General features: G+C 36.1%; 1 protein-coding gene across 2 annotated transcripts; it reads left to right on the forward strand.

Annotated features, from left to right (window-relative positions):
• Positions 1-2,674: 2,674 nt before the first annotated feature.
• A1cf (APOBEC1 complementation factor) lies at positions 2,675-49,077 on the forward strand. 2 transcript variants are annotated; one of them, XM_076834643.1, is made up of 11 exons: positions 2,675-2,773; positions 18,250-18,384; positions 20,437-20,567; positions 25,674-25,912; positions 32,170-32,334; positions 35,158-35,255; positions 39,400-39,673; positions 41,928-42,133; positions 44,795-44,931; positions 45,893-46,050; positions 48,926-49,077. In XM_076834643.1, exons 1-11 carry the CDS (start codon positions 2,675-2,677, stop codon positions 49,075-49,077), a joined length of 1,794 nt encoding a protein of 597 aa, XP_076690758.1. The 2 variants fall into 2 exon arrangements, with proteins under 2 accessions (XP_076690758.1, XP_076690759.1); XM_076834644.1 differs by having other exon boundaries at positions 41,952-42,133.
• The last annotated feature ends 23,012 nt before the right edge of the window (positions 49,078-72,089 follow it).

The raw sequence follows: 72,089 nt of genomic DNA on the forward strand, positions 1-72,089 counted from the left end.
CTAACTAAATACTTCTTAAAAGGATGAGTGAGTTGACCTGGGGCAAGAGTAAGAAACAGTATCACAAAGGTCACAGGCAAGAAATGGTCATACTCATCTGCAGAGGATGACATTGTTCTGTCCCTATAAAGATAATGAGTAGTCTTCCTCTGGAATTTTGTATGTTTGCCTTTGGTTTCCTAAAGTATGTTGAAAATATTATGTTCTAAATAATTCCTGTGAATTAGTTTGTAGGCTTTTTTATTCTGTCACCTTAGTAATAGAATACCTATTGCTATTACTACTAGCAATAGCATTATTGCTACTATTGATTATCTGAATACTAGTGATATTACTATTCTATTACTTAAGTAATAATAATTTTAGTAACAATTCCTTGAAGCTTCACTTTTTTCTTCTGTCACTCAACTTTTGACCCAGTTTCCTATATTATTAATGGTTTATATATTGCTTTATAAATGATGATAATATAGGAAATCTCAGTGTGTTTGATAAAAAATTTTTCAAAAGAATCTATAGTCAAATACATTAGGGTTCCATTTGGTTCAAATAATTGTAAAACACATCTCCTCTATGCTGGGCAGCAGAGCACATTAAGCAGAGTAAAAACCCAGCATAAAACCTTCACTGAGCTGCTTATACTCTAACCCACCCTGAGTACATAGGAACTCTAGAGCCTCACTCCAACACAGCCTGAAACCTTCAGAAGAGCCATTATTCTTGTCCTGGAAACCTGTGAATTTGAGCAACAACCATGATGTTTGGAATAGGGTTCAAATAATTTTCCCCAAACAGAGTATAGACAACAAAATCTGAAATTGCACATACATATATACACACATGGACCTATATAAACTTTCATCATTTCCTAGATTCTACAAAGGGTTGAGTTGTGTATGTTGTAATGATCCAGGTGTTGGTACACCCTTCCAACACCCCCTCCAAAAAATCCATTATTCTTGTTTTGTTAAAAATCTATGCCACATTTTCATTCTGTGGCATGTACCATATGTGGCTTCTGTACATCTATCTGTCACCAGCACACTTTCCTCTAAAAGTTTACCTTTGGAAAATAAGTAGACAAGTGTCTTAGGAAACATGTGCAATAGATAAATGAAGCTCAATCTCAGAATTTTGATGTCCTGTCTTTGCTGATTTGATATAGACATAATGCCCTCTTCCTATAAGAACCAAACTTCATATTCTTCTTCTCTTTCTCCTTTTTTTTTTTTTTTTTTTTTTTTTTTGGGTACTGAGGATTGAACTCAGGGACACTTGACCACTGAGCCACATGCCCAGTCTTCTTTATTTCTGCCTTTGAGATAAGATCTTGCAAAATTGCTGAGCTGGCCTCAAATTTTCCATCCTCCTGCCTTAGCCATTTAAGTCGCTGGGATTACAGTATACAACACCATGCCCAGATTTTCATATTCTTCTAATTGATGTGAACTCGTTAGTATTTGACCATTTGGTGACATCCTAAGGTAACTGGATTGAGAATTAGTGACCTGCATACTAACAGGAAAAGGGGTACCACACATTTTCACCTTCTAAGTGTCAACTATACTGAACCTTTTAAAGCACCCTATTCTTTTCTTTAATATTTATTTTTTGGACACAATACATTTATTTTATTTATTTATTTTTATGTGGTGCTGAGGATGGAACCCAGGGCCTCGCATGTGCTGGGCAAACACGCTGAGCCACTACCCCAGCCCCTAAAGCACTCTATTCTTAATGAGTACATTTTTTTATTGGTTGTTCAAAACATTACAAAACTCTTGACAAATCATATTTCATACATTCAATTCAAGTGGGTTATGAACTCCCATTTTTACCCCAAATACAGATTGCAGAATCATATCGATTACACATCCACATTTTTACATAATGCCATATTAGTAACTGTTGTATTCTGCTACCTTTCCTATCCTCTACTTTCCCCCCTCCCCTCCCCTCCCATCTTCTCTCTCTACCCCATATGTTGTAATTTAATTCTTTCCCTTGTTTTTTTCCCTTCCCCCTCACAACCTCTTATATGTAATTTTGTATAACAATGAGGGTCTCCTTCCATTTCCATGCAATTTCCCTTTTCTCTCCTTTTCCCTCCCACTTCATGTCTCTGTTTAATGTTAATCTTTTCCTCCTGCTCTTCCTCCCTGCTCTGTTCTTAGTTACTCTCATTATATCAAAGAAGACATTTGGCATTTGTTTTTTAGGGATTGGCTATCTTCACTTAGCATAATCTGCTCTAATGCCATCCATTTCCCTGCAAATTCCATGATTTTGTCATTTTTTAGTGCTGTGTAATACTCCATTGTGTATAAATGCCACATTTTTTTAATCTATTCATCTATTGAAGGGCATCTGGGTTGGTTCCACAGTCTAGCTATTGTGAATTGTGCTGCTATGAATATCGATGTGGCAGTATCCTTGTAGTACGTTCTTTTAAGGTCTTCAGGATTAATGAGTACATTTAGTCACCTACTTTGTTTGTGTATGGCTGTTAGTTGCTTTCACTTCAATGACTTATTTGTAGAGAATGTTTCCTAAAGATGTTCTTCATCAGAAGGACAAGTTTGGACTTGGCAACAATAGTTTACTTAATTTATCTTAAATTTGATTTCAGTGAGCTACCCTAATTAACCTGATTTTTTGCTGATAATCACTCTCAATGGAATCAAATCACAAATCCGGGGATGGATTGAGCGGCACCCAGAAGGAAGCAGCCCTCCGCGCACTGGTCCAGCGCACAGGATATAGCTTGGTCCAGGTAGGAACTTCTTTTGACATCTGCTGAGACTCACCACTGAATTCGTACAGTGGTGGGAACATTAGAAGTCCTCAGATGCAAACTGTAAACTCATGTAAACTTTAAATGGCTGTCCTTTTCTGAAAGCGAAGAAAAGTGCATCCTTTCAGTTCTGTGGTGACTGGTAGGTGACAAGCCTTCTATTCTAGGTTATCCACTCAACCTTATCTTGTCACTTAAAAACAGAGTCAGTATCCACAGTCATACAGACTATCACAGTTTTGAAAAAACAATTAGATTATGAAAAGGCCAGTGGAATTTCCCATTCTTGGCAAAGTAGAACTAAACTAGTATTTCAGGAATCAGCAAAAGAGAACTTCATCGGAACTAGCCTTAGTTTCCAGAGAGATCCCTGAAGATATAGGAGGACTTCTGGATATGGGTTCAAGAAATGAACTTTTGGCAGCCTACCTATTCCGTTTTTTTGTTTGTTTGTTTGTTTGTTTGTTTCTCAGAATACCTCCCCATCCAGCCTAGAATATATAACACTAAATTTTGCCTGTGCCCTGACCAAACTATCCTATGTACATAATGAATATGCCACAGTGAATTTCACCTTAATGAATATCTATAATGCAGTAATTTAAAAAATATAAATAAATAGAAGGACTAGCAGAGTAGAGGAAAGCAACCAGAGGAGGGATAAGAGAAGAGAAAGTGGAAAGTCCTAGGGACTGAACTGGAGAAAATTATATTCTATTGCATGCATCATTGTGTCCAAGTGAAGCCCAATATTAGATACAACTATAATGCACTAATAACAATTTTTAAATAAAATAAAAAATGTCAATCTTAAAACAGTATTTATAGACATTGGTTATTAAGAATTGTCTGTATATTATCATTGCTATTATAAATTCCTCTAGAGAACTTATGCTCCACTGAAAAGCAAACCTGTTAGATACATATATTATCTAGTTGAATAAATAATGTTCTTTTTAAAGTAAGACAAAGTATTTTAAGTCCTCAGCTTTTGTCTTTCATCCACACACTTTTCCTACTTAACAAATCTAGGTACTATCCTGAATATAAATATCATCCATGCCTAACCATAAAACATGCAACAGTGTCCTTTTATTAGATGTTCTTTCCTCAGATAGTTGCAAAATATACAATTTGTTTTGACCAATTCTATAAATCATGACATGCTTCATTGTATGTAATACAATGCTCAAAGTTATTCATATTCTTCATCTGAATGATCTCAACACCATTTCTCTTTCCCATGTATGTCAGGATGGAGGGTGATCTTTCCATTTTCCAGCTTTATGCTTTACGCTCCCAATGCCAATTTGCTAACTGAGGTTTCTGGCTTGGAGTTGAACAGAAGGGAGAGAGAAAAGCAACAGGAGAAGAAAGGAAAGTTCTCATTTGACTAACTCTGGCTCTCAGACCCTGAAAGATATTGAAAGTTGTGGGCTACTTTGCAGGATTGTCAGAGATACCCTCCATCCCACAGTCACAGTCTTTTCCCAGGTCAGCCTCTTTGTGTTGAGCTCTTTTTGACACCAGAGGGTCCTCTTGGAGAGGAACAACAGAGGGGTTCCACAGGTAGTCATACTCCACTTTCCTAGAAACATTCACTCATTTTTTGACCCAGTAAACTGGAAACCAAAGCAGCCAGCTCCCCTGGCCAATGTCAGGGCACTGGGCCACCTGACAGCTCACCTTTAGATATCTCAGGAGTGAGTGTGTTCCCACACAACCTGGTGTGTCCCCCAGATACAAAGGCAAATATCCAGTGCTTTTCTTAACACTTTTTCCCTGGTATAGGCAAAGGGAGGGACACCCTTCCCCACCAATCTCTACTGTGCAGGGAAAGTGAGACTCAATATTAATAGCAGTTGCCTCCAAACATCTTTGTGTAGACTCAAAAAAATCCTCTATTTGTACAAGGTGGATGCAACCCTCTTTTTCACTAATTATACCTGAGCAGAGGTTTTTAAAAGTTAAAAAAAAAGTTATAGACTATAAAAATCTACAGAGCTTCCCCTATCACTTATAAAATTTCCTTTTAGGAAATCTGAATAAAAATTTTAATCATTCACTATATGGAAGCACTTTAACTTTAACTTTAGAAATAAAAATATTTAAAGTTCACTAATGATTTAACATGACTTTTATGGTTTTGAAACAAGAAACATCAGCTTCTCCTTTGACTTAAACAAAGTCATCCATGGGAAAAAAAATTTTTTAATCTTTTTAAAAAACTTCAGTAACACTCCTTCACTTTGTAGCATGATTTACTTTAAAGTAATATTCATTAACAGAATGACTATTGGATCAGAAGTTCTCCAGTAACATGAAAGCCTAAAATTCTAAATACTTATTATTTAGACTTACAACCTCTAATCAAAATGTAAATACAGATGCAATTAGTTTCAAGTGAATTGAAAAAATACCTCCTGATATTAGCTGCAAAATGTGGAAAATCAATCAAATTTTCAAATCAGAAGGCCTATAATCTAACGTGTTCCCTACTATATACAAATTGTATGATCTTGAGCAAGGGATTTAACTACTTTAGGCCTTAATTTCCCAAAAGTACTCCCCTCCTCCACTGGGCACAAATCTGTGGTTCTAGTATCTTCTGAATCTGGTTATTAGTCAGCAGAGTCAGCCGACTGGACTATTTGGTTGAAGAAGTGAACCAGACATGTGTGAAGACATAGCCTTAAACTGGGTGACTTAGGGAAAATCTTTTAGTCTTCTTCCTACCCTGAATTATGGCAAAGACTATTATGATTATCAAATAAAGACAGCAACAGCAACATCAGGTTTTCCTTTTTTTTTTTTTGAGAATCAGATTTACTTTTTAAAACATCTCCATATAAAAATGAAAAAATATCTTAATATAATTCAAGGAGCATACCCCTAAGGTAATGGTTTCAGAATTTTGTGGTATTTGCTAAGTGACAGCTTGGTAGATTTACTTTTGCTGTATCTTCACAGTCTCTGATACTAAATGTTAGATTCTTCCAACATAAGAATTCAAAAACAGGATGACAGCGTTGTCTTCTCAGCACTAGCAGGACAAATACAGCTATCAAAAATAGATTTTTCAAGTTACTTAATAATATGAGATAATCCTTTACATGGCAACTGATATAATAATATGTGCTTTTGAGAATTTAAAAGCATGTTTTGTGATTTTTTTTAAATAATTGAATATCTTTGAATATTGATAGCTGAGAATTTTTATCAAAGTACTTTAGAAAATAAAAGAAAATTAACACAGAACCCTGTATATAGTAGGAATTGATAATAAATAGTATTGATAAAAATCAAATAAAATTGACAAGTGCAAGCGTAAACTTTATAGTCGCACTATGCCATATAGAAAGAAATACTTGGGTATTGTGCTATACAACATTAACACATAAACAGCTTCTGTCTCTCGGTATGGATTTATTTGTATGGGTTTATTTTTTCCTAATTTTTCACTCAAAATTACACTTTCCAGACTTTCTAAAGCTAGTATATGTTTCTTTGAGAATCAAAGGAAAAAATCACATTATGATGGTCCTTGTTACAAGAATGAATTAATGGAGTGAGTCATAAACTCAGGTATGTGATGCTTCCTCTGCCTGAGATTTTCTCCTTAGACCCAGGAAAGTACATACTCACCAATGAGCATATTCAGAAAACTTTGGACCCAATGTGGGGTCAGTTTACATTAATTTTAGTTCTAATACTAGTAAATTTATGTCTAATAAATATCACCCTCAAGTAGTTTGAGTGCTTTTTAAAAGTAGACTCAGGATTATCATCATATATAATTTACATGATTTAAATACAGTGTATATTAGCATTACTTGCTCAAGTATGCTATTTTAAGATCTATTTTCTAAAAATTATTATAACCCAGTCAATGTTTATGAACTATGAGAATTGCATTCTTCTATTTATTTATTTTTGTTCTGGGGATTAAACCCAGGGGCACTTTACTACTGATCTACAACTCCAGCCCTTTTTATTTTGAGACAGAGTCTCTCTAAGTTGCTTAGGCTCTTGCTAGGTTGCTGAGGCTGTCCTTAAACTTGTGATCTTCCTGCCTCAGCCTCCCAAATCACTGGGCTTACAGGTATGTATGTGCCACGACATCCTGCTCCTATTGCATTATTACACCAATGGTTGCCCTAAATGAACATCAAGGGTGTTTTTTTTAACTTTGTTTTTCTGCTTGTTTCCTTATTCTATATTATTGAAACCAATGTGTTAGTGCTAGGTCTTGGGAGTACAGAAATATAAAATGCATAGCGTGGCCCAAAGGGGACAGAGTAGATGAGATGAAAATTAACTTATCTAAAATTTAAAATGGCAACATAAGTCAGCCTCAAATGAGCAATGTAGTAAAAGTAACACAAAATATGATTATACTTTTCTGTATAAGGCTCTATAAAAGTTTTTAAGCTTCCTTCAAAGAAGTGTATCCCTCCTGTCCTATACATCAAGAACCAGCCCTCATTCGTTCATTTATTAACTCACTTATTGATTCTCCAAAGAAAAACATGGTTTCTGCCTTCGTGGAGATTATTCTCATATGGAAGACAGAAAGTAAACAAATAAATAAAATAATTATAGGTAATAAATCCTGGAACATCATAAACCAGGTTGTGTGACAGAATATGTCAGGTGACCTTCTTCAGAAAAGATGGCATTGAAGCTGAGACTTACAGAACAAAAGCAAACCTTGCAGTCAAGAAGATATTATGCATCAGAGGGGACCACTCCTTCACCAAAGTATTTGTAAAATGCTTGATCTTGGTGAAGTAAAGGTTTTTATGAATCTTAATTTCAAAGATCTAGAGAGATTACAACAGATAAACAAGAGACTTTAAGTGGGCTTCATTTACCCTTGGGATCAGTCCCCTCAAGCTAAGAACAAAATACATTCTTTAATTTCCATCCCTTAAACTTTGCTTCAGATGCATTCTCTCTTATATAGAGTTTCAATGCAACGGTGTTTTGATTCTAATTTGTTCAACTCTTCAACAAATACCTACAAGCCATAAGGTACAGAGGATACTGTTACTTCAACATAGGTCTGGTTAGAATACCAATCCCCTTCTGATGGTAAAGGTAATCCCACCTAAATTAATTACCCTTCTCTAGTCTGGTATAATATACATTAGTAATTTTAATTGGGCCTATTAAACTGTCAAAGGTCAAAGACAAAGAGAGGTTCCTGGAAAGTAGCTACAGAAAAAAATCAAATAAAATATAAGGGAGTTTCAGTATGCCTAGCTGCAGACTTCACAGCAGAAACCTTATAAACCAGGAGGGAATGAGATAATATATTCAAAATTCTGAAGGAAAAAAACCCACCTAAAATGAATATTATATCCAGCAAAACTATCCTTCAGAAATGAAAAGGAAAAAGCAAAACTTGGAGAATTCATCGCCACCTTGTTAAAGGGAATTCTGAAAAGACAAAAGAAAAGAACACTAATAAGGAAAGGGATAAAACTCACTGGTAAAATAAGGATCCAGACAAATTCAGAAGACTCTAATACTATAATCATGATATGTAAGCCATTAATATCTTTAGTATGAAGAGTAAAAGACAAAACTACTAAAATAATAACAAATATAATAATTTGTGACATTGAAAATTCAAAATGGGGGTAGGGGTTAAAGAATAGAAGTTTCAACTAGGCCTGGTGGAGCACATCTGTAATTCCAGCCACTTGGGAAACAAAGACAAAAGGGTCATAAGTTCAAGTTCAGCAATAAGCCTGAGAACAGGACGGGACCAGTAGATCATCAACTAAGAGAGATGCCATAGCATAAAATTAAAAAGGCTGGGGGTGTGGTTCCATGGTAGAGCCCTTTCCTAGCATGTGCCAGACTCTGGGCTCAATCCCCAGTACCTTTCACACAAACAAAAAAAGTAGGTTTTTTTTTTTTCTTTCTTCTTTCTCCCCTTCTTCCTTTTTACATAATCAGAGTTAACTTCTTATTGGTTTAAAATATTCTGTCATAACTACAAGATGTTGTTTATAAGCTTCATGGTAACCATGAAAAGCAAAAAATTATAATGAATTTTTTTAAAGCAAAGAAATCAAAACATACTACTAGAGAACATAACGTAACCAAAAAGGAGACAGTGAAAGAGGAAAAAGGGAATAATAGATCTACAAAATAACCAGAAAAAACAAACTAACAAAATGGCAGTAGTATGCCTTTACCCATCCATAATGGCCTTCGAGGTAAATGAATTAGGTTCTCCAATTAAAAGATACAGAATGGATGAGTGGATAAGAGAAAACAAGACCCAGCTATATGCTGTCTACAACAGACTCTCTTCATGTGTAAGGATACACGTGAACTCAAAGTGAAGGGATGGCAAAAGATATTCCATGCAAATACACAGGGAGTAGCTATACATTTATCAGACAAAATATACTTTAAGTTAAAAAACTATAAAAAAGACAATATCATTAAATAGTAATAAATAAATCAATTCAACAAGAGATCATAACTAATACAATTAAACCAATAAGTAACTTTAGGACCCTGAGTTTACTAATTGGTTTCATCTGAACTCATCCAGAGAAAAGCTGATGGAAAAACACTGTGACATTGACAGTTTTTTCTAACCACTGCACACACAAAAAAATCTAGGAACAGAAATAGAAATTTGACTTCATGGCAAAATATAGCTTCTGGGTCCTTTTTCTTCTATTGCTTGTTCTCCCCACATGATCACATCCCTGCTATCCAAAGACTTAGGTCATTCACCAAGTACATGGATACCAGTTCTTTAAATAGGTAGCAATAAGCCTGAGAACAGGACGGGACCAGTAGATCATCACAGACTCATGCTTCCCTAAGCTTATCACTCTGGCTACCCATGGGCCAACTTTATTTTAAAGCTCAGAAGAAACCTAGCTTTTTTCTAGCCACAGGTGCCAGAGTGTAGTGTAGAAGACCCCCAATGAAGGATCCCATTAAGGAGAATGTATGTGCCCAATATTTTTGTGAATTTCATCATCCCTAGAAGTATGTACTAGAAGCTATTTTCAAATAGGCAGCCTAATAGAGCATTGGTATATAAAATCTTCAATGTACAATTCAAAATCTTTGCAAACTGTCCCTTAAACTTCTAGCACAAAGATTTCCTATTTATCAGATTAGAAACTAATGTAAACCTCATGACCCAAATATGAAGAAGCATGGACAGGAGGTTTAGACTATACTCGCAGGCACTTCAAGATGTTTCTAAGTGATATCTATTTGTTATTTCTGATCAGCAACCAAAAATAAGTGACTTCATCTTTGGAACCATTATAAGATGCAAAGACAGCTTTCAAACATAGCTAGACAGAAATTATTGAGATCATAAGCTGTGTCATCATGTTTATAGGACTTCAGTGTCTGTAATCCTTTATAACATTATTTCAGATGTGCTGCACAGAGAACTGCGATGATGTTAAGTGGTACACTGCCAAGCATTAAGCAACCCTGAAGCATATATTAAGGAATTATTCCACTCTCAATCCACCTTCAGGCTTTCTGGTGAGAAAAGTTAGCTGATGGAGTCATGGCTTGAACAAGCCCCCAACCTCTGCTCATCTTTTTAAACAAACAGTGTAGGACAAGGACTCAGATCTTTTGGTAGATGACAGTGCCTAGCTAGAAGCTGATCATGATTTTCCTCTTTCATAACTGTATCTGTAAGAAAATAATGGAATCTTCAGCTGCTTTAATAGAATTAGTTAATCCAAACAAGCAAACTGTATCTGTAAGTAAATAAAAAGTTAGATGGGCCTATTTGATAAATAATAATTACCTTTTAAATAGAAATTACCTTTCATTTGTGATAAATGATAATGATATAGATATTCTCCATCTATATAATGTATATATATATCCTATAATATGTATTAATCCTGTAGTGTACTCATATATGTTATTATATACGTGTACCTACACATATATACATATACAAAATGTAGTATAAGTTTCTTCAATAGTGAATCAATGCAAAGAAAGTTGTTAAGTAATTAATAGAATAGATGTCAAGTAGATATGTATTTTCAACCAGAAATATACTAATTTTTTAAAATTCCAATACATTATCTGTAAGGATTCCATTGATTAACTCATAAAACACACTATGAACATTTTTCTGCATTTAAATATGGCATCAAAGTCAGTTTCCCTTTCATGAGCATCCTAGCACCCCACAGGACTCTTGCAAATACCTAGTAAACCCCACTTTTATTTATAGATGAAGAAATGGAAGAAAGGATTAAGTGCCTTGCCAAGTCCCTCAGCTTGTGAAAAATTAAAATTCATGAGTGTATGATAAAGAGAATAATGACTATATGAAATTCCTTGCATGCCAAAATCCAACCCTTGGCAGATGTTGAAGTGGGAAAAGACAGGAGAGCAATCATCTAAACCAGATGTTCCTTCTTATGTCTTTATCCACATGTGGACAGTTTTACATAACTTAATGGGATCTTCAGCTGCTTTAATAGTATTAGTTAATCCAAAAAGACAAGCTGTATCTGTAAGTAAATAAAAAGTGAGATGGGCCTATTTGATAAATAATACATTCCCAAACCCCCAAAGAATGAACACATCACTAAAGCTTTCACTGAGTGATTTCTTCAGTGCACATTAGAGGCTCCTGTGCCTGGAACACTGTGTCAAAACACATGTACAGAGCCAGAGGTGAGCATGAGGACAGCAACTCCTGGCCTCCGGAAGAAAATGTGTTCCACAGTCATCGTCATGCAAACCTCACTACAAAACATAAGTAGGGAGCCATATGCATATTTAATTGTAAATGAACACAATACCTTCTTTTACTTATTTATTTTTATGTGGTGCTGAAGATCAAATCCAGTGCCTCACATGTACTAGAAAAGTGCTGTATGACTGGGCTACAGCCCCAGCCCCAGAAGAGAGTCTTAGTAGTGAGCTGGCATTTTACTTTTCCCTCCATTTAAACTAATATACATGTCATTGTTTTCTGACCTCAATTTCATGTATTCTTGAATTTAATATCCCATATGAATGGCAAAAACTTACATATGAAAAGCTTCATAAAACACAAGTCATTTTAAAAAGCCTGCTTGTTTGTGAATGCTTCAAATATTGATGTACAGAATCTCTAAGGGGTGGTTTGTAATACATAATCCTTAAAGGTAAAACAAAATTATTAAAATATGCTATTATTAAATGTGTCCATTTGACCAAAAAAAAAAAAACCCTGATTTTTTGCTTTCATGAAACAACTAAAAGGATGAAATTAGGACTGTTTACCTAGGCAACAGAACTTAAATTGTCTATTCTTAGGATAATATCTGGCATTCATATTGCATATGCCTTGTAAGGATTATAGAAAATAGCTCTTAAGAGTAACACCAACTTCCTGAGCATATAAAAATGTAAGTCACATAAATTATGCCCACTAAAAATTCCCAGTCTAAAAATAGATTTTTCCACCATGATGTCACCATTCTTAACAAGATGTAAAAATGAACAAATTGCACAAAACAGAGAATTATCCTTTATATAGAATCAATGAAATGAATATTCCCTTTGGCACTGTCTGTTCTTTCCAGGCAACAAAACCTTCATAAGACTCAATGTAAAAATCACATCTAGGAGGGTCTTTTCAGTAGATTTTATTTAAGGCCCATTAGACTTGCTTTAGACCCCATCATATCATGAGGGATCTGGATATGAATGGAATGTAATTGAAATCATGTCTTATAAAAAGTTTTAGTCAATCTCACAAATTAACAAGTGGGAACCCTTAGTATAAACTCAGGAACCACAATAGACACAATCTGGACAGATGTTCTTAATGTATTGGTCTCAACTCTGAGAACTACCCACAGCAGTTTTATACAGAACCACTGTCTTGAGTATGACAAGCAGAGAAATCTAGAAATGCCACCCAGGATAAATTGGCCAGGAACAGCAGCAAATACAAACCCAGTCAATTGGAAAATGGATAGAAGAACATCTGAAAGCAGTTTAGTCAGGGAAAAAAAAAAGAGAAAGAAAAATATAAAGAACCAAAGAGAACCACTAAGATGATTACAGATTTATAATATCAAATCTGGAAAGATCCATTAAAAGAATCGAAATTACTAGTCAGAAAGAAAACAGATTGAATGAGGGTTCATCAATTAATAGCTTTCCAGTTTATGAATGAAATCATGTATGAGGAAGCTACTATCTGGCCTCCATATCTGGTGAAGCAGGCAATAACACACAGCATGTAGAACCATGAGGCTGGAAAGCTTGAGAAGAAAAGTCTTCACAACTGCTGAATAGTAAATACACCATGAAGTTCACCCGAGAATCATGGAACCCTTATTCTAGTGTTTTCTCCAATAAATTAAGCCACTTTGTCTTTGGACAATTCATGTAATGTCTCTGAGTTTCCGCATCTATAAAATGAGTATATGGGCTTAATCGAGAACCGAAAAGCAGGAATATCTTGATGACAAACATGCACCTAGGATTCAGATTTTGTCTCTGCTGCTTACTGCTTGTATGAATTTGGATGAATTCTATGCCTTCAGTTCCTTATCTTTGTGGGTTTGTTGAGAAAATTATTTAAGTTAATACATATAGAACACTTAGCACCAGTGCCTGATTAACCAGGTTTAGCTGTTGTTAATTTTAAGTGCAAATAACAAAATATAGTCTTGGCTAAGTAAGGAGAAGCAGTTTATTAAAAGGATATTGGATTATAGCAATTTTGAACTTAGAGAACAAAATTCATGAGGGAGCTTTTAGGAATGAAACCTCCAAACACATCACAGATTGTTATAAGAAAATGTATACACCATTGCAGAATGCTCAACACTAAAGTTTCCACCACTGTGATTTCAGAACCAGAATTTAATTTTATTTTACTGTAAATCCATGGTCATCCCAGTTTTTTCAAGAGAAGTTGGAAAAGCAAGTATCTGTCAATTCAAAATTCTGCAGGAGAAAGAGGTTTTGCACAGATTCCCCAGAGATATAAAAAATATATATGTGTGTGTGTATATATATATATATATATTTTCACATGATTGGTGGCCAAATGAACTCAGTATTTTCAATTTTCATGCTAAGGCTTATTGCCCAGAATGATCTATTGAAGAAGGCTGTCTGCTTTTATTGAAGGTCAAGAAGATGGTAGCCATAATATCTTTAAGACTCCATGACTCTGTTAAGAAGGATTTGAAATATCTGTGACAGGAAGGATTTCCAAATACTCTTGACATGCAAACTGAGTTACCAGGTAGTCTCAACACTCAATATTTAAAATAAAGCCACTGGATTTATAGTTAGAATTGGATCCTCAATTTTTAATTTTCACAGTTGAATTATGTATATGTGATTAATGAGAAAAACAAATTTCTAAGTCTTTGATTGGAAAAGTAAAAGTTCCCAGAGTTTAATAAACATCTTTTCATTTTAAAAAAAAATCTATATTTTCCTTTGAACTATTAATACATTCAGGCTGCTTGGGAGATCACATCCCATAAGAATGATATCAGCCGGGAGGGAAAAGAGCAGTTATAATTGGGCTTTATCTATTTTAAACTCTTCAACTATAAAAATAGGGCCTTCAATACCAGCAAACCAGAACCCGAACTGTCCTTTCTGAGTAACGGACAGCTATTCTAACCCCATGACTAAATCCCAAGGCCTGTCTTAAATAGTTCTGGACTTCTAACTACTGGTGCATTCCAACCCACTGGTTGGCTCAGCAAGCACATCTCCTCCACTTCATGAACTTAGAGCATCTCTGGAACAGTCAGACTGTTTGCAATACCAAAGACTATTCTTGGAGAATTTTTTTCAAGTGTGTGTAGAAACCACAGAAACACAATTAATAAACTTTCTTAACCATCTTAGATCATAAACAAATGAATCCTCTTACATCCATAATATGTACAAAATAGAGCTGGGGATATAGTTCAGTTGGTATAGTGCTTGCCTTGCATGCACTAAGTCCTGCGTTCAATCCCAAGCCCCCCCCCAAAAAAAATATATATACACATACATACAAAATACTATACACACACACACACACAGAGAGAGAGAGAGAGAGAGAGAGAGAGAGAGAGAGAGAGAATAGCTTGGTGACAATTTTATCAATTATAACAAGAAAGTTGAAGGCAAAATTAGAAATGTCTATCTGTTGGTTGCCTGTTTTCAAATTATCAGATAAAGCGTGTCAAATCAGAAATTCTGAAAGAGCCACTCTACTCTCATGGGACGAGGGCTTGATTTCTTCAACCTAACAGGTAGAAATACTGCAAATTTATACTAAATTTATTACAATGATCTCTTGAATGTTATAGACATCTAAGATATACAGAAATGAACACAAAAGGCATTATCATTAGTCAAGTGGAAAGACATGGCCCAGGCAGAGCTGTGATTGGCAATAAATAGGCTTCTCTGGAAGATGTTCTCCCCAAAATTTGGTGTTTTAAGATGATTGAAAATTGGAAAGGATTTTAAATGCAGCAGAGAGTTTGCTATTTAATAACATGATAAACTTTTTCATAAATAAGGATTATTTTAATGTATGCATGTGTGGTAAGGCTCAGGCTTCCCTATATCAAGGCAACAACATTAAGTTAATAAACCCAGGCCTGCTTCCTACATCCAAATCCTGGCTTTTCCACCCCATAACCATGTTAGCTCAGCAAGTTACTCTATGGAATTCATGCTTTCTGTAAATTAGGGTGAAAAAACATCACTAACCCATGATATTGTTCTGAGAATTAGATCACCATCTAGCATATAATATGTGCTATGTAGGTATTTGTTAGAGAATAAGAAAATCAATGACTAAAACCTTCAATACCTCTACCAATGTCATATTTCTATTGAGAGCACTAAATGTTTAAGTTTTTTTTTCCCCTAAAAGCATGAAATACTTAAATTCCTCTATTTGTCAGTGACACCACAGTTTCACTTTCTTACAGGAGTACTAGGTACTCCTGTAAGAATATAGGGTCAGGAAAAAATTACAAGAATTCTATAGTCAAATTTTTAAGTATTCAGTAAAATTAAAAGTATCCAATTGCTTGAAACAAGAAATATCAAGGCAAGATGGAATATTCATCTATCAACCTTTCGTATTATTTAAAGCAAGATGGTTATATTATCAAGATCATGTAAATTCTGTGATCCAAACAGCCTTTGTACAAACTTTACAAAATAATTAAGAAAGCCAGGTGTGGTTGAGGCAGGAGGATTGCCAGTTCAAAGTCAGCCTGAGCAACTTAGTGAAGCCCTAAGCAATTTAGAGACCCTGTCTCAAAATTTTAAAAAATAAATAAATAAAAAGGGTTGGGATGTGGCTCAGTGTTTAAGTGTCCCTGGGTTCAATTCCTGGTACTTATTAATAATTAAGAAAGAGTCAAGTTGGTGTAAATGTTTAACAGAGATACTAAAAACTGTTTTACACTAATTTTTTAATTCAATAGGTATTTTTTTAAAAGGAGAGAGAGATTTTTTTTAATATTTATTTTTTTAGTTTTCAGCAGCCACAACATCTTTGTACGTGGTGCTGAGGATCGAACCCGGGCCGCACACATGCCAGGCGTGCGCGCTACTGCTTGAGCCACATCCCCAGTTCTCAATAGATATTTATTCAGTGAATAAGATCATATTTCAGGGGTCTTTTCACAATTAATAGTTTATCTAATAGGTACAGTAGATTTCTATGTTTAATCCTTACAACAAACCTCTGAAAATCCCTTTTCCAAATTTCTTAAGGTTTGATATATTTAGAATTTCAGAAATTTTTGTGTTTTTGGAAAGGCAATATGTTGCAATCTCAGAGTGACTTGGGGACACAACAGCTATTACAAAAAAACAATGTCTTTTAAAAACTAACATAATTTAAAAGTATAGATAGAAAAATATTTGGAAAAGCAGATTGAAGTTTTTAATAGTAACTACTTCTCATGGGGAATAAAATGATACATTGAGGCATTTTTCTTTTTCTTTTATACATTACTATTTTTTTCTCCAACAACATGCGTCATCTTATAGCATAAAACATCCTAAAATATTAATTGTGAAGTTAGTAGAATGCTGACATTTGGTCCCTTATATTTTCCTTTTTTCCAAAAATCACAATAAAATGTAATGACCTGAGCTCTAACTGTGCCAAAGTGCAAAGTAATTTATTTATCTTTCCCTAGCAAATGAACTATTACAGATCAATAGCAGTGGATTAGGCCCATACTTTCCTTTGGTCTTTCACCTCTAGAAAAACAAAGATAGCACTGCAGAAAAACACCATCATTACTCCTCCCCAAAATAATTTTTAAAAGAAGAAGTAGTAGTAGTTAATTCAGTTTGAGCTGAGAACATTATTATTCACCAACATAAAAAGCCAACATTAGTAAAAACTTCTTAATATCTTGTCAGCTTTGAAAATAGATTCAAATCCCTCACTAGCTACCCTCCAAATTAGTCAATGCACCTCTCCAAATGTAAATCTTAAATTAGGAGGCGACCCAAATCCAAGAAGGCAAAAAAGAATAACTGTTAAGCACATATCACAGTCATATCATGCATATTGATGAATTGTCTCCTCCAACCAAAAGATTATATTACCTCCATCTTACATATAAGAAAACTGAGGTCTAGAGGAGTTAAGTCATTTGTGAAGGTTCCACATCCAGTGAGCAGTGGAGCCAAGAAGTAATTGCAGGACCTTTGCTACCACCCTACATAGCCATCAATGTTAAATCAGAGTCCTGAATATAGTCAGCTCATTTGGTAATCAGATTTTTGGTGAGTACATAACAATAGGAAAAAATAATAACTCCTTAATTTGTTAAGATATCAATGCTAGGTATTCTTGCCATAATAATTTTTTTTAAAAAATGTATTTTTCCAGCACTTTACAACTTTTAACAATGCTTATCTCAAGCAAATCTCTGAAGCACAAACCATGGTATTATAATTTGCATAAAAGAGACTTCAGGGGCTGGGGTTGTGGCTCAGCAGTAGAGTGCTCGCCTCACACACCCTGGATTCGATTCTCAGAACCACATAAAATAAAAAGGTGGATGTGTAACCAATGTGATTCTGCAATCTGTATTTCGGGTAAAAATGGGAGTTCATAACCCACTTGAATCTAATGTATGAAATATGATATGTCAAGAGCTCTGTAATGGTTTGAACAACCAATAAAATAAATAAATAAATAAATAAATAAATGAAATAGAAGTATTGTGTCCAACTGCAACTAAAAAAAATTAAATATTTTTTTAAAAAGAGAGAAACTTTACCTTTTGCCCTGCAACCAGATATTATTACTTGGGAATGATAAATATGTTCCTTATTGTGAATGATTTTTTAAAATGAAATTAAGGAAATGAAACTAAAGATTTTATTGTTTTCTTCTCTCCTTCATATACATTCCCCTGAATTTTCAGGAAAATGGACAAAGAAAATATGGTGGCCCTCCACCTGGTTGGGATGCTGCACCCCCAGAAAGAGGCTGTGAAATCTTTATTGGAAAACTTCCCCGAGACCTTTTTGAAGATGAACTTATCCCATTATGTGAAAAAGTAAGTCCAAATTTAATATTTAACTCTTCTTATCTTTCAAAGGGAAAATACTACTTACTTTGCATTGCTTTTGCTCATGTCCTTCCTGGTCAGTGAAGGCTTCTCTTCTTTTATTTTTTTTGTACCGGGATTGAACTCAGGGGTACTCCACCACTGAGCCACAGCACCAGCCCTATTTTGCATTTTATTTAGATACAGGGTCTCACTGAGCTGCATAGCACCTCACTTTTGCTGAGGCTGGCTTTGAACTCATGATCCTCCTGTCTCAGCCTCCCGAGCTGCTGGGATTATAGATGTGCACTACCACACCCAGCTTGGTTTCTCCTCTAATTGCCATTCTTTGACAAAGTTAAAGCCTTTCTAGCCATTAGTGACTATCCCTCCTTGACTCAGCTCTTTGTCCTGTTACTTATAGAAACTATCATTGCTAATGGCTCTCAGATTTATATCTTGTCCCCAATCCGTCCACTGATATGACCATCTGACATCAATGTGTCTATCAAACCAGAAAACTACTACAACAGTCTATCTAAAATAAGTTATTGCTCCAACTTGACATTTTAATATAATTTTATAAGTGTAGCATTTTCACATAACATTGTGTATGTTTTTCATAGCTCAAACATACACCTATACATTCTAACTCAGAATAAAAGTTTCTTCTTTCTAAAAGTCTGAATTTCTTATTAATGAAATGAATATCAGTAAGATTAAAACAGGGTTTCTCCATGTCATTATGTAACTACTAAGGCATACATTTTTCTCAGTTTTGATACCAAATTATATTTTGTTGGTAAACTCAAGATTACAGGGAAAATACAAAGTTAAAATTTATTTTAATAATTTACCAAGCAGCTTTTAGCAGCAACTACATTTCAGGAAAATTTAGTAAATATGAGAATTTAATTTTTCCTATGAATGCCAAAATCAATTGTGTGCGTGTATACACACATACATGTGTGTGTAATTCAACCTCAGATTCAAAATCACACCTAATTTTATGTATACAATTCCAGTTGGCATATAGACAAATTATGAGCACCTAACCCTGTAAGAATTTTATATTCTTAAACTGAAAACGAGCATCTCAAAAGTCTGAAACACAGATGAAACATGCTCATGTTTTTACCTAGTAAGAACAGAAGGAAAAAAAATGTTCATCACTGAGTACTTTCGTGGGGCAGAGTAAGACTGAGCAGAGGAGCCACCAACCACTAATGTGATGGTCTGTGCTCTTCATTACACTTTTCTGCACACATGCCCACACCTATTTGGATCACCCTTGTTAAAGCCCCAAGAGAATGAACTTCTGAGTCTGGGTGGCTAGAGAACACTTGGGGTACAGGAAGGAGTAGAACATGGGCAAACAGAAGAGCTGTAGCCAGGGGCAGAGTGAATACTCTTCTGGTATGGAGGTACTAGTCTGATGTCAGCTGTATTGAGATTAGCATTTGCTTTCAGCCCACACACTGAGAAAATCACAGCACTGCCCAGACCATCCTCTGAAACTCACCTGTGTTTATACTGATGTCATGGCAGGGGAAAATACTGCAGCCACATAGTTTAGCAAGATCCCAAATGAGTGTTCCTGGTCTTTGTTTTAAATATCAGTGATAGAGTATGACCAACTAAAGGTCAAACTATGGAGACCTCAGAAGCTAAATTAGAAGCCATGGACAAATCTTTTAAGAAATTGTACTTCTGATGACAAATGAGGTTTCAGATTCCTAAAACGTTGCATAAATCTCCAGATAATAGTGTGATGAAAGGTCATTTGCTCTGTCAAAACATATTTGGTTAACTCAGGCTGAAATGCCACTTGTATATATTTTCTTTATTTAACTTGACTTTTCCCATGAGTCACATAATTAATCTCAACAAAGCATAAAAATATGTAAACCATTCCACATGAGATGCAAATACCAAACACTGGCAGGAGGTGGAATTCAGAAAACATTAAGTGGGTGTGTAGGCGCGCGTGCACACATGTGCACATGTTTATTTAGAAGTACAAGTATATAAATGTGAATTTTCTGTTTCTATTACTTATAGATTGGTAAAATTTATGAAATGAGAATGATGATGGATTTTAATGGCAACAATAGAGGATATGCATTTGTAACATTCTCAAATAAATTGGAAGCCAAGAATGCAATCAAGCAACTTAATAATTATGAAATTAGGTAAGACTGACATCTTCTAAATTAAAATTGCATCAGACAATGCACTTGTATCTATTTTTCTATCAACTTTGTCCAATAGGGCATATGCACAATATAGTCAAGCCAGAAATTAAATGTTAGATCTGTTCTTTGGTAAAAATAAATCTGGTTGAATATTTATTTAACATTAATGCTTCATGATAGGCCCATCCAAGTTCTGTGACATGTTCAAAGAAATGAAATTTACTAATTATCAATTTCATAAGTATGTACTGGGTACTGTTCCAAATATTGGAAATACATAAAGGTACAATTCCTTTTCTTTATAGTAAATAAATATATAAGATTATGTAAAATAGTATGAAAAAAATCAACCAGGGATGTGATATGGTTGTGCAAGGAGTTGGTTAATTTAATTTGGTGCATTTAAGAAAATATTCTCTAGGAAAGCAAATTTTGATCTGAGATTTTAATGAAAAGATGCAGCCCTGACAGTCAGTCCCAGAAGAAGATTATTACAGAAAAGAACAGCAAGTACAACCTTCCCAAAATGAGAAACTTGATATATTTGAAGGACAGGAAGAAAGTCCATGCCTCCAGAAAAGAGAGAAAGGATGTTGTAAGCAACACAGTGGGAGAACCTTGTTCTCTGTGATAAAGATTTGAATAATATCTAAGTAGGAAGGGGAAGTCATAGGAGGATTTTAATGAGATGTGTGGTTTTAAAATATTACTCGGGCTGTTGGTTGAAGAACAGATTACAGCAAAGTGAAGACTAAAAGAGAGAAGCAATGCAGAAGGCTCCTGCGTAGCCTAGATCTAGACAAGAGATGACCATGAGTGGACAAGGGGTCATTGGTGGAAGTGACCAAAGAGGCTCACATCTGGAATACACTGCGGAGGCTTAGGAGACAGGTCTGCTAGATATTTGATTTAAAGGGAGAAAGCATTCAGAACTCAGTGGAGTCAGGAGAGAGGTAATAGTTGGAGTATAAATTGGGAATCAGCCAAATATAGATAGGAACTACAGGAGAGTTCCAGGATATAATTGATCCTGTGCAACCAATCACCTGTTTTTATAAAATGGAAGCAGCTAACTTTATATAATTGAATGAGTTTTAAAAACTTTACTTGAAGGAAAAACTGTCATAAATTCCTTCTTTAAAAGGCCCTGAGCCACCTGGGAGGAAGATTAGTATAGCAGTGAAACAGCAACAGCTTTGGGGTCGTCCAGGCTTCACTGGAGAGTGCCAACAAGTAACTTTATCTCTCTGTGCCTCAACTTCCTCACCTATAAAATGGGGATAATATGTGATTCATAGGTTTTATTGTGAATATATTATACATGTTTTGCAATGTTTAATCCAGTATTTGGGATTCAGTAATAAGTCAACAAATGATAAAAAAAATTAGCACAGGTCATCAACTGTTAAGTGCAATTTTTCATATCTATTTCCTTTTTGAAATTCAGATGCACATTAAGATTGATAGACTATTAACTCTGATGAAGGCAGAAATATTTCCCATGTGTATTTTTCTCCCACTTTCAACAAACCAAAATAAGTCATACATTATCTTTATAATTCTCTAAGTCAATCAACTACTCAGTTATTTTTCTTAAACTCTTTAGCCACAGGAAAAGCAGAGGGATTTGACAACTACTATTGTCCTGGCTATTTCAATCCCAAGGTTGGATCTTGGAGCAGAGTTGTTTTCTCTGCTGGAGAAAGCAGAAAGGGGGCTTCCTTCCCACACATGCCTTCTTGAACCCAGAAGAGCTTAATGCAATGTGTAAGGGATTGTTTGAAATAAGAATCAGGAGACCTTAGGTCTAGCTAAGGTTCCTTTGGACAAGTCCTTTGATTTCTTTGAATATCACTTCTATCATTAACATCTGATCTTGCAACACAGAGAATAGCATACACTGAAGTGCTTTGGAAAGGGCTACACAAAACTATATTAAGATATACCCTAATACTATATAGTGAAGCATATGTATACATATAGTATAATACTACATAGCAATTGCAAATTTTGACAGTTAGACCCAGAAGAAGATTATTGCAGAAAAGCAAGTGCTATGCTATGTAGTTAGTATTAGAGTTTATGTATAGTTTATTTATAGTATTATAATACTACATAGTATTATAATACTACATAGCCATTGATATGTAGTATTATATTTTTGTGTAGTCCTTTCCAAAGCACTTTAGTGTATGCTATTCTCTGTGTTGCAAGATCAGGTGTTAATGATAGAAGTGATGTTCAAAGAAATCAAAAGACTTGTCCAAAGGAACTTTAGCTAGACTAAGTACATATAGTATACATATGTATTGCCATATAGTATTATAGTCTATGTATGTATAATATACATATACATTGCTATATAGTATATATAGTATTATAAGCATATGTATAATATATATATATATATATATAGCAACATGGTATTATAGTATATTTTATATAGTATATAACATAATACTAGAGTTATATGATGTCAGAGATTAAAGATTCCCCACTCCTTAGTTTTTCATGAAACCTGGACTTACTAATAGTAAGACTTATTCCCAAAAGGGCTTTTGAGTTGAGATACAAGTGGATTTGGCCAAGTAGGGAATCAACAGAATTTGTTGTATCTACTTAAAACACTGTTACTCACTGGGGCATGTCAATACTTTTGAAAATAGGATATAAAAATGAATATGATCACTCGACCATGGTCACCGTTAATTAGCAGTATCTTCTGAATTTCAGTGTCTTGCCTGTGAAGCGGAGATAAAAATATACCTACCTCATGGAGTATTATGAAAAATAGATGAGATAATACACATAAATCTCAGCACCTGACGCACTTTGGCTGCTCTATAAAAGTCTGCTGATAATTATGATGGTGGTGACACAGGAAGAGGGAGAAAAAGGAGAAATGTGACAAAGAATTTGGAAAGACAATTAGTACCCAATGTTGCAGTCAAAGTTTCAGTTGGATGCCAGAAGCAAGGCAAAGGCACATAAATACTTTACAAATTTGGGAGTGAGATCAATAGAATATGAAATAGCTGAAGAGATCGCAGAGCCACCCTCACGACTCCCACTCTGCCTTGGATCTGTCCTGCCAGAGAGAGGACCTTGTATAGCTCTTATCCACATTGTCACACCATCTTCCTCCTCATCAAATATTCACTGAACTGCATCTAGATGCTAGGCTTTTGGAGACATTAAAGTCGTGCCCTCAGCTTTTGAAAGACGACTCTTTGTCTCCAAGCAATTCTGGGAAGGTTCCTAATAAACCACACATTTAAAATTAGGAAACAGAAACTCTAGGCTCCCCCTGCTGGTAACTGATAGCCAGATAAGCTCTCTAAGTATTAAAAACATTTTTATTTCTAATTAAATGTCTTAGAAGAGAAGGGGGTTTTATCTTTTTTAAAGTTCATTTTTTAAAAATAAACAATTGGAAGATTACTTTATCAACCTTCCCTCCCACAAGACACCATATTCCTTGGACAAAGCTCAATTTTCTGAGATGAATTTGTCATGGATCTGATATGTAGTCCTTGGTTTTTCAGCAAAGCACAGGAAGCAACTAGGACTGTGGCCCAAATCTGGTCAGAATCCCTGCCACACACTTTAGAGCCACTAATTCACAGAAAATGAGATTAATCTTCCACTTACCTGGTTGAGAGCTTTTATTCATGGCAAATGAATAATTTCTGTTAAGGATACTGTATCCATTTTTAATAACTTAGAAATTATATGGCCCAATACACAACACATGGAAACATTAAAAAGTACAAAGTTAAAATAATTCTTCCATAACAGAAGTGCTTAATATAACCCCTATGTTGACACAATATTGCCTTTCCAGATTTTCTATAAATATATATTTTTTTACATTTTTAATCAAAATGGCCTTCTCATGAACTTATCTTACAGACTTTTTTTAACTGAGAAGAATATGGTAAACTGACTATTTTAAATCCATAAGTGTTCTTCTATGTTACTACTTTCAATGATTGCAGAGCATTTTTGATACAAATGTCCATCTCTTTTTTTACTGGTGATTCCCAGCCAGGAGCAATGCTGTCACCCTGATGACATTCACAAAGGGGGAAGGCATTTTTGTATGACCTGATGGTTGGCTACTGGCATTTTGTGGGCAAGAACCAGGAATGATAAACTACCACAATATACAAAGAAGAAAATATCTAGTCACAAAGTCAATGACATCTCAATCAAAATGCATTAAATCAGTTTCTTACTATAAAGTAATGCTTACTTCCGATATGGTGGCTATTCTAAATGACAATGAATACCTATGCATAAAAGCTTAGTGTTTCTCTCTATTTACTAAGGACACACTCCAAGAAGGGGCATTATTTGGTCTAATATTATACACACTTAAGAGTTTTGAACCATTTTCCTAAATGCGCTCTTAAATAGTTGAACCCATCTCTCCTCTGACCATAAAGGTAATCTTCACTTTGCTAACAAACAATTTTTCACAGCAAAAGAAACAGGATCTGAGGGCCTAGAGGCCAGTTTCATTCTTTCAAATCTATAATAGCTTCATCAAATCACTTAATTTCTTGGAGTCTCAAGTTCTTCACCTGTAAAATGGAAATAATACCTACTCTGCCCATTTCATAGGCTCCTTTGTATGAGCTAAATAAGCTAATATGTAAAATATGTTACAGCATAGGGGACCATTTTTAATAGCTATTGTGTTGGAATAGTTTCTCTCTTTGACTGGAAAAGAAATGGAACATGAAGAGTTGTACCCCAAACACCTGCAGGACAAGCAGGGGACATGAGGAATATGGAAAGGTGTAGCAGCCTCAGCATTAGGGGCCAATCAGAGAATGTCATGGACACAACTCATCAATCCGCTTCTGGACTAAAAAAGAATAGATGCTACTCGGTTTCACATCATTTTTCCCCTTTAAAAATTACGGACACATCTCCTGATCTCACAAAAGAAGCCAAAAACTCCATAAATGGTTTAAACACTATGAAGACCAAATACCTCTCTGGCCCAGGGCCATACATTTACAACCTCCACAGTAAACCTTAACCATCATGTTAAAACAATGATCTTTGTCAATCAAAATGCCTGTTCTTTTGCAGAAATGGGCGTCTCTTAGGAGTCTGTGCCAGTGTGGACAACTGCCGATTGTTTGTTGGGGGAATCCCGAAAACCAAAAAAAGAGAAGAAATCTTATCAGAGATGAAAAAGGTCACCGAGGGAGTCATTGATGTCATCGTCTACCCAAGTGCTGCAGATAAAACCAAAAACCGGGGCTTTGCCTTTGTGGAATATGAAAGTCATCGGGCAGCTGCCATGGCCAGGAGGAAACTGTTACCAGGTTAGCAAACCCCTCCTCAAACACCAGGTTTCTCCTCTCCATCCTGCGGGCCTCAGGCTGCTGCCCTGCCCTTTGAGCAAAGAAAGCAGTGATTGCTCTTTCTTGTTTTCTTTTACATCCTTATGTTGTATCTTCAACTTTTCATCTTTCTTATTTATTGCATACTTGACTCAGTTCCCTAGGTTTGCACAGATGGAGTTTGAAAACATTCATTCTGTGCCTTAGGTCTAATTTGCATGCACTGGAGAAATCTAAAACTTTAAGCTATAGCAATCCTATTAATGAATCTTTAAAGTGAAGAATCTTCTAAAAATTAAATATAACAATCAGTTATTTTGCATATAAATTATGTTATCAGGCTTATTAAAAATAGAATATATTATCCATTATAAAGTAGACATAATAAAACTGAAAGTAATCTCAATGACAACTAAGTGATGTACTTTAATTATGACTCCCTGATGTCTAATAGTTTTGGTCTAAATGAGAGAAAAGAAGCCCTTCTTAAAAGGGCACCTTTGTTGGGTATTCCAGTCACAGAGCAGGTCCCCTGCAGGCAAAAACAACAAGTTCCCGAATTTAAAAGACTCCACCAAGACCCTATTTTAGTCAGATCAACTTAGGGAAAAGTGTTTTAAGATCCTAAGCTCTTCCCACTATTATGTATAATTATAATGCACCAATAAAAAAATGAACCTTAGCTTATTTGAAAATGGAGGGGGATTGGAGTGAGTAATAATATGGGTACAATTAAAGTATGTTATATGCATGCATAAAAATATCACAAAGAAGCCCCTCATTTTATACAATATACACAATTAAAAATTATCAAAATTGAATTAAATTTTAAAATAAAATGAGTGATAGAATGGACATGTAAGAATCAACTTTTCTTATGAAAATTATGGGAGAGGATAAAAAACATAACTACAAAAGCATGTAGATTTATACTGCCCTGGTACACATTCTCAAAAACAGAACACACCAATTGATTGTAGGATTAGCCTTATAGAAATTTTCAAAATTGAAAGAAAGATTCTGAGCTAAGAAAAGATGTTTTAATAATATTTTCACAAAGACAACTTAAAGTCAACAAAAAATTAACTCCAAAAACTGCTGAATCTGATGGCAAGGTGAATATCTTTAGTGTTGATGTTTTTCTTCACCACTTCATTCCTCATTACTTAAACATCAAGTCATTGAATCAAAGGTTCATAGCTGTGGGATCCAAGTGTCTTGGTGACCTGGGTTTATGATTTTGCTATCCTCTTCAGTTTTGCTCTTTTCAACACTAACCTTCCTATTATTCAAAAGTCCCTTGTATTCATCCTGTTATCAGGCCACCAATGTAGTCTAAATACATACATTCCCCACCTTAGATTATTTTTTCAAAGTTTCCCAATTTTGCTCTCTCTTTGACACAACCACACTCTGCCTACTCCATTCTGAATATTACCACTAGACTAGCACTATCCTATCATTCTTTAAATAAGTTCTTGCAAAAAGTGAAAATTTAGTCTCTATGAAGATGCTGACTGAATGGTGTCACTAAACCTGCCAGTTCATGAATGTTCCCCAACTATTTGCTGCATATGAGAGAAGGAGTAAATTCTGGCCCTGGTATTCAAGGCCCTTCATTCATGTCACCAGTTCTTTACAATCATATTTTTATTTTCCAACAAAACCTCTCCTTTCTATGAGAACTGATTTTTTCCAACACCACTATGCTCATTTCTGCCTCCTTCAACTCAGCCAACATCCTGATGAACCCACTGTCACTTTTCCTGCCCATGTTAATCAATTTCACATTCAGGCAGCCATTCATTATCGGTAAAGTCAGATATGCAGAATGAGTTTGGGAGCTCAGGGTCCTCAGTGGGTGAAAGACAGTTTTCAGGGTCCAGACAACCAATGATCCTGGAAAGTCTGAACCTCCAGAAAACTTCCACATCTCTTCAAAGAAAACAGCACATTGACCCCCAAAGCAGCTTCTATATATGTAAGTTCAGCTTACTAGAGGCAAGCAAGACTGAGTAGCTGGGCTTCAAAATTCTCAAGCACCTGGTTAAGGCTTCCAGCCAAGACTCTGCCTTTCCTTTATGGATTCCCTACCCAGAATCCAACAGTAGAGAGGCTAACTCCTTCTCCCCCTCCACTTCTTATATTAATCACAACAGAAGGTGACCCCCTGAACTACAGCCCTTTGAGATGACCTCAGTTTGGCTTCACTCCACTGGATTTCAGTTGGGCTGCCTTACCAGCAAACCAACAAGATGAGGCCCTATAGGGTATAAGCCAGCCAGAGCAAACGGTTTTACTTCTAGGAAGACCTAAGAACAAAATTGTTACCCAATTCAGAGCCCTCTCCCTGTTACTCCACTGTAGATTTATCAGCAACAAAAGAATTCAGTAATAGCAACCGTAAGGGGAGTCTACTTTTAAAGAAAAGAGAGGTATTTAAGAAAAAATTATGAGCACAGATCACATGAATTTTTTTCTTTCTTAATTGTGCAGTCAAATTTATGATCCACTGATAAATTTACCAGCTAATGACATTGGGCACTCACCTTCATGGGATGTGAATAGGAACACTCCACCCACAAATATCTATTAAGCATCAGCAACACAGAATGCTCTCTTCTAAATGATATGGGAGATTCTGATAATAAAACAAGACATGTAACTGTTGTACTCGAAGAGTAGATATACTGAGGAAATTATACCTATAAGAAAAATAGAAAAAAAAGAATTTTAAAGGACTATATATTGTTGAATTATTTAAAAGTGATAAACTGAGTCCTTTACCTGCATCATGAAAATTATGCTTAGGAAGTATGTTTTCTAGCCAAGATCATTGCTCCAATTTTGAACTTACCTGACTTCAAAGCCCATGTTCTCAAATCACTCTGGCACCCTGCCTTCCACCACAGCCCTTCATGGATGTTTGTTGAAATCATTGCTTCCTGTGTCTGCTCTCATTTCTGTTCCCTTCAGCTTTGTGCAGCTCTGTAAGCCCAGGCATGGTTTACATTGGTCTCAGGCTGTGAAGGTGAAAGCAAGAGCAGTGGTACTCAACCTTGGCTGCATGTTAATTAATTGAGGACTGTTTTAAAATTCTGAGGCCCAGACCATGTACAGTAACCTCCTGGGACATCCAAGGGTCATCCAGGGACATCTGGAAGTCAGTAATGAGCTGGTATATCTTTAATAGCTGCTCTCAGAAGAAAAACAAGAGCCCTGATTGGTAGCATTTTCCTATTTTCATGCTGTGAACACTCAGATTGTGGCTAATTTCAAGCTACCAGTATGATGTCAACTGACTCACAAAATTCTAAAATTTTCCTTATCCATTTATCCATCAATAGACACTTAGGTTGATTCCATATCTTGGCTACTGTGAATGATATTGCAATGAACGTGGGAGTGCATAAGTCTCTTCGACATACTGATTTCATTTCCTTTGGATATCTATCCTGCAGTAGGATTGCAGGATCACATGGATCACATGAAGTTTCTATTTTATTTTTTTCCAGGAACTGCCATGCTTTTTTCTGCAACTGCTGTACCAGTTTACACTCACTCCAACATTGTACAAGGATTCTCTTTTTTCTATAGCCTTGCCAACATTATCTTTTGTTTTTGATAATTGCCATTCTACCCAAAGTGAAGTGATATTACATTGTGTCAGTTTGCATTTTCCTGGTGACTAGTGATATTGAGCATTTTTTCTTAAGCCAGTTGCCATTTATGTTTCTTCTTTTCAGAATATCTATTTAAGTCTTCTGTCCATTGTTAATTGGGTTATTTGTTTTCTTGCAATGAGTTATTCCTTAAATATTTTGGATACTAACCTCTTATCAAATGTATGGTTTACAAATATTTTCCCTTTCTTTGCATTATCTGTTGATTATTTTCTTGCTGCGCAGAGCTTTCTAGTTAGATGCAATTCTATTTGTCTCTTTTTGCTTTGTTGACTGTACTTTGGGGGTCATGTTCAAAAAATTATTGTACAGACCAGTGTCAAGAAACTTTTCACCCACTGTTTTCTTCTGGCAGTGTTATAGTTTCAGGTCTTACATTTGAGCCTTTTATTTGTTTTATTTTTTTGAGTCAATTCTTTTATATGGTCTGAGATGAGGGTTAACTCCATTGTTCTGCATGTGGAGATTCAGGTTTCCCAGTAGCATTTATTGAAGAGACTGCCTTTTCAGTACTCACTGTGAGTTCTTGGAATCTTTGTCAAAGATCACAAGTGCTTTCCAAGGAATAAAATGATGAATCTGGGTTGAAAATACTTGCCTCCTATGCATCATATTTGAATAAATAAATAAATCCTTACTATTACTAAGGACTCCTGACTTTCTTCTCTCCAACTTTGTATTATTCACAGGATGGAGCTTATTCCCAAACAATGAATAAAAACAAAGTAGGTAGTCTGCCCCAGGCTCCAGAAGCATCCATCCCTTCCAGGGGATCAATGAGCACTGCTTTGAGGACTACTCTGGGGTTGCTGTGTTTTGAGGGTGATAAAACAGAATAAACTTTAAAAAGCGAAAGAAAGAAAGAAAGAAAGAAAGAAAGAAAGAAAGAAAGAAAGAAAGAAAGAAAGAAAGAAAGAACTAGGTTTAGCATCAAATTCAGAACTGAGTCTCACCTTCTTACCACTGTGACAAGGATCTGAAACTCACAGAGGTAAAAGAAATGAACCACAAAAACCAAAGGAGAGAGGTGGTGAGGGGAAATAGGTTTGGGCAGGTTACCAACCCTAAAGCTCCTTTCCTTTCTGTAAAACTGGGTATTCATCCTCTTCCCCACAAGGCTATGGTAAGAAAGAACTGAGAAAGCACATAGAGAAAAATACTTAATAAATGATTACTATAGAAATACAAAAATATATGTAATCCTGGACAGCAACTACACTTTAAGGAGAGTCAGATTTCTTGTCATAACTGAGCTGACCCTCAGTGAAATTATGACTTAATCCCACTCTAAGCTAGGGATGTAGCTTAGTGGTAGAACAGTTGCCCAACATGTCCATGACCTGCGGCTAAATCCCTAGTAACTGTATTTTTTTTAAGAGCAGTTTTCTAACACAGTTTTTGATTTTTTGCTAGAATAAATATCTTTGTGAATCTGAATTACAGATAGCAATTATACTGAATACCTGTAGTTCTTTCCATTTTTGTGAATCCTGAGATGCTGACAGATAGGAAGTTATTGGAAAGTTTATTCATACTGAGTAATGAAAGAGCTTTGTCTCTATAGTTAACAAAAACTTTGGTAACTCTGAAAACCATTCACTGAATTATAGCTTTCAAAACTATTGACACTCTGGGTTAGTAGTCAGTCAGAATTTTTTAGTGTTTTAGAATTATTTCCTTGAATTTTCAGGAACAGATCTTAATAGTTTTATGGTGCCGATGCTTAGCTATCTAACATCACTAAATTGTAAAAGTGAGTTAACGCAATATATGTGAATTTTTGCTGTAATGCAAATACTTAAGTTTTAAATTTATAAAATTATACTGTGAAAACTATTTTAAAATAATCTATTAGTTTAATGTTTTTAACATAATTCTTATCATACACTTTTTCATTGATTGCTCTTCATCTCTCTTCTTAATTAGGATTTTAAAAAATTATTTTTCTCCAGATTCCCAAGTTACCCATGTTCTAAAAGAAAATTGGCAGGAAACACAGTAGCTTGGAGCCTTGACCAAGTATAAGGAGTAGAGAACAAACTAGGGTGAGTGGGTCCCTGGGTCCCACCCACACTTGCCCAAGTACCATTTGTTATACATCTCAAATGGTGTCTAGGCCAGATAACAACACAGATTCCAATAGCAGCAGACACGTATTCTACTGACCTTTTTAATGTTTCAGGAAGCCAAATTCTGTGTCTGAGTTCTCAATCCACTCTTGGCCTTTCTCTCCTTTTTCTTTGTTCCTTTAAACAACTACCTTTACCCTGTAAGATCTATCTTAAGACCCAAACATGTCCACTGTTTCTATTTCAAACCAGAACCTATTTCCTTTTATACTCAATCATTATAATAAACCACTAGTCACACAGAACTCACTTCTAACCAACTCTTACATTTTTTGAATGTCTTAAAAATCAACAATAACCTCTTTAAATAGTCTTGCTCATTCAAGACCTCAAGGGTCAGTTCAATTTAAAAGAACATCAACATGAACTGAGATAATGTTATCCTTATTTCCAAATAATGTACCATACATTTGATCATTTTCCACAGGAAGAATTCAGTTATGGGGACATCCTATTGCAGTAGACTGGGCAGAGCCGGAAGTAGAGGTTGATGAAGACACCATGTCTTCCGTGAAAATCCTATACGTAAGAAATCTTATGCTGTCCACCTCTGAAGAGATGATTGAAAAGGAATTCAACAATATTAGACCAGGTGGGACGCACATGTAAGGCTACTTTTTCAAAACATACTTTTCAAGCTTATGCTTCAGGTGGCTTCTGATAACTTTAAAGAGAATAGCTTTCATTGAGGTCATTCTCATAATTGAATGTACATTACTCAAGCTATATTCCCATTTTTGGATTAGAAAGTAGTACCTATGGTTTTACAACATTGAACAATATTATAATCATGTATTTGTCTGTGTGAGTAATAAACCCACATTTACTTCACTAAACTAGCAATTCCATGAATATAAGTTCTTTTTCCTCTTATTATATCCTCAATCCTCAGACACTCAGACTGTGGGCCAGCAATATAATAAGTGTTTGATAAATATTGACTGTGTTATTGAGTGCATGGCCATAACTCTAGGTTTAATGCAGGGTTTCTCAACTTTAGCACTAAGGGAATTTTGGAACAAATGATTCTTGATAGTGGGGATCTGTCCAGAAGATAGTAGGATATATTCAGCAGCAGCCCAGGCTCCTCCTAGTAGACACCAATAGTGACCTCCATAACAACCAAAAGTATTTCCAGACATTGCCAAATATACCCCAGGAGTGTGCAAAACCACCCCCAGTTGAAAACCACTGTTGTAATGGAATACACTTTTGACTTCAGGTGCAAAAGTAAGGCAGTCACAATCTTTGGAAACTGGATGAAGGAGGAGGAAAGGGAATCAAGGAAAGGTTCCAACAAAAAGGGATAATTAGTTGCTAATTATCTTGTCAATACTTCTGAATGTTGATTATAAACTACAAGATTGACTCTCCACCTCTTTCTTCTCAATATGGAAGCTATAACACTGAGACTGGTAAAGCATTTCAAGAAACAGTGTAAAAATGAGCATTTGCATAAACTAATACAGAACATCACATCTACAAAATGTTAGATGTTCCTGATAAAAGGGTCCCCTGGTCAAATAAGTTTGTAAACACCAGTTTCTGCAAAATTAAGCAGATTTCTTCATAATGGGACTTAGAGTCATTAGCCTTCTAACATGCTTGAAAGTCCTCAAGAAGAGATATGGGATACCTCATTTCCCAAACTTTTGGAGCATGGATCCTCTTTTGTGGCAGGCTACCTTGGCGGGTAAGTGTATCTTGGGACATCTTCTGGGCAATATTGGCCTGTTTTAGCACAGTAATAACATTTTTCCATGACAGAATGTCTAAGTCTCCAGAAAAACACTCTAGGATGAAGATAAGCCTGGGCCACAATGCTACCATGTTAAACTGCCTGAGAATATTCACTGCATATATTCATATTGTCTGTTTCAGATTCTGGGTGCTATTTCGGGCATAATAAAACAATAAGCTGATGATTCACACTGAAGTTAATTAGCAGGGATGTCATTTTTTCTTTTTAAAGATTCCCCAAAGATTTGTCTTTCTTCAGCCTCAGGAACTCAGCCTTCCCTGATACTTTAGTATTATGGTGTGAGCACATACCAAAACCTACAAATTCATGCCTAATGTAGAAAACTGCTAACAACTGGCTACCATTACAGTGGGCATTTTTACATCATATGTTACTTATTCATCACAGTGACTCAATAATGTATGTTAATGTATTAGTTCCATTATTTTCTAGAAAAGAAAACCAGAACCCAGAGTAAAGTAGCTTACCTAGGGTCATACAACCAGTAGGTAGGAGATCCTCAATTTAACAACTCTAGGATCCCATACCCCATCCTTATTCAATTCATTCATGCAACTGTCATTCTTTCAGTATTTTGTAACTTTTAAAAGTAAACAGTGGGAACTGGGGTTGTGGCTCAGCAGTAGAGCACTCGCCTAGCATGTGTAAGGCTCTGGGTTCGATCCTCAATACCACATAAAAATAAATAAATAAAGGTATTGTGTCCTACTAAAACTAAAAAATAAATATAGTAAATAAATAAATAAACAGTGGGTCTCAATATTTCATTTAAGTACCCATAGGTCCATTCTGTTCCCTTTGAAGACTCTGATATTGGTATAAATGTACCAGATTTAGTCACTCCATAAAAAATGTATATTAAGTTATTTTGTTTTTGCTGTTTCAAGAGTGGTATAATTTATTTACTCATGCATAATCTTAATGCAAATTTTATTTCTATATGAAACATTCCTCAAAATAGAATTAGTACTACCTACTTGATTTCCAACCTTTAGATATCATTATAGAATGGGAGGGAATCTTTAGATATCATTATAGCATGGGAGGAATCTCAGATGTTCTTCAGAAGCAATTTTATTATTTTTTTTTAAGTTAAAGAGTATTGGATAAGATATAGAAGATCTAGTGGAAGATAAATATCACCTATCTTGTCAGAATCATAGTTTCCTAACAAGTAAGTAAAAATAAGTATAGTAAAAGTAATAAAAAGTTAAAATCATTACTAAAGTTTCACTTAGCTCTAAAATTCTATTATATAGTCAAAAGAAATAAGATATTTCAGAGCAATAGCATAAAACTTCAAAAAGATTATCAACTAAATATGTAAGATGACCAATAGTTGAGTTCAACTCAATTCAATGGCATTTTACCATTGCATATGATATCATCATTTATATAAAATGCAAAGTAAGCTGCCATTTCTGCCCTTAAAAATCACAGGAAGTAGAAAACATGAATCCACAGATAATTATAACAAGTCACACTGCAAGTGTTGTTTTAAACTTACAAACAAAATCTTTGAAATTTGCAAAACTTTAAACCTGGACACACAAGATTCCTGATAAGATCCTTATGTGCACTCTCAGAAGCTAACTGCATCATTTCAATGCTGTCTCAAGTTTGCTAATCGGGCTACTTTCACTCTCTTCTCAGGTGCGGTGGAGAGAGTAAAAAAAATCCGAGACTATGCCTTTGTGCACTTCAGTAACCGAGAAGATGCAGTTGAGGCTATGAAAGCTTTAAATGGGAAGGTAATGTAGGAGAAAGGATAAAATATGCACAGATTACTGTTCAATAGAGCAACAAGTCCACTGCACTGCATCTTTTCCCATGTCCAACATGGCTTCTGCAGTCCCCTTAAGATGCACAGAAGAAAAATGATAAACATACAGTGGAGGATGGAGATGGAGCTAATATGTCCAGTTCTGCCTCTAATTATTTTTCTGATTTGAACAAATCACTGGCCCACAATTTTCTTAGAAAGAGGGGATTAGACTTAATTACTTTAAGGTGTCTCCCCGGACCCAATTCCAAATTTCTCTCATTATTGTACTTTCTAGTGCAGTATTTTAAGAGCCAACGGTCCCTTTTTAAAAATGTCAAGTAGCTGTCATTCTACCCTCAGAGTTTGATCTTCCAATTCTGGATGGCTTAGAATCTCCCACCTTGCCAAGAGTAATATCTGAAGAAAAACAAACATCTATATCCTTACTACTGATTTGTCTGTAGAAACCAACTTAGTATTTACATCAGTCCAATAAACACTAAAACACACTATCTACTAATATCATCTATGATACAAAGAGAATCAAACCAAAAATACTTATCAAAGAGCCAGAATTCTCCTGGAGGAATAAGAGAAACACACAAACACCTATGCGAAGCACAGTTAGGTAGAGTATCGTAAAAAGAGATAGAAAAGCAGTAAAAAAGTTCAAATGAAGAAGTGGGTCATCAAGAACCAGAAAATCTTCATGGACGTGAGAAGATAATACAAAGGAGAAGCCTTAGAAATTGGATCTAATTTCAAAAGACAAAATATGGAAAGGAGACTCAGTCTTAGAGGCCAGAATTGGGCATAGCAAGGCAAAATTGGAGAACAGTAAGCAATGTAGTTAAAACATAATGCACTTGGGGCTGTTTTACATTTGAGTCTTGCATCTGTCAGGATACCAAAAGAAAACCATTGTCAAAGGAATTAATTACAGATATGTGAGTGGGGAGGAGGGAAATTAAAAGAGGCAGTACAGGACCCTGAGGCTCACAGTACTCCTGAAGTCAAAGGCACACGGGACTGGGGCATTAATAGAAATCCTGAAAGAAAAAAGAAGTGGGTACAGTTGGTCATTTCAAAAGGCATAGTGACTTAGGGCCATACCACCTTGAACAGGCTCAATCTTGTCTGAAAGGTGTAATGTCCTTTGGTTAAAGGATACAACCAGTCCAAGGTAGCCTCTTAGAGAGGGATCCAGGAGAATACATGCCCGCAAATCACTGTTGTTTTTCTCTCTACCCGCCTGTCAATGTTCCTCAGTGGCAAGTTCAGTGATAATACAGAAGGTCACAATCCCTAGAGAGGAGCCATATAGAGAAGTCTCCCAGAACAGAGGGCAGGGTAGAGATTGGTGGGGAGTTGATCTAGAGGGAAAAATGGGAGACTTTCCAGCCCAGGTATCTTCAGACAGCCTGAAGCCTTCAAAAATGTTTAAGGGAGTGCGTACTGAAAAGCAAAAGGTAATACATATTTAAATACATACCTACATGCCTATGGACAAATCATTATTTCAAAGTAATAACATGAATACATCATATATGTTGACATATTCATTTATATGATATATTCAATGTATGTGACATATTCATGTTATTACATTGAAAACAATTTGTAAGTTAGCTTTTCTCTATTAGGAAATATTTCTGAGTATACATGATGATTGCTGAGAAGCCAAAGCCAATTGTAAATTAAAGGCTAAGTAATTATACTGGAATAATTATGGCAGAAAAGTATTCAAATTATTGTCAATTTTGCAGCTAGATATTTTCACAGCAGTGTTCACATTTAGAGTTAATTATATTTAATATTATTAGCAAATATAGATCAAATATTATATTTAAGTATAATGTAGCATGAAAAAAATCAAATATAAGTTTTCCCAGGACATATGTATGCCTATTATTTCAACTCTGGGTATTTACATTTCATTTATTAAAGAAGATGAGACTTTGAAGTTTCTTTGTGAGGTAGAGTAATGAACATTTATAATTTGGAGAAATTAACCTAGTAAGAGTTGACTTTTTGAGTGGCAAGAAAGAGATGATGGAATCTAGTTATAAAGCTATTACAATCATCAAAATAAGGGCTTGAACTAAGATGAAAATGGAATATAATAGAGACCTCTATGCAGAACTCTGGGGGAGTTAATTCAAAGTGTAGTAACTGACTAGAGATGATGAAAAAGGAGAAGTCATTATAAGTTTTCCATAATGACAGACTAGGGGGGTCAGGAAGAAAAGCCTATTTTGGAGAAAAATGTGATGAATTTAGCTTTGAACATGATTACTCACTTATTCTATAAATACTTATGTGTATCTCTGAGGTGATGACAAATTGGGGGGGGGGGTGGCTTGGGGTCTACTGATCAATAAGACATTGTCCCAACTATTCAAATATCTAAACTCAACAACTAAAATACTATACTGTGTATAAGATGCTGTTGAAGAGGGCAGAGAAATGCAGAGAAAAATCTATTACAGTAAGAAATATGACTTGCCAGTGACCATTTCATTCAAAACATTTCCTGATATGGAAGTGCTTATAATCAGAGACCTATCTGAGTACCTTATTTTCTTCAAGACAGAGCAAAAGATATAAAGAGTCTTATACCTAAGTCCTTTCCCTTCCTTCAACATTCCAAGTCTCTTCCAATTACATCTACAGAAATATATGATTGTTGAGTATCAACTGGGTTTTGTCCATTCTGTCTATATTTGACACTGGATCAATCTTAGCAATAACTACAAGCTCTGTATTTAGACCTATTGTTGGGTTCAACTTAGAAGCAAGGAGACACATCCACGTTACTGTGGAGACAAACATATTACTGTTTTACAATTTTTCAGTAGAACTGTATTGAGCATTTGAAAATTAAGGTAGATACATGAAACAAGGGAAAGTTGCTGCAGAGGCTAATGAAAATATCAGGATGACTGTGAGGCACAAGTTTTGTCCAGCACACTTCAGTAAGCCAGAAACCACTGAGTCACTCATGAAATTGAAGGATAAGGATGTACACTCAGCTGCTGTGAACAGAAATTTTTGCAGGAACACTTTCTGTTATTTACATTCTTTGTGTAAAATGGAGACTGGTTGTTTTCTTATTCAAAAGAAGCCATGAGTGTTTTCTGACAACACTTTGTCCTTTAAACAAGAAAATACATCAATCTATCAAGTATCTGTTGAGAGACATCTTTGTTTCATGGGTAGGCAAACTGTATATAGGAGTAAGTTACACAGAAGACCTACACAGCCATTATCTTCAATATCTGGAGTTGTATGCAGTTTCAGAAACTTGCATCAGAGAAGGGCTACTCCAATAACTCTAGAGGGCATGTTTTAAGCATCTCATGACTGGAGGATTCTCAGTACTGCTCCCATCTCCCAATAACAATCCCTGTCAACCCTGTTTATTAGTTCCCAATTGCTCAGTGGATCAAATTTTTTTTTTTCACAAGGAAGTATCTGTGGGAGAAAATGCATAGCCTCATAGGTTTCTATTCCTTGAGTTGGGCCCCACCTCAGCCTCTGTTCTTCCCCAGTGAAAATTACCTATTGTGTAGTGGCTCTAATGAGCAAGACATTTGGCTCCCTGATAGCTGAAAAGGCCTAGCTAAAGAACCCATAGTAGCTCAGTGTTAACAAGTGATAAGAACTCTTTGTTGTCTTCCTTCACCTTTATTTTATTATGTCATGTAGTAAAAATTATATTTCACCCATGATGAACCTAAAATTTCTGGTAACTATATGACTATATAAATATGTGCTTTAAAATATATATCTCACATGATAGAAATATTACATAATTTTCCATCTCATAATTTTTCTATCTCTAGATTTTAAATTCATAACCAATATATCAATGAACAGTAGCCAGTATGCCACTGTCAACAATTTATGCAATTTACCACCTTATGCAATTTACCAACAAAACCACTCAGAGAAAATCAAGTGGCATACAAATAAGAATCTATAAAGGCACAAGATGTGAATAATTGAATCAGTCAGTAAATATACAGAAAATACTCTAGCACTCAGAAGGAGATATGTTTTTAGGGCTCAGCCGCACTTGATTGTCTTAATATCTTCTTATGTTGCTTTCTCCTTGCTCTCTACGACAGGTCCTGGATGGTTCCCCCATTGAAGTGACCTTAGCCAAACCAGTGGACAAGGACAGTTATGTTAGGTATACCCGAGGCACAGGTGGAAGGGGCACCATGCTTCAAGGAGAGTATACCTACTCTTTGGGCCATGTTTATGATCCCACCACAACCTACCTTGGAGCTCCAGTCTTCTACGCCCCCCAGGCCTATACAGCAATTCCCAGTCTTCATTTCCCAGCCACAAAAGGTCACCTCAGCAACAGGGCCGTTATCCGAGCCCCTTCTGTTAGAGGTAACACCAATCATTTCCTGTATTAGAGTAACTCCAGGATTTCAAATGATTTGTAGTGCAATAGCCTTAGACCAATTGGATGTGACCACTGGAAGAAAAGGACTGGAAAATGCATATTAAAAATCAAATATATCAATAGCTCTCACTTCATAGGGATCTTTTTTTTTTTTTACATTACAACTGGTAATTGAAAAACCTTGATCAGAACTTTGTGTAAATGAAACTAGTGCACAAATTTGATCTTTGCACAGATCCATAAAATTTGCATGAACTAAAACCTAGCTCCACCATCTTGTACTAATTACAAAATTTCCAAAGGCAGGATATGGTCTGAGACAGGAGGATTACAAGTTCAAGGTCAGCTTTAGCAGTTTAGCGAGACCCTATCTTAAAATAAAAAAATAAAAAGAGCTGGGCATGGTGGCACATGCCTGTAATCCCAGCAGCTCTGAAGGCTGAGGCAGGAGAATCATGAGTTCAAAACCAGACTCAGCAAAAGCAAGGGACTAAGCAACCGTCTCTAAATAAAAATACAAAATAGGGCTGGGGATGTGGCTCAGTGGTCAAGTGCCTTAACTCAATCCCCAGCACCAAATAAATAAATAAAAAGGGCTGAGGATGTTGCTGTGTAGCAAAGTTCCCCTGGGTTCAATCCACAGTAAAACAACAACAACAAAAACAATAAACTTCTAAGGCAAAGTAGTATTGTCCAAAATGGAAATTGATTACCTGAAATAACATAAAACATTTTAAGGCTGTATGTACTTGATGGTGATTGAGTAGCATCATCTTTATCATAAATTACAAATCACCATAAATATAGTCCAGTAGATTGATGGGAAACTCTCATCTGACCTCTCTTAATGAATATACATTATGCCTTCAAAAAGCCAATCACTAAGGAAATGAACTGATTTCTTTAGTGTATGGGAAACTATTAAACTCCAAATAGAAAAACAAACTCAGCCCAACTTCCAGACTATAACAATTTCATGTTGGAATCTTATAAGAATTCCCAATATTCAAGCAGTTTTCTGAGCTCAGTCTGTTCAAGTAATATAGAAGATGAGAAAAACATTTTTCATTTCCAAGCAATTGGTTTGTCTCTTCCTATAGGATAGATAAGTGTGGTTGTGCTAGAATGTGACTAATGCCAGCAGAATCCCAGTCCTGTTTTCCAAATGTGACATCAATCTTAGCAATAACTACAAACTCTGTATTTAGATCTATTCTTGGGTTCAACTTAGAAGCAAGGAGACACATCCATGATACTGTGGAGACAAACATATTATTGTTTTATAATTTTTCAGTAGAACTGAATTGAGCATTTTAGGACCTCTATCCTTCAACAGGCTTAAAAGTTCTACCTTCATAATCATCCCTGCCAAAATTGTAATACAAAAGAAATCATCAGGTCTTCCTACAGAAGAACTTCTATGTTATATGATAATAAATTATGTCATTGAAACGTCATACATATATAATCTAAAATATATCATTAAGCAAGCCATATATTAATATAAGTTGTCAACCAGTTGTGATGTAGAAAAAAGACTCTAAGAGAAATATATATGATTTATAAAAAGAAAGGAATCAATGAATAATATTAATGGATGAAGGGTAATCAATTTAGTTTTTTTTTATTTCTTTATGCCACCAAGAGGAAATCAAAGTAACAACATGGCAAAACAAAACTCAAAAGGAATCTATGTGTGAAACTCAATGGAAATTTAAGACTCACATTGACAGAATATCAGAAAGAGAATGATGATCTTAAAAGCATGTTTTCTCTATATGTTGGTTTTCCATTAAGCCAGAATAATTGGGGAAGCTAGAATTCATTTCTGATTTTCTGATCAGTGACAGTCTATATGCAAGACTGGTTTCAACACAAGTGGTCATATTATGTTGAAATGTTCAATACACACATTTCCAAACTTTAGTCTTCAGAAAAACATTAAGAAAAGGTTACCTAAAGGTGGAAATCGCAAAGTTTCTGTTTATACCAAAGTTGTTAAATTGCTCATGTGCTTATCAAAAGCCCTGATGGTATTACTTTCAGGTAGTTTATAAAACAGAGATGCCTACGGTGAGCCTTAATTTAGATTGAGTTTCATCACATTAGACTCCTAGAGTTTTCTACCTATCTTTGAGGTTGTAATCAATGTGAGTTGGGCTAACTTTTCCATTACAGTAAGATTCAGGGTGATTTTCTGGTGGTTTGATTCAGTTTAATGCCTTCTTACATTCCTAGAAATTTACATGAATGTACCTGTAGGGGCTGCGGGAGTGAGAGGACTGGGCGGCCGTGGCTATTTGGCATACACAGGCCTGGGCCGTGGATACCAAGTCAAAGGAGACAAGAGAGAAGACAAACTCTATGATATTTTACCTGGGATGGAGCTCACCCCAATGAATCCTGTAACTTTAAAGCCCCAAGGAATTAAACTTGCTCCCCAGGTAGGTAAATTAATTGCAGAGATAGCTTCTTTAAGTTGGGCCAATGATCATCATACACCTATCATCAAATGATTGGGTTTGATCCTTACTTGGGCTATGATTATGTTTTAATAGATAAAGTGGCTAGCCAACATCATGTAATTTGAGGGGATGTGGGGCATTGAGTGTCATTCTCCATTATAGGCCCTTTCATTATTTTTTAATCTTAAATAATCTTCCTCTGAAATGCAAAGAATCTAAGAGCTATTAAGAATTGTCAACCAATATATTAAATTGAAATAAAACAAGACAAAAACCCTGGCTTAGAATAAATGTCTGTGTGTGTGAACCAGTTCAGTTGGCAAATGAAGAGTACTAAAGGCAGGGAACTCTAAATAGACCAATCAGGACATCTTTTCTTAGAAATGCTGTGTTTAAGAGAAAGCTATTCCATGATATCTAGGTGAATCTTTAACTATAACGTGCCATCAGTGATATCAAATTGAGTCTTCTACAATGATCATATTTGTGCAGTGGCATTATGGTGAAGTTTTTTTTGTTGTTGTTGTTGTTGGTTTTTTTTTTTTTTTTTTTTTTTTTTTTTGCAATCATCTAACAGTTCTAACTTTCCATGTTTCTGGAGGAGGCTGTGGTCTTTCTTAAATGAAAATTGAAAGTTATAAAGTTTGTTTCAGTGTGAAAACTGAATTCCAGAGTTGAAAATAAGACAAAATAGAATCTATGCTAACCCTAGACTGTTCCCTGTGGGTGTGCATTATATGCTGATCTCTCTACACTGTACTTTGGCTGAATAACCACAGCTTTAGTTCATCTAAAGTTTCTGCTAACTCAATTTAGGCAATTTGGGTTTTTTGGGGGGAGGGAGGCATATCAGGAATTGAACTCAGGGGCATTTGATCACTGAGCCATTTCACCATTTTATTTAGAGACAGGGTCTCACTGAGTTGCTTAGCCCCTCGCTTTTGCTGAACCTGGCTTTGAACTCACAATCCTCCTGCCTCAGCCTCCCCAGCTGTTGGGATTACATGCATGCACCACTGCACCCAGCAGGCAATTTGTTTTTAAAAGAATGCCTATCAGAGTGACAATCAGCTATTTTTTAATTGGGCTTCTCTTATGAACAGTGTATTGTTTTAAGTGCTGGAGAGAAAAAAATATTATAACCATCAAATTTCATATTGGCAATCAAGTGGGATGATACCAACACATAATTATAGAGAAACTGGGTAGGTGACATGATAAAAATTTCTGAGAAAATACCTCTCTTGAGTCAAAACCCAATTATTAAAAACTCCAAGTTCTGGTATTCATGGAAATCATTTAAGAACATCTTAAAAGGCAATAATCATAAATTCTGTATAGTATTTCTGAGAGCTGCTGTAGCATGAGCAAAGATCTTTGCTTTTTACATCAAAACTCAGGTTAGAAATTGGCCATGCTTTATATTAATCTGTGAATAACTGTGTGTATCACCTAAAGAAAGGTCTTTAATTAATTTATCTCTGAATATTAGCAGCTATGGTTGAGAAGTTGAAGACCAAGTGACCCCTAACATTCATACCCTGTAGTAGCATTTAGAACCCCTAAGCAGAAGAGTAGAGGCTCCTGTTCTGCATGGTCAGTAGTTAGAGTGGTCACTCTGACTGCATGTTGCTCCCCTGTATAAACAGGCAGACTGATTATCCTCCAGCAACAGCTAATTTATTATTGCACGGGAACCTCGAAGAATGCTTTGCAGATGACAAGAACTGCTACAAGAGTGTTTTGAAAAAGAGTTAACAGAGAAAATAAGAGCAATCTACAAATTAATAAGCTGGAAAATGTCATGCCACACAGCTAGATTAGTGTTAGAACAAATGAGATAAGAAGTGCCAAGAGACACATCCTGGGGCACTGTTCTGTCTCAGAGTTATTTTCTCAGACTGGTGCCTGTTTTGCACAGTATACTGATTCTGCTGATCAGAACCTCTCTGGAATGACTTCTGGATGAAGAAAGTAAAAAGATTCAATTTGGTGTAATTACACAAGAAAAAAATGAAAACATGCAAAGGATGAAAAACAAAACAAAACAAAAAAAACAGGTCATCATAAAGATACCCAAAAGCAAAGTGCTGCCAAACATTGCAACTATCAACACTCATCTATCAATGTCATCAATAAGTACCAACCCATAACACTTTTCACCAACTTTTTTTTAAAAATATGCCTTATGACAAATGACATTAAATAAGAATATATTCTTCATTTGTCTTCTCTAAACCACTATAAACAGAGGACTTGAGGGTAATAATAAGTAAATGTATCCACACATTGGTGCAAAGCAGGGTTTTTCTTTTAAGATAGATGAAATAAATATATCAAACAAGTCATGAAATTAAGCTCTTAGTAAAAAGTTACAGCTAATGGACTAAACTAAAAGCTTATTAGAGTAAATGGTGTGAAAATTATTCTATGAACTAATAGATATAACATTTTAAATGGAGTTCAAATTGAGTTCAACTTAAATTTTATGAGTCATTAAATCATGCAGCATTTTCTATCTTCTCATATTGGTTTAAACTCTGGAGATCAGAGTTTAAGACCTGGAAACTAGAAAAATAATGCAAATGTGACATTTGAGGGAGAAATCATCTTTTTTTTTTTTTTTTTTTACTCTTACAGATATTAGAAGAAATTTGTCAGAAAAATAACTGGGGCCAGCCAGTGTACCAGCTGCATTCTGCCATTGGACAAGACCAAAGACAATTATTTTTATTCAAAGTAACTATTCCTGCTCTGGCCAGTCAGAATCCTGCAATGTATGTAAATTTCTCCAAATTCTTAGAATAAGATCCACTTGTGAATTTAATATATTTATTTGATCACTATCTAAACAGTATAAATTCTCAAGTCTATTACCTACTAATTTGTCATTAAATGCAAACATTGAGATGTATAGTTGGGATGTAGGTGTCAGCTATGAGACCTGCATCAAAAAGCCCCAAATTTCCTATAGACAACAAAAACTGTGTAATGTAATCAACCAATGGAGACCAGTAGGTCATGAGAAAGAAATGAAAAACTATAGCCAGTTCTTTTATCTGTGTTTAGTTTGAACCATATGAAATTGCCATTTTTATGTATAATGTTTGCTCCATCATTTAACTTTTTTATTTTTATTTATTTATTCATTTGTTTGTTTATTGGTGCTGGGGATCTGACCCAGGAGCACTTTACACCAAGCTAGAGCTATATCTCCAGCCCTTTTTAATTTTTCATTTTGAGACAGAGTCTCATTAGTTGCTTAGGGTCTCTCTAAGTTGCTTCTGCTTCAACCTCCTGTTTCAAAGTCACTGGGACTACAGGCATGTGCCACTACGCCCAGTTTCATCATTTAAAAGTTTTGGACCAAAGACATGACCTCCCTGTTAGTGGATACCACCTTCTAGATTTTATCTCAAGTTTTCATTTATGGATATTTTAGGAATCACTATGATTCACATGTGCTGTAGCAAATTCTAAAGTATGCCCCAAGAATGTCAGAGACCATTGGCAATTGGTTCAATTCACATATATTCCTACATGCACATATATTTAGAAGATTTTAATAGCAAAGATCATAAAAAATAACCATACAAAATCCATCATCTAATCATCTTAAAATTCTAATGGTGACAGTAGATAGCCAATCAGAAAAAAGTAATAACTAAGAGTACCTTAGGTTTTCACCTGACCCCAGTACACAAGATTAAAAATTCCTACTCTGGCTGTGCTTTCCAGCCACCCTTTCACACCTCCGAAGCTAAGTGCCTATGTGGATGAAGCGAAGACATACGCAGCAGAGTACACCCTGCAGACCCTGGGCATCCCCACCGATGGAGGTGACGTGGGGACAACGCCTGCTGCTGCTGCTGCTGCTTCTGCTGCTGTTTTCCCAGGTAAGGAAAAATCATGCCAGAGAGTGTTTGGGAAACCCTTCTTGCTATCAAGTGCTCATAGAATTGTTTGTGAACTCCACCTCCAATAGATCCTACTTGCACCATTTGTGAAACAAAAAGGGTCTGCCATTTGAGTGAACCATTCAAGCATGAGGCAAGGAAATTGAGCAAGGCAGCAGAGTTGGTTCTCAACTCAGCTCAAATTAAAGCAGCTGCAAAATCTTGAATGAGTCACTCTCTCTGAGTCTGGGATGACATTTTGTTTTCCCTTTTAGTAACAGACTTTGGGACAATCTATTAATAGGGGGTGTTACTGAATGAGACACCCATATGCTCACAAGCTTTATAATATGACACCACTGGTTTAGGTTAAATCATGATGACCATTTTACAGATAAAAGAACGCAGGTACTGGATGAAGTAATTGGGCCAATGTCAATTAGATTTTTAGCAATGCTTGAGCTCCCTCTCCAATTTTAGTCTTCTATCTACTTTTATTACTTTACTTTCTGGAAAAAAAGATGCATATATCACATTTTTAAAAAATCATTTTTAGTAAAAAAATTAAATTTGTGTGCATGAAAGACAAAGACTCTTCAATGTGTGAACCATGAAGCCTCAATTTATCATTCTCTAATTTTGGTCCAGGGTATATGCTGATTGCTTAGCATGAATTCTATCAACATGTCCTCAGGAATCATATTTAAAGGACTTCCCACTTTATTGTATACTCATGACAAAGGGTAATCATTAAAAATGAAACCTCTAAAGATCAGAAAGGACCAAGCAAGAAATTTTTTCATAGCAGCTAGTTTAACCCTCTACTTTTAGTAAAAATTTCTATTTCTCTCGAAGAAATTATTGTTCTGTCCTGTCATTGTTTCAGCATGTCTCCCTCTATATGCTCAAATTTGAGAGTTTTTGCTAGACCTAGAATTATACCATTGATTCACTCACATTATAAGTCACGTGTAGGTGGGAGAATTTTATATTCCTCATATCCAGAACACCTGGAGTTCTCTCTTCCTCTTTTTTATTCCTCAAAGACTGTGAATGTCTTCCATTCTGGTACGTGTGGCTAAAGCTAATCATGTTTTACACACAAATGTGACCTCGATTCCAGCTTTGTTTCTTTGTAAGAACATGGAGAGGCTCTGTGGCGAGACCCTGTAAGGTTACCAAGGCAACAGCTGCCACTGCAGAGAGCAAGGTCCTCCCTGGGCAGCACTGTCATCAGCCTCTGTGCTGACGGAGTGTTTACTTTTCCTTCTACTCAGGGTTTATGCTAAGGCTTCTCAAGTCTTGGAGAATCGAGCAGAAAGCTGTATCCATAGACAACCAATATACTATAAGAATACATAAGCCATGTCAAAGGGAATTTTAAAGTTTTCTCAAAGGATTTGCTTTCACCAAGATCTTTTTTAAAAAATTTTATCCTCCCTTTTATTTGTTCCAGCAAGAAGTTAAAAATATTTAGGGCATGAGAGTTGTTTTAGGAATGAATACCTAAGAATTTGGTAGCCTGTTATAACTTTACTGTGGAGTCAGGCAAAGAATAATAGACTCCAAGGGCAGAATCTAAAACACTAATGCCCTTGCAGTTAAGAAATTAGCCAACTGGAAATTAGAAAAGAGAAAATCCAACATTTCTAAAGGAAAAATCAGTGCTACACAAACACACTCATACATTTATATGCCTTGCTAACTTTAGAAGCACCATTTCCAAAATAATGAAAGTAATATTGATATTTTTCTCATATCTTTGGGAAGTGTACCAAACTTTACATGTGCATTAGCCAGCATTACTAACCAAAGTGTACAACCGAGGTATGAATTTGATCTTTAAAAACACAGTCCAGCTAGCTTCCTGCCACCACTTCTTGAGAAGCCACTAGGAAAAATCAATGTGTCTGGGCTAGGGTAGACTTCCACTGCACATAAACTAAGGGACTTTTAAAATTCTAAACCAGATCCCAACTTGTTCCTTAAGTTCCTGTCTCCCTTTTTACAATTTGGGGGTCATCTCTGAAACACCCAGGCTTTGCTCTAAAACACTAACAAAGAAATATAGCTCTAGACAGTGGCTACTGGGTTTTCTTCTTCAAAAACAAATGTTCACCAGCCAGACATAATATAAACTGAGAGCGTGAATGCTTTCTTTATTACTCAAACTCTTTGATTCCCTGAGAGTGAGGACCAGTATCGAGGCCTCTGAATACATTAAGGACAGGCTTGGTGGATGGGTCCCAAGATAGGGGCTTCTGCTGTTTATGGTCAGGTCCAAAATGGACAGGGTAGACATCTGCTTTTATGGTATTAAGAATACTCACACTAAAACTTTACAATATTTCCACTACTGATCTAGCCAGTGCCTACACATCTTTCTTGGGAGAAGGCAATGGTTTTTCATGTTTAATTTGGCAGGTGTAGGGGTGCAGCAGAACCGCCACCATGCCCTGCTGACCCCTCAATGGCCTCTCTTTCTTTAAAATTTCCGAGACACTCTGGAAAAGCTCCACAATGCAGACTTTCATTAACCCAGCATCCTCCTACATTTCTGCTTCCTGGATCTTCGCTCCAGTGTTTCTAATTCTCCAGGTATGAAGTGCTTCTGACCCAGGTGACACAGGCAGTTCCTGCTTTGATGATCACTGTTTTAGGACTTTCCAAATGCCATTTAAAAATCAGTGTGCCCACCTACTGTGTCCCATGAGAACACCTTTTAAAACATATATACTTACTTTTAACTTTTTTCTTCTTAAATTTAACTTAAAGCCATATGTTAAAATTTTTCAAATTCCTAAAGGAGGACAACATGCCCAAAGTGAGCAAATCTGACTGCCTTTCATGAAGTTTTCTCTGCCTCCTTATCTAGGATATGCTGTCCCCAGCGCAACAGCACCTGTGTCTGCAGCCCAGCTCAAGCAAGCAGTGACCATTGGACAAGACCTAGCAGCATACACAACCTATGAGGTCTACCCAACTTTTGCAGTGACTGCCCGAGGGGATGGATACGGAACCTTCTGAAGATACCTTTCTTTTAACTTAAGAATAAGAAACACAAACCTCTATATAGGAGAAATAAACTTTTCACTCAGTACCCTAATGATCATAAGCCATGCCTTTCCTAAAGAAGTTCCTTTCCTAAGACAGTATAGCTGGCACTCGTTTATAGAATCATGAAATGTGAATGCTATTCCTAAATGAAATCAAATGTCAAGGAACCTTTTGTTTAACAAGAAGCTGCAGAGCCATTGACCCCAAATTTATTCTTCCAAGGTTCCTGAGTGTCCTGGAAGTATGTTTACAAATACTGACAGAGTGGGAGAGATCTCTCAGTAGGCAGGTGTGAGGGCTGAGCAAACCTGGGTTGTCAGTAACAACAAGGATTAACTTCCAGATTCTCAATCCCTGGCTCACAGCTGCTTTTGTGATACAAAGAGTCACAGAGGCAAAAGGAAGGTAGGAGGTTACTTTGCAAAACACCTTTACCATTGCCCACATCCCAGATCTGAAACCAAGACACTTGTCCAAGATTTTATGGATACAGCATCACTTCAGTCTGAAAATCCCACCCAATCAAATTTTGTCATAAATCAGAATACTTTTGGCCCCTTCAGTCTCTGGGGACATCCTAGAAACTGATATAACATGTTGCACATACTGTTGAAACAATTCCAGGTTCCTTATTTATTCAACTCTTTAGCCTAAACTATTTTTCTCTAGAACTCCTGCCCTGCCCAGGATGCCATAGTACAAAAACCATACCAATATGAAGTTACTTTCTCATTTTAAAAACTTTTCCTTATCCATACAGAAATATTTTCATCTTGGATGCAGAGTGTTCATCTCTAATGCAGTAAAAACACTTTACAGATCTACAAAATACCACCTACAATATTTTTTCCTACTCAGCAAAATAGACTGCAAGGTCATGTCAAAGACAAAAGTGAAGTTTTTTTGGTCTGTTGTTTTGTTTTGGTGGTCACTGTCATTTTGTGTTGTTTTGCTCTGCAGTACTGGGGATCAAACGCAGGGCCTCCTGCATGCCAGGTAGGCACTCCACACTAACCTGCACCACCAGTCCTGTTTTCAATTCTTTGATTTTTTTTTTTTTTTTTTTTTTTTTTTTTTTTGTAGCACCCAGACCACCATCTAGTATTCAGAGACAGTTACATAAACTGGGAGAGCCTTGAATTATCTAACTCACAGAATCCTTTCCTTTTATTTTCAATTAAGAGAGGCAGTTTTATCAGACCTGAGTCCCTTTGTCTTGAAACCATTCCAAGATAATTTTATATCCACCACTACTGAATAGACACTGTTTCTTCAGAAGAAACACCCAGCAAGAATATTATTTGCTCAAATTCCCTAGAGTCTCAGGACTCTTTTCCAGGAATATCTGATGGTGGGGAGGTGATTCCAACCAAGAATGAGGGTACAAAGGAGGCACTTATTTCCTGACATACTTGTAAATGATTGCTTTATTCAAAACATAAGTAATCAAAGTCCAGCACCAAATATCTATTACTATTATGCTAGTCTTATCAGAGGTTTAAGACATAGCATGAGGATTTTCATTTAAAAAAATCTTTTGGCCCTTGAAAAATTATAGGACACTCCAATGAAAACAGAAACACGAAGGTGTCAACAATTTTGTGAGCTCCTTAGGAATTCTGTGGTCCCAAATCAGGCCAGATCCCACTTGAAGTCAGGTAAATTTCAATCACCATTAAAAGTACTTGTAACATTTCAATTTAGGAATTCTAATCAGACATCAAAGTCTTCAAAACAATAGCTGAAATTCTGAAAGGTTTTTGTGCTTTCTGTTTCACATCTAGCTTCTCATATTCCCAAGGATAATATTTCCTAAACTTGGCTGCAACTGGAAACACCTGGAGAGCTTTTAAATATGCTAACGCCAAGATCACACCTCATACCAATTACAACAAAATGTCTTAGAGTGGAGGCCTGGCATCAGTATTTTTTAAGAATTCCACAGTGATTTCAATGTGCAGCTGAGTTCGGGAACTGCTATATTCTTTGAATTTCCACTCCATCTCTTAATTTTTTTTAAAAAAAATTCACTTTTATTAAATAGAAAAATGCAGAAAAAAAAACTGAGTTAAAACAAATAGCCAAAGCATATTTTTACATATGTTCACCTTGTAAACAGTATGAATTTAAATACAATTCATTTGACTTCGAACTAAGTCTTGAGTCAAACTCTAAAAATGAGAAAATAAAAATATTCCTCCTAAAGCAATTCTTATATTCAAATTTATACTGCCCCAAAGATCTGCTTTTATTCTCAAAGACAACAATTACAATTACGAGTGTTCTTTGGGGCAAGGCAAATTTCCACTCAGCCTAAAAAAGCATTCCAAATTCCAAGAGCAAAAGTTTTGATTTTCCTTAGAATCTTTGAAAATAAATAGCAAAGGGCATTCTGCAAAGTTCAGTCAATGTAAAATAGAAAAACTAATTCAGAGAAATTTTAAATGTACTCCAAATGAAAAGATGATTAGTTACTACAGGAATCTCCTTATGAGAAAAGTCATTATTCTGAATGAGGATGAAGAGTAGAGATATAAACATTAAAAAAAATACTAAAGTGTCAAGAAAATTACCTGTGGAACACCATATCATTACGTTTGAGGAGAAACACAGGTATACATAACATTTGCCTTCTTAGGACTGATTTTTAGACAAGTGAATAGATATGTTTTTGAGATTTTTGAATCCCCTTATAATACATTCATGTGTCTATCTATGCTTATTTTTATTTTCCCCAAGTTAAGAAATATAGAGCAAATTCTGCTATGATGAGTTTGAAACTCTGGGGAGGAAAATTAGTTTTTTCTAAAAAAACAAGAATAGAACTGAAATTTAACTTTGCATAATGTTCATATTTTTAGATTTAAGAAATTAGCACCTATTTAACACCTCCATACCTTTCCCATCATTATTCATTTTTCTACTCTTCCTTGTCTGCTTTCTAATTCTCCATAGAAAAACATAAAATTAGTTAGTAAATCAAGTGATAATAATAAAATACCTAAACCAACAATTTAGATATCTAGTATTGAGCTTCTAAATTTTGTCAATGAATATTTTATTGATGGTTGAAATCAGTCCAGTGTTACTTAGGAGGAAATGGAACAGCACTGAGATTGGATGTTTGTTTCCTTACCTATAAAAATGTTGCCTCTTCTCAAATTGCTATATTTCTCTCCCTCCCCACTTAATATATCAAGAAAATCACCTTTGACTGCAATAAAACATAATTCTCCTAGATAACTAGGGTACCCTTCAACCCCAGTATCATGCCAAACTACACTGTGTTTGGGTATCAACACCCAAAATGCTGCTAGAAAACTACCTCATATTATGAAAACCTTGACTTCAAAAAATATCTAACAAAAGAGGACCTATTTCCAAACCACATTTCCTCAACTTTTTAAAGTGGGGTGGAAGTTAAACTATAGCTATGTATTGTTAATAACCATGAATTGGTCATAGCTATGCAGAAAATTAATTTTTGTTTGGTTTGGTTTTTTAAAAATTTCTTCAAGTCTTATAGATTAGTAAAATGCTATATCAATCTAATTTTTAATTTATATTAATTTTCAGTATACTATTTAGTATATTTTCATATGTTTCAGAAAATTTTCAATAAATCTATTTTCAGTAAGGGGAGTCCTAGTCTCCCCTTACTCTGCTGGGACACAAAACCTGAATTCTACCTTGATTTGGCAGAGCTTGGCCATATTGTCAGGGGACAAGATGAAAGATGGCCCTTGGGAATGCTTGCCCAACCTGTCAAGATCCACAGGGTTTCAGAACATTTGCCAGTTCCTTTTTTCCTTAAACCAAGCTACTTACATCTCAAACCAGAGAAAACTTCCTATGTAAATCTATACCTTAAAAATCTTTTTGCCTATCCCCACTTTTTCCATTTCACAAATTTGTTTAAACACTAATTTCCTTGCAGTAACTTCACTAATATGGCTGCTTAACAAATATTTTTCACAAAAAAAAAAAAAACTTTACTTAACCCCACACACAGCTTCTATTATTTTTAATGTAAAATAACACTGACAGGTTAGTTTCCCCTTTTACAGAGTTTTTACTCTTCCTTTATTCTCATTACTAATATTGGGAATTATTAATAAAAAATAGCTAAATTGCTATCAACCCACCAATTTACTCTTCATAGGTTGTGTGATCAGTCTGTGCTTACTGTGTACCTACTCTTATCCCAGAAACTGTGAAAACCAATACATACATTTCTCATTTCTCTCCTCAGTGGGGCACACAGTCCAGTGGTCCATTCTGCATTTTTTCAAAGCTGAATACAAATACATCAGCTGGTAGATTTTACCACTTGGTCAGAATCCCAAAAATAAATCAGCTCTATTCTAAAACTGAAGTTTCCACTATTATCACCAAACACTGAGTTAGTTGGTAGAATCTTTTTGAAAAATAAATTTAATGTTTGACCTATTATTGTTTAAGCAAAATAAATTTTAAAATATTTTCTGTGAAAAAATATAAAGAATTATGCCAAAGCAGAAGATTAGAGATTCAGAAGACACTTTAAAACATGAAATTAAAAAATTCACATATTGACTTACGTTAATAAATGAGTACCATGTTTCTCATTTACTTAACACTTGGGTCATTAACTATTTCTGTTTTCTAATGTGCTTGTGTTTATAAAATTCAAAACTCTATTTAACAAGCCGTAGCCCAACCTATATTTTTGTCAATGAATGATTTGCAATGAATATACAAACTTTTTTTCTTTTTACAAATGTATAATACTACTTTTAAATTTGGCATTTTCCACTATAATTCCTAGCACATCTTTGGACTCCCAGACTGCAAACGTATCTATTTAAATCAATCATCTTTTCACTGATATAAATAGTTCGTGTAATCATTGGCATTTTTATTTTCCTAATCCTTCATGGGACTGTTGTTTCCTCATTTTTCTGACTGTACTATAGCCAAATATTGTTATCCCTTATCTCTTGATGAAAAGCAAGCTCTCACTGAAATGCATTTCTAATTTCCACATGTTAAACAATCTCTTGCTTCTCTTCCTTTTTGTTATTATTTTTGTTTATGTGAAGTTAACTAAGGTACCAAAAGAAAGATAGAAACAGTATTAAAGAGTGTGCATAAAGCACTTGTATTTGTACTTTGAGTACAATGTTTTATAGAAACCTATTATCTATCTACCTAAATTAAATAAAATTATACAAGTTGCTTATTGGGAAAATAATTGTTGGTTTGAAAGATATGAACATATTGTGCACCTTAGAATTATAAATCATATGAAATGAGAAACAATGCAATAGTATGTAATTCTGGGAGAGTGAAGTGGTTTTTAATTGAATTTTACAGTACCATTATAAACTTTAAAAAATTATCAACATAACTTGCTGTCTGAATTCTTCTTTTCTGAAAACTCAAGTTTTACCTTTTCTTTTGAGTAAATATCTTACTGTTAATAATCCGTAATTGTGATGTGTTTCTGATGATTTTTTTGCATTCCCATTTTTATAAAAGTTCTCTCTGATGCATCTTCTGAGAGTAAATGTGACTTTTAGGAATTAAGTGCATTGTTTTCTAATTAATAAATAAAACCAGAGAAACGTTCAGAAGAGAAAACAGGACTCCAAAAAGGTACGTGTGCTCTGAAGTTGACATTTTCCTGAGGGCATCTGCTAAACCCTACTGAATAGGAATGGGATCAGCCAAATGTCCCTCCAGGACCATCCAGTTGTATTGACCCTTGAGCTAAAAATGGCTGTTGTGTTTGTAAAGGATTTAGCTAAGAATATTTTTTACATTTTTAAAAGGTTATTTTAAAGGAGGGGTTGACTTCAGAGCTGCATAACCATATATGGTCTGCAAAGCCTAAAATATTTATTATCTGGCTTCTTACAGCAAAGTTTGCCAACCCTACACTAAGCAAGTGGTGTATATTTTAGGTTCTGTCACAGGTAGCACCTCACTTCCAGATATTAAATTCTGAGTTATCTAGGATTAGGTTTGGCTGGCAATGACAGTATCCCCAAATAGCAATAGTTTAAATAAGAGACCATTTATTGTTGCTTGCCCAAAAGCCCCAAAAGGCAGTCCAATGTTGATATTGTGCTCACAGGGTTTAGACCTGGGCTCCTTCTTGTTGCTTAATTTATAAGATTCTAACTTATGGTCTAAGATCTATCTTTCAAGTAGAAGGTTAGAAGAGGGATAAAGAAAAGGAAGGGACACCCACTAACTTTCCCTTAAGGAAGTTACCACACAATACTGTGGTTTATATCCCATTGGCCAGAATTTAGGAAAATCACCACACCTAGCTGCAAAAAAAAAAGGTTGGGAAATGTAGTCTTTTATCTAGACAACCCTAAAAGTATTGTACTATGAAAAGAACGAAAGAATGAATATTGAGGGAAAACTAGCAGAGTCTGCCACAAATAATTACATCACAGGTAGGATGTAAAGATTAAGTAAAGGGACATGAAACCATCCAGCCCTGGACTTGGCACATGGCAGGCACTTCCTCTCGTCCTGGCTTCACCAACTAAAAGGAAACTGCTTATTTTCATTAGTATCCTGAATACTGATACCTATTGAAAGTACAACGGTGGGGACATCCTGGGATTAATACTGTTGCATAATCTCCTCCCCTTGAGTTCAGGCTCCATCTAGTACTTGATTTTAATGAAGAGAATATGGAAAAAATTACAGAATATCACTTCCAAAGTTAGGTTATAAAAGAGATTGATTTCCATTCTGCTGGCTCTTCCTCACTATGAGGAAACAAGCTGCCATGTTGTAAGCTCTGCTGTGGAAAGGATCTCAGAAGCAAGGAATTAAAAGCAGCCTACAGCCAAGATCTTGGCGAAGTGAATCCTGCCAACAACATGTGATTTAGTTTAGAAGCTGATCCCTCCTCATTTGAGTCTTGAGAGGATGGCAGGCCGGGCTGTGTTGTTTGCAACTGATGAGAGGCTCAGAAGCAGACACAGAGCTAGCTACCCAGGTTCCTGCCTCATAGAAACTGTGAGGTCATACATGTTATTGTGAGTTGCTAAGTTTCAGAAAAATTTATTATGAAATAATAGACAACTGATAGAACAGTAAAAAGTTATAAAATTACAATGCTTTCCAAATGTTTTTATAATCTGAGAGTCACAGCAGTAGAGAACTAATACAAGAATAAAACTTATAAATTTACAGTGATTCAAATGTGCTAATCATCTGAGAGTCACTGAGCTGTTAGGTAAAATCACGGGAACCATCTCAGTTTTGAGGCTATGATTAACTATTGCTGACATCAACTGTGGGAGCACATGCCTAGTGCCAGAGAGGATAAAAGCTAAGAAAATTGTACATGCCTGATACACAATAGGTGCTGGAAAGTGCGGTGAGGGAGAGAAAGAAAGGAAGGGAGGGAATGGGGGCAGGGGGAAATGCAGAGGGAGGAAGGAGAAGTACAGAAAGAGTAGAAAGGAAGTGAAGGAAGACTGGAGGGGAGAATAGAGGAGAATCTGGGCTTGTGAGAACCTGGATGATACTAAGTACCTGCGAGAGGGTAAGGCCCTATTGCTCCTATATCTCAAACAACATCAGTGTTATGATAGGAACCATCTTAGATCCAGAAATTTTTCACTAGGAAAAAAAATCCAAATCTGAAATTTTACAAGGACATCAAGTATACTCTGAGGCAAGAGACCAGGATTCCTACTCCAGTTCTGCCACTTGCTGGCTGTTCTTAATATCTGACTAAGACTCTCCAATGTTAATAATAGAAAATAGCAATTAAAACGCATGCTCACAAGGCAGACAGGTCAATAGTGTTCAAGTGGCACAGACTCAACATATTATTACCACAATGCCTACTTCCTTGCCTCTTCTCAAATTTTCTATTCCCTTTGTATGCTCCTAAAAAGAAGCAATATGATGAAACACACCAGGGAAAGGAAATATCTGACCCACAGGCAGCCTCTCCACTTCTCCCACCCTAGGCAGACATTGATATGAGACTCCATTAGTCTTCTACTGATCTTCCTTGTGGTTTCAAAATCCCATCGAATCCAGGGCTCCAGATAGACAACCGCTAATCGATCTGCATAGCTATGAAGAACAGCACCATAAATCTCTGGCTTCCTTATTACACCACATGCAGAAAACGGAAATGATTATTAGCAAAACCTCTTAGAGACAGCTTATTTTAGAAAGTAAAACCTTTCCACAGCTAATAATCAATGTATTTGTATACTGTATCAACTACCGATGTCTTACCTCGTGTGGCTAGATAAATATTTCAGATATTTACTCACTTCTATTTACCCCCTTTCTCAGCAGGTCCATCTGTCTATTATTGCTTTGATTAAAGGTACTTAGCCAAATATAAGATTTTCTGAAAGCTTTTCTAGCTGTGATTTTCCAAAAACTTTAGTAGTTCAAAGAATTATAGGTTTTCGGGGTTTTTGTTTGTTTGTTTGTTTGTTTTGTTTTGTTTTGTTTTGTTTTTAGGAATCAAGAGTGGGAGAAAGTAAAATTCCCAGTACAGACAAAGTATTGTGGAGAAGGAAGGGGAGCAATGTGTGTCTTTATCCCCAAAATAGAATGGGGATAGGAAGAGAGAGAGAGAACAAAGAGCCTGAAAAACTAGGAGCCTGGGGAATTTAGATCCTGATTCCAAGCAGCACCAACCAAAGGGGACAAGATCTCAAAGAACAGCATTAGTGGGAGTTCCCACAGCTTTGACTTCATGTCCATGACCAGAACACAGTAGGGACTTCTAAGGGGGTATAAAGAGGGTTATCAGGACAGAGACATTGGCCTTCTCAGAGGTTATCTCCATGACCTAACAATAAGGATCAGATTTGCCATTTCCACTCCTGTGTCTTGGCACTGGGAAGGATAACAAAGTTTGTAGCACAACCTCAGAGATGAGAGCCTGAATCTTAGAAATGAATCTTAGAAATGTTTATTTTTATCCTTCCCATAGGTGGGATTGCATACTATAGTGAAACAGCCATATCAATATTTATAGCAAAACAATTCACAATAGCTAAGCTCTGGAACCAATCTAGATGTCCATGTTCAACAGATGAATGAATAAAGAAATTGTGGTATAGGTACACATGGATCATTACTCAGCCATAAAGAAAATGAATTTATGACATTTGCAGGTTTATGGATGGATTTGGAGACTATCATCCTAGGTGAATAAACCAGTCCCCCCCACACACACACCAAAAAAAAGAAAAAAGTCGAGTGTTATCTCTAATATTTGGATGCTAACACACAAGGGTGGTAGTGGGGGAGAACAGAAATTCAGTGGATTAGACAAAGGAGAATGAAGGGAAGGGAGGACGGATAGGGACAGGAATGACAGTGGAATGAATCTGACATAACTTATATGAATATACATATATGTATATACCACAGTGAATTTCAATGTCCTGTACATCCACAAGACTGGGATCCTAATTAGAATAAGATATATTTCATGCTTGTATAAATATATCATAATAAATTCTACTGTCATGTACAACTAAAAAGAACAAATAAAAAGAAAAGAATCAGGTTGATCAATAGAAAAACAGTGATTTTTTTCTTTCATGCTTGTGTTTGGGAACTGAGACCAGCTTTTCTAGCATTCGAAGTGCACCTCAACAGGCTCCAGCTGGCCTTTTCAACCCCCTGCTGCCTTCTAGAGCAGCACAAGCACTAGCTCTTGAGCCAGTCAAAACTGAGTTTGATCTGCCAGTTGCTATTTGATCTTAGGAAAATTACTTGAAGTCCCAGTTCTGTTTCCCCATCTTTTAAAAGGGAAATTATAAAGTGTCCCCCACAGGGTTACTATGAGGAATTGAGATTATATACATTAAAATACTCATCCTAATGCCTGGCATGGTATATGTCAAATAAATAAATATGATCACTATTACACAAATCTACAAATGAAATCTAGTAGTGACCTGGCAGAAATTTTCAGATTCTTTCCTCTACGGAACAAGTAAAAATTAGACTCCCTTCCAGTGCTGTCTACAGGAGGTAAACTAACCGTACTTATCTTTCCCACTGATTACAACAAACAACTCTAGCAGGCAGATTAGGGTGGAAAGTCAAAGCATGATTTATCCACAACTGAAGTGAGTTTCCTGGGGATTTTCCTCCTTTATCTCCTTGGAATTTAACCGGAGGGTGACCTAAGTCATGGAACTGTGCAGCAGATACAAACACTAGAACTCTAAGAGAAAGTCCCCCTTCTAGCTTTCCCAAGGAGCTCCTGAGAACCAGACACTGTAAAGGAGAAGGAATCCATGGTGGGAGAAACCAAACATAAATAGCACATACAGGATTATACCATTTTATGAATTTCTGGAAAATGGAAACCAACTATCCAGTAGTGAAAGAAAGCAGATCAGTAGCTGCCTGGGTTGTGAAAGGCAGCAAGATTATAAAAGAATACCCAGGGATACTTCTGGGTGACTTCACTCTCTTGGATGTGGTGACATTTTCATAGGTATACGCATATGTCAAGACCTATCAAGTTATATAATGTAAATATGCCATGTATTATATATCAATGGCATCTCCAAAACTGTTTTATTCAGGTGAAACATTCCTGTTATATAATCTAACCATTCCATTCCTAGATATTGACTCAAGAGATACAAAAGCATATATTCATAACAAGACCTGCATATGAAGGTTTATAGAAGCTTTATTTGTCATATCCAATAACCAAAAGAAGCCCAAGCATCCATCAGCAGATGAATGGGTAAAAAAACAAACTGTGACACATTCATATGATGGGATGCTGCTCAGGAATAAAAAAAAAAGAGTGAACTATTGACACATGGTTATATCTCAAAATAATTATGTTCAGCTAAATAAATCAGACAAAAATGAGTACATACTGTATTACTCCATTTTATAACATTTTAGAATATGCAAATTCATCTAATGTGAAAGACAGCAGATTGGTGGTTGTCTGGAGGGGAGGTGCAAGAAGAAACTATCACCAAGCAGCACAAGGAAGCTTCCAAGGGATATGGGATGGGTTCAACATCTTGTTGTGATGATGGTTTTGTGAGAATAAACATTTGTCAAAACTTTTCAAATTCTACAATTTTATTATGTACATTTTATTGTGTGTTGATAATGCTCGATTTTTTTTTTTAACAAAGGGAATGATATAGGAAATGCAGCAGGGTAATTAAAGAAATCAAGGAAGGGGGATTCCAGTGTTCTGGGTACAAGAACATGATGGCTCCGCTAAATTGCTGGATAGCCATCAGCATGTCCTCTGTTGCCTCCAGGTCCCCATTTTGGTACTGTGACCTGAAGCAGTAGCACTTAACACTCTCTAATATTTGTACCACATCTAAGTACCACAAGCTATGCTACTATTTTTAATCAATGATATCAGGTTCTTCAAAATAGATTTTAATGAAGAGACTGCTGGTGAGCTTCCTCAGGAAACTTCAGAATTCGTATTGAAGAGATAGGCCTGGCTCGCCCACAGGAAAGGGATCACACTAAATTACACAAGATTTCAAAACAAGAGCCCCAGTTAAAAAACCCAAATCATTCTTATCTTAGTTGCTCTATATGTCTGCAAATATGCCACCATAATCCTCCAAATAAACTTTTACTATTTTAATGAGTATACAACTAGGGACAACTGAATTTGAGAGACAATTACTCTCTATCTCTCTCTCTCTCTCTCTCACTTGGTCTTTTCAAAGGTAGTGGGTATAGTATAAGCAATATCCTCCATCTGGAAGTTATGAAAATTTAAACTTCTGTGTGTGTGTGTGCATGCACACATGTGTGCACGTATGGTTACTTTATAACTTATTAGTACTCAGAGTAAGCTCTCTTGGCTTGCCTTTTCTGATAAGAGCTGGGGTAAATCATGACCCTTGGCTTGTCTTACTGATTTCCTGTTAGAGGTTGTGGACCTTATGGTTAGCCTAATGTGTCTCTACTAAGTACCTTGGGAATTAGACTGCAATGTCCAACCACAGTCTCATCCTCTAACCACATTAATGCGATAAAATATTCATGAGATAAAGTACCCAATCTAGTGCTAGTGCAAAAGGCCAAAATATTCAGTAGTTTATGCTTAGAAAGAGTTTAGGTAAAAGCCAGAGCTAGATAATGATTCCTCTCATTATCTGGTAGATATTTCCTAAAGGTGCATAATTGTGATATATATATCTTTACAGTGAATCTATGTCTGGAACCAGGCTGGGAGTCCGTAAACTGAGTTTTAGTCCCAGATTTATTACCAACTTAACCTGGGTCCAACCATTGATCGGGGTCTTTCTCTTTAAAATGAGATTAGAGACTCCTATACTCCATTGCCTCAAGGAACCAGGTGGCTAACTCAAATGAGTGAGCACCCCAGTAGGACTCCCTTAGTAGGACCCAGCTGTCCCAGCTCTAATCAAACTGAAGAGTGTGTTGTTTTTTGTTTTGTTTTTTTTTTTGTCTAAATGTATTCGAGATTAATTAAAAATGATAAAAATAAAACATGGAAAAACGAAATCTTTCTACAGCCTACAGTTTTCAAACTCTGGATTTAAATATCCCTAAGGTCCACTCAAACTCTAAAAGTTAATGACTGTCCAAACTAAAGCACCCTGGACAAGAACGCAGTAGCTTAGATCAAGCATGACATCCAGTGGCCTATTTAGCTAATGACACTTAGAGACTTTCAAATAGCCTGGGGAATTCTAAACTCTTTGGCATTTAGTCTTACTGAAAAGATTTCAACTGGAGAAAAGCAACTGGAACTAACAAGTATTTTCCACTGATAACAGGTACTGCAAGAGGAATGCTTCCCATTTATTCTGCCCATCCTGCACAGTAACAGTGAGACCATTCTTATTATCCACCAAAGTGAATAAAGAAATAGAAGGAGGCATAGAGGTTAACTATATTACCCAACCATCTTAGCAAGCCTGCAAATGATAAATTTTAAACATGGTCTTGATAGTCTGACTCCTGACACCACATTTAACATGCATCATTTTGAGACTTTGGAGAACATGTTGCCACATTTCTATTTTATAAATTTGGAAGTTAGAAATATTCTTTACCTCCAGACCTCTAAGAGACAAACTGTAAACACAAACATCCTCTGCTTTACTTTAAAGAAGAGGGAGAATTACCATTAAGCCCACTAACTGCTTCAAGAACTGGCATCAGAAAGAAGACAGAAGAATAATTTATAAAATTTTTAAATATATCTTGACTGTTTAGGCAGTGTCATTAGCACAGGGGCAAAAAGTCTGACATACTTTAAGTTCCAGAGCTTCACCCTCCACAACCTGGTATAATAATTAATATCCAAAATGAAGACCCAAGGTCATTAAGAGAAATTAAATTATTCTAGAGTCCTATTTGTAATCAAGTAAGGGAGTATATAATCTAATCTAAAAAAATTTAAAAGTCAAGATAATGAGAGCAAATTTTCTCTGTGTAGTTAAAGGGCTTTTCTTGCAGACTTGGGTTTGTATTTCAACATTCTGAACCCTTGAGCATATGTGTAGGAGCAGTCAGAAGTCATCTCCTATCTAACCAGAAATGTTTCCACCATTAGTCATTGGTTTAGCCACAAATAAGGGACACTGTTCCCAGAGAAGAACTATTTTCAATACCCACTGCCTGTTCTGCCCTGATAAAACCTAGCCCCTTTCAGTCTCAGAGCAGAGGCATATCCAAGAAGCTATTTAATTTTTCACTTACATTTTCCAAAACTTGGCAGGTATGTTAGTCAGCTTGGCATCACTCTGACAAAATATCTGGGACAAACAACTAAAACGGAGGAAAGGATTATTTTGGTCCACAATTTCAGAGGGATCATTCCACAGTCAACTGGTTCTATTGCCTTTAGACTTGTGATGAGGCAGAATATCATGGTGGAAACCACATGGTAGAGCAAAGCTGCCTTACTCCATGGCAGTCAGAAAGCCAAGGTTGGGATAGAGGAGGGTCCAGGTTCCCAATAAATCCTTCAAGGGCATGCCCCAATGACCTATGTCCTCCAACTGGGCCCTACCTACTAAAATTTCCATTACCTCCCAATATTAACAAAGACTGCAACACATGAGATTTTAGAGGACATTTAAGGTCTAAACCATAACAAAAGAAAATTCAACCTTTGTTAAAGATATCATCTCTCTTCTCTGTGTACTTCCCTCACATATTCATCTTCTCTGGGACCTACCACTCTAAAGCCCCAGGAAATGTTTGTTTTCTCTGCTTTCTGTCAAACTTATCTTTCCTACTACCTAGAATTTCTGTCTGATTTCTACCTCTTTTTTGTCCCCTTTATCTTCTTAGCCTTCTCCACTTTAACCCCTGCTTTAGCATTCAACTCAAATACAATAAAATACGCCTTTCAAAGAACCTGAATCTGTCTTTAAGAATGAGTTTTTATCCTAATGCATTATAATTATATTTTTAGTTCACATCCAAGAATGATAAGTAGACTCAGAGATGAGAACAGATTCTAGAGCCATTCCTCCTGTTTTGTTCACTTATAAGCCACCATGTTTAGGCTCTTTCTGCATGGAAAGCCATGTTCTATCCATTTTACATGTATTAACTCAAGTCTCCCAGTTTGCCTATAAGATAATTACTATGATCTTCATGATCTATGATGAGATAACTAAGGCTTAGAGAAATTAAGTACCTTGTCAATGGTCACATAGATAATAAATGGCAAAAATCAAGTTTCAAATCCAGGAACTTTGACTCCAGAACTGAGAACATTAACCACTGTGGTGGCTTTGGAGGGGAACCCCCTCAGACCTTCTTTAAGAGAAACTACCATAGTGAGCACCATTGGATCTACCATATCATTTGTGCCAAGGCCACACTTTCCCCACATTGCCCTTAGACAATGACTAAGCATATCGGAAATACTAAAACTGGACCGTTCTTGCCCAACACAGGACCTCTTTTCAAGCATCCTTTGTTGAGGGACTCCTCATGCTATTGACCAAGGCTTTCTCAAGACTAGACTGTGGTCTGAGGTTCTTCCAATCACCATTTCTCCATCTCTCCTTGCCCAAATGCCAGTCTGCACTGCAGTCTGAAAGTTCTCTAAACTTTTGATTCTTCCTCCATCTTTATCATGAAAAAGATGTTTTCCTCAGGGAGTTCTTTTTTTTTTGCATGTCTAATCCCATCTTGGAATCTGCTTCTTGAAAGACATAAGTGGCACCAAAAGTGGTCCAAGAAAATAGGCAATTTAGTGGGTTTTCAGGACTGGCTCACTCACCACCTGTCTGGCAAGGAAGATTCCATCCCAAATAGAATATATAGCACAGGTGTCTCTGGCACCAGCAGCAACCAAACTATTAAAGTTTTCATTTATATTGACCTGGAAAGATGCCCTGGTAGCAGAGAGTATGTCCTGGACAATTCAATGATTCAAATATTCAAAGATGTTTTGGAAAACTTTCTATAAGAACAATGCAGCTGAGCAATAGTTAATAAGCTGTATTAGTGCCCCACAGAGGCATGCCTCACATGAAAGTGAGGGTGGTAAATGTTTTAGTCAGCTTTTTCACCACTGTGACTAAAAGACTCAGTCAGCACAATTGTAGAGAAGGAAAAGTTTATTTCAGGGCACAAAGTTTCAGAGGTCTCATAGAAGGGTGGCTCCATTCCTCCGGGCTCAAGGTGAGGCAGAACCTCATGATGGAAGAGTGTGGTGGAGGGAAGCAGCTCACATCATGATCAGAAAGCAGAGAGAGACTCCACTTGCCAGATTCATATACTCCAAAGCCACACTCCCAATTTCTACCTCCTCCAGCCACACTCTACCTGCATTCATTTACCACTCAATCCCATCAGGTTAATTCACTGATTGGGCTGACTCTCATAACCCAATTATTTCTCCTCCAAACCTTCATGCATTGTCTCGTACATGAGCTTTAAGGGGACACCTCATGTCTAAACTATAAAGTGGACAAGCACCTAACAGGCTAAGGGAGAAAACTTCTGTAGCTTACCTCTTGTGGAAGGAGATGGGGTGGGGTGGGAATATAAAATATACTCTACAGCATGTGTCAAGACACTCAGGTTCCCTTCACCAGGTTCATATAGACATATCAGCTGTTTTCATAAGTGATTGTCTTTGTGGGGTTTGATAATCACACAGCAGTTTGGAATGTGAGAGTGAGCTATTTAACAGTTCAATTGGTACTCAGCTTAGCCCAGAGAAGAAGAAACACTTATTTCCTGATGACACTTGGGAAAAGTGAAGCTCTGAGTCACAAAGAGTGAGGGACAGAGTAAGATCCAAAAAGCCCATCTTGCCCTGTCCCCTATCCAGACATCTCATGCTCAACCAAATTTTATATGTAAAGTACACAATGTAGTCTACCTGAAATGGCTTCTGGACAAGTGAGCTTTGGAATTATCTGTTCTTTTATATGTGATTCTTACTGGCAAGGTAAAAAAAAAAAAAAATCTATGATCTCTTCAAGAGAGTGAGTTTCAAAATGGAATCTCAGAGAATTGATCTGTATATTGTGCTTTAATGGCAAAGAAATGTAGAGCCTGAAAGTCTGACACACAGTAAGAATTCTCTAGAGGACTGGTAATGTAGCTCATTGGTAGCGTGCACAAGGCCCTGGATTATATCTCTAGCACTTGCATGAAAAAAAAAAAAAATCCCCCGAGACATCTTTTTTCTCTCTAGTCATCCTTTGAAAGAGATCCAGCTTTGGGAGTAGGTGGGTGGTCTGTGTTTTTGAGGAATGACACACAAAGCCACCTGTCACAAGCAGAGCACAATCTCCAACATCCAAAAGGAGCCAATCACTTTCTTCTCCAACAAGAGCCTTGAAAGCATCTCTATCCAAGGAAAGGCCAACTAAAAACTGAGGGACAAAGAGCTAGAATGACTCGAATGACTGTTGAGAGGCTGTAGAGTCCACTGGCCACAGCATGGGATCAGAAATCAGGCCTGGGTTTTAATTCGAGCATTGACACTTCCTAGCTGTGTTTTGTACAAGTAGCTTCAACTCTCTCAGTTCCAACTCCCTTCTCTTTAAAATGGAGATAAAATCACAAGGCTGTAATAAAGGGTCAGTTGACATATGGAACACCCAGCACCATGTCTGGTGTGTGACAGACCAATATTGGAAATTCCGTAAAATAAATGGACCTTGTTCAACTATGTTGAAGAAAAACTGAATTAGACAAAGTTCAGTGGATTTCTTGCCATCAGAGCTTCCAAAATCTGTATTATCCTCATGTGCATTGTGAATCTGTGACAAACAGACTGAGTATACAGTAATTTCCAAAATTATTAAATCAAAGAACATTTTTCGTGACAGTAATGTCAACAATGCAGGAAATGCCAATTTGGACTGAAATCTAACAAGTTCTTTAACAAAACATTACTTACCTCTCTCTTCCACCTAGACTTTTTTTTAAAAAAAATTAACTTCTTAAATTAACATACAAATAAGAGTCATGTGATTACAAAGACATCAGAGGTGTACTTTGGGTATTGAGTTTTTAACCTTTAAGTCTTTCATTGAAAATACTAATTTTTTAAAAGGAAACACATGAAAACGTGTATTGACAAGATATACAACTGTAATTTGTATTGGATTAAAATGGCTGTGAGAACTTCTCAAAGGTGTTCAATCAAAAGATTACCCTCCAGTGAAGCTAAATTATGAGATTAAAATATGTGTTCTTAAACAAAAAGCAAAAAACATTCCTAATGTTGTCATTTGGCCCACTTTCACAGTCTTTGTATTGTTTCCTGTTTGATTCAGTAGATGGCACTGCAGACTCAAAGTACAGAAAAATCCATTGAGTGAATGTGCATTTATTTATCCTAGGGTGAATAACCTGCTTTTTTTTTTTTCACCCTTGCTAGTAGATTCTAGAGTCGTCTACCTAGAGGGGAACCAGTGTATCCTGCTGGAGTGAATCTAGAGTTGTCTACCTAGAGGGGAACCAGTGTGTACTGCTAGAGCAAGATATGAGATCAAATAGTGTAAGAAATAATTTTATGCTCCTCCTAAAAATTCTACTTGTATATCTTCTCTCCTTGAAAAGGGGCATTTATAAAATTCCATAGATCAAGAAGTGCAAGTGTGGGCCGTCACTTGGCCACTAAAAGACTCTGTCAGTACTTCATACTTATAGTCACTTTCCCACTGGACCCCAACACCATCTCCCATCCCTTTTAATACATTTGTCCCAGCAGCTACTATAAATCAATTAACAAGGCACCAAAAATGAAATATATTTATATTACCTACCATAGAGTTCAGAGATTGTCAAGATCAAATCCTACAGTTGTTCAGAAACATCCAAGGCTTACCAAATGGTTTATGAAAACCAGAGACAAGAATCCAGGATTCCTTACTCTCACTGAAGAGTTGTATTCCCCCTCACTTGATTCCCCCCTGCTAAGTACACCAAGGGCCAAGTTCATATGACCAAACACAAGCCGTTCATTCCTCATTTGGAGATGGGGATAGGAAAAACAGGCAGAAATTAAATCAAAAGCAGTTGGTGGTACCCTGTGCCACGTGGGTGAGACAGTTTTGTCTTGACCCAAAATAGTACTGCTCTGTGAACCCAGATGGAATGACCTTCCAGTACCTCCTTCCCCATGGTTTGTGACCTTCAAATGCTAAGACTTTTTACCTCTCTTGGTTTTTAAGGCAATAAATTATCAATTTTGTGGCAACTGGTAGGTCCTGTCATTAATATTGCTTTTTCAGGAAACTTCTATAATTTTTTTTTCAACTTCCGATTCTGTTGTCCAAATATCTTTAGAGAAAATCTGAGGGGAAAGCCCTTGAATCTGAATAGAAGTAGCCTTCTACTCCAAACTACTGATGATGTCAGAATGAACCTCAGTGGGCTCCAGAGGATGTCTAAATGAAATTCCACCAGAATTCTAAATATCAAGCATCCAAAAATCGATACTATCACCCTCTGGCTCATTTCTGATTTTCATCTAGCAGTTACAGTTCTAAAAGTTACCACTCTGTTCCAGTCACCTAGATTTGAAATCTGTCATTTTCTGCTTCTCATTGGTTCTCACCAGCCATTCTAATTTTTGTCTATTCTGCTTGCATTCTTTTTAAAACTGTGAATGATTTATATATTGCCATACTAGTGTCTGTTGTATTCTGCTGCCTTTCCTATCCTTTACTAAATCAATGGAAGTGTAACTGATGTGATTCTGCAATCTGTATACGGGGTAAAAATGGGAGTTCATAACCCACTTGAATCAAAGTGTGAAATATGATATATCAAGAACTATGTAATGTTTTGAACAACCAACAATTAAAAAAAATAAAAAATAAATAAAGTGATCCACAGGAATGTAAGAAAGCAATAAAATTATCAGCAGTCTTTTACAAAAAATAAATAAATAAATAAATAAATAAAACTGTGAATGAATGTTTCGGGTATATGGAAAAGGTCAAAAGGTGAGCATAACAGATACCCAGGTACCCACTGTTAAGCCTATCCAAATATTTGCATTTTGCCATAATTCATGTTTTTTTTTAACAAAAGTATTGTAAAACCACTCCATTACTGCTTCAAGAACTACCATAGTGTAGTGATCAGCAACTTAATGAGGCCCTAAACAACATGTAATGAGACTCTGTCTTAAGTTTAAAAACAAACAAACAAACAACAACAACAACAACAAAGACTGGGGATGTGGATCAGTGGTTAAGTACCCCTGGGTTCAATCCCCAGTATCCAAAAAAATATTAAAATTCCATCTTTTGTAATAGGGCACAATTTTATCTTTGTACTACATAAATTTATTCTGAGGGTTAGTTGAGGAAGTCTGGAGCTCCTATTAAAAGCTAGGGTTGTTCACTAATAAACTTCCAGTCAACCCTAGAAGAATATCATTTAAAAGCCAAAGGTTGAATGTTGTCTCTGATATGTGGAATCTAACCCACAATAAGTTGGGGGAGGGTGGAAGAATAAAAGTTCAGTAGATTAGACAAAGGGGAATGGAGGGAAGGGAGTGGGATATGAAAAGGAAAGATAATTGAATGAATCTGACATAATTTTTCTGTGTACATATATGAAAACATCACAACGAATCCCACCATCAAGAAGAGGGTCCTAACTAGAATAAGATATACTCCATGCTTGTATAATCATATCAAAATGGATTCTAATGTCATGTATAACTAAAAAGAACGAATATTTTTTTTAAAAAAAAGAAAAAGAAACGGGGAGTGAGCATAATTGTAAGAGAAAGCAAGAGAGAGAGAGAAACAAAGAGAGAGCCAGAGAGAGACAGAGAGAAAATATATCAGCTGAATTCCTGTTAGGAAAGAGGCCTGTGCCAAGGGTGGGAGTAGGAAAGGAGTCACAGGTCACCTGCGTAACCCCCTGTGTTATTCCTAGAAGCACTAGGGAAGTAGTATTATTTTATCACAGGTTACTGGGAAAAATGTGAGATGGATTTACATGTAATTGATATTTTGTGCCATGAAAAGGCCAGCAAATGCCACAACATGGGCTCAAATATAAACTTTGCAATAGAACACAGGAGTGACGATTAGAAGAGTCATCAGAACACTACAGCATGAACAAAGAAGACTCAAAAAAAAAAATCAAACAAGAGCAGTCAGAACCATAATCAAATAACAAGTGGCTATTTAATTTCAGCAATATGGTCTCGTGCATCCCATTTAATAATTGTAATTATTTGATTCTTTCTGGTTTGTGGTTTTTCAGTAGATTTAATATTTTTAAATGCATTTAGTTTGTATTTAATTTTGTTTTTATATATTTAATATGTAAAAAGAAGAACTTATGGGGGAGTATAGTATCCATGAGGATTGCTTTTCCCTTTTAATTCCTGTTCATGTATCACTCAACTTTGAGAAACACTGATGTAGACATAAGGACAGAGATGCTCCAGATGTCCCCTGTTCACACAGCATTCGGGTTTAGTCCCTAGGTTTTAGGGCCCAACACCCCAGTGTTCCCTGGACCAATCCTGTGCCCTCTGCTTGGATATACTATACGTATTAAACAGGTAACCAAAATTCATGATTCCTAGGGTTCTGACTGGTTTTTTTTCCCATTTTCTCACCTCCAGCGACACCCTAACTGGTCCATATTTCTAGCTCACCATCACAGATGACCAGACTTTGAAATGAACATCCTTGTGTTTGAAAAGCAGAACTTCAACTTCAAAGATACATCAAGGACTGGGCAGAAGATTTTTGTTTGGGGTTTTGTTTTGGTTTTGTTTGTGTTTTGTGGTACTGGAGATTGAACTCTACCACTGAGCTATATCCCCAGCCCTTCTTTACAGTTGTGAAATAGGATCTTACTATGTTTCCCAAGCTAGCCTTGAACTTGTCACCCTGTCTCAGCTTTCCTTCCAGAGAAGCTAGGGTTGCCGGCATGTGCCACCACAACCTTCGTGGGCAGAAGAGTTATCTCTATCTACATTGGCAGACTAAGGAATCATGTAACTCCTCCCTTCTCCTGAAGCCTGCCATCTGGTGTTAGATACAAATAAGACTGATGTATGTATTTCATAAAGTTGTTAATTAGGCCCTGGTGAGATGACAGACAATTCCATGGGTCATTTCATAAGGAGATAATTGCTGGGGAAAAGGTCAGAGGGACCAGAGACAAAAGTGGGGGGTAGTACATCAGAGCGGGTGGTCAAGAAGGTGCCTCTGAACAGAGGGCATATAGCTAAATGATGATGAGACAGCAGTGCAAGTATTGGAAACAACATACCACCTAGAGGAAAAACAAATGCAAAAATATGTTATTGACAAACCAATGAGAATTTTAAAATATCATAAAATACTGTTTTGCACAAGTCTAAATAGAATGGCAACCTAGTAATAACAACCTAGAAAGAAAAGGGATAATTTTAACTCCTGTAGCATAATAATTAAAAACAAGAATCAATAAATGAGATGGATTCAAACTAAAAAGCTTCTTCTCAGCGAAAGAAACAATCAATGAGATGAATAGAGAGCCTACAGAATGGGAGCAAATCTTTACCACAAGGACATCAGATAGAGCACTAATCTCTAGGATATATAAAGAACTCAAAAAACTTAATGCCAAAAAAACAAATAACCCAATCAATAAATAGGCCAAGGAACTGAACAGACACTTCTTGGAAGAGGATATATAATCAATCAACAAATATATGAAAAAATGTTCAACATCTCTAGCAATTAGAGAAATGCAAATCAAAACTACTCTAATATTTCATCTCACTCCAGTCAGAATGGCAGCTATTGTAAAGACAAACAACAATGAGTGTTGGTGAGGATGTGGGGGAAAGGGTACATTGATACACTGCTGGAGGGACTGCAAATTGGTGTGGCTAATCTGGAAAGCAATATGGAGATTCCTTGGAAAACTGGGAATAGAACCACCATTTGACCCAGCAATCCATCTCCTTGGTCTATACCCAAAGGACTTAAAAACAGCATACTACAGGGACACAGCCACATCAATGTTTATAACAGCACAATTCACAATAGCTAAATTATGGAACCAATCTACCTAAATTATGGAACCAATCTAGCTAAATTATGGAACCAATCATTCAATAGATGAATAGATAGGGAAACTTTGGTATATATACACAATGAATATTAGTCAGCATTAAAAGAGAATAAAATCATGGCAGTTGCAGGTAAGTGGAAGAAGTTGCAGAATATAATGCTAAGTGAAGCAAGCCTATCCCAAAAAACCAAAGGTTAAATATTTTCTTTGATATGAGGATGCAGACGCATTATGGCGATTTGGTGGGGGGTGCTGGAGCATGGGAGGAATGGAGGAACTTTGGATGGGGCAGCAGGTAGGGAGGGGAAAGGAGGATGCAAAGGGGTAGGAATGATGTTGGAATGAGTTAGACATCATTACCCTAAGTACATGTATAAGACACAAACGATGTGGAAATACTTTGCGTACAATCAGTGTTT

The sequence above is a fragment of the Callospermophilus lateralis genome, chromosome 15 (assembly GCF_048772815.1).
Source record: "Callospermophilus lateralis isolate mCalLat2 chromosome 15, mCalLat2.hap1, whole genome shotgun sequence".
Lineage (NCBI taxonomy): Eukaryota > Metazoa > Chordata > Mammalia > Rodentia > Sciuridae > Callospermophilus > Callospermophilus lateralis.

Bases quoted from the DNA above. Each gene is read 5' to 3' on its own strand.
- A1cf (XM_076834643.1), top strand. From the start codon at position 2,675: ATGGAATCAAATCACAAATCCGGGGATGGATTGAGCGGCACCCAGAAG. The intron at 2,774-18,249 runs GTAGGAACTTCT...CTGAATTTTCAG, and splicing joins CAGGATATAGCTTGGTCCAG to GAAAATGGACAAAGAAAATA. The intron at 25,913-32,169 runs GTTAGCAAACCC...CATTTTCCACAG, and splicing joins CAGGAGGAAACTGTTACCAG to GAAGAATTCAGTTATGGGGA.